The sequence below is a fragment of the Microcaecilia unicolor genome, chromosome 3 (assembly GCF_901765095.1).
Source record: "Microcaecilia unicolor chromosome 3, aMicUni1.1, whole genome shotgun sequence".
In the NCBI taxonomy this organism is placed as follows: Eukaryota; Metazoa; Chordata; class Amphibia; order Gymnophiona; family Siphonopidae; genus Microcaecilia; species Microcaecilia unicolor.
In genome coordinates, this window is record NC_044033.1 from 319,466,955 (window position 1) to 319,539,043 (window position 72,089).

General features: G+C 43.3%; 1 protein-coding gene across 1 annotated transcript; it reads right to left on the bottom strand.

Annotated features, from left to right (window-relative positions):
• Window positions 1-1,354: 1,354 nt before the first annotated feature.
• On the bottom strand, window positions 1,355-54,165 carry LOC115466827 (lysozyme C, milk isozyme-like). The gene is made up of 5 exons (XM_030198373.1): window positions 54,078-54,165; window positions 51,703-51,850; window positions 15,298-15,441; window positions 8,293-8,371; window positions 1,355-1,577 (listed from the first exon to the last, which is right to left on the bottom strand). The coding sequence occupies exons 2-5, from the start codon at window positions 51,833-51,835 to the stop codon at window positions 1,523-1,525; spliced, it is 411 nt and encodes a 136-aa protein (XP_030054233.1). The 5' UTR covers window positions 51,836-51,850; window positions 54,078-54,165; the 3' UTR covers window positions 1,355-1,522.
• Between the last annotated feature and the right edge of the window lie 17,924 nt (window positions 54,166-72,089).

The window sequence follows — 72,089 nt, forward strand, 5'->3', positions numbered from 1 at the left end:
CTGACATTATTCCTGAGTCTTCCCCCTTTCAACCTCATGTCCTCTAGTTTTACCACCTTCCAATCTCAGGAAAAGGTTTGTTTGCGGATTAATATCTTTCAAATATTTGAATGTCTGTATTATATCACCATCTGTTTCTCCTTTCCTCCAGGGTATACATGTTCAGGTTGGCAAGTTTCTCTTCGTAGTTCTTGCAATGCAAATCCAATACCATTTTCATCACTTTTCTCTGAACCGCTTCAAATCTTTTTACATCCTTAGCAAGATATGGCCTCCAAAACTGAACACAATATTCCAAGTGAGGCCTCACCAATGACTTGTAGAGGGACATCAACACTTCTTTTCTTTTGCTGGTTACTGTGGCTCCCTTTTAATAAGGCGTGCTCATGTTTTCAGCATGCGCTAAAATTGTAGGTGTGCTAAATGTTAGAGATGCCAATGCATTCCTATGGTTGTCTCTAACATTTAGCACGCCTACAATTTTAGCATGCACTAAAAATGTGAGCAGGCCTTAGTAAAAGGGGGCCTATATACCCAGTTATGCTAGTATAGTATTAACCAAAGCAGGTGCCTACATTTCTTTTTAGAATAGACACCTAAATATTGTCACACTTTTATAGAATTCCCCCCCACCCCACACACACACATGTTTGGAAAAGTATGTAGAGTGTGGTCAATTTTCAAATAGATCTTTTAACCCAGATTAATGTTTTTTGAAAATTGTCCTCATATTGGCATATAATACATTAGTTTAACTTCCAAGAAGTGAATGAAGCTTTATTTTCTGGACATATGCATCCTTTAACCATGTGTCTTCGGGACATTGGATACTGTCGAGTGCCGAGGACTCAAAAGATGCAGGAACTGTCTGATCTACTATTGGTATACTGTTTGTCTCTCCAATAACCTTGTGTTTGGGGGGGGGGGGGGGGTTTACTCCCTTATTATAATCGGATGCAATCATGGCTTGAGCCTGTGACACCATCAGGGTACAAAGGTGACATTTCTCAGGCACCAGTAGAGGTCATTTTGAAATTATTCTCACAAAGATTTTATTACAGAGAGGAGGGATTCAGCTAATAACAACAACTGAAGTTAAGTCTCAGGTTCTCAATCCTAAAAGTTCAAGAAGAAGTGTAGTGTGAAGCCTGAGGTTACAGAAATGTTTGCAGAAGCGACATACCTCCCTTGGAAAGGGTAAATGCACCACCACTGTTGGATAGATCTTATCTTTTGCTTAGCAGAAGCTGAGAAGAATCCGGTTATCCAAACAAAAAGGTCTTAAGTTAGGAACAGTAAATACAATTCAATCTATAAAATTATTGGTTTCACCAAGAAAGATGAAGACACTGAATTGATGATTTGAAAGTGATTTAATGGTAGACAGTTAATGCAGACTGCTGAATGTACTACAATGATTGAATTTATGGAAATGTGTTTTGACAATTTATTTTAATACAGGATATTTGAGGATAAGCTGAACAAGGCACTCAAAGGAAGTTTTCCAGAGTCAAAGCAGGAATCAACAGCTGAATGCACTCAGATCCTTTCCCTTACAGTTCTGTACCCAGGGAGTCCTTGAATAAAAACAGAAACAATAGATTGAAGAAATACATGCTTGATTTATGACAGAAAGACAAATATTAGGCACGGCCCTTCTCTTCAGGCACATGTGGGCTCTTTTTCTAAACAGATTTCAATGACATGTAGTATGAAAGTTTGATCCTTAACAAGAGGCTCTCCCCCAAAACTTCAGCCTCATCTTAGGCCATTAAAAAAAATTACCACGTGAGAAGTTACCCATCCATTTTGCAGGCAGTAAGGGCTCACATGGTAAACCTGCTCTAACCATTTAGTACGCACTAATGTAGCTGCACTAACTGATTGGCACAGGAATTCCCCCTCACCCCCTCATAAAAGAAAAAAGAAACATTTTTTAGCACATAGATTAATGCACCATAGATTAGTACACCATTTTGAGGTGTGTTAGGCGCATGTTAGCGCCAAATGCAGCTTAGTAAATGGATTACTAATTAAGAGCTCTGGTTCCCTGAAATGGCTTGTGAAGTGCACATTTTTCCCACTAGTGAACTGGTAAATGTTTCTAATATTTCTGTGATAATGAAGCCTCTGCTCTAAAGTTCAGTGTGCATGTTAAGTCTGTTCATCACATATGCTAAATAGCATGCTATGTGCTATGGCCATAGCTGAAATACTAAGGGCTAGGTCTACTAAGTGGAGCTATGGGCGTGTTAATGTTTTTAACGCGTGTAAATGGTTTATGCTCGTTAAACGCTAATGTGCTCATAGAAATGTATAGGCGCGTTAGCGTTTAACGTGCCTTAAATTTACAGGCATGTTAGAAACGCTAACACACCTTAGTAAACATACCCCTAAATGAGCCTCTGTTTATGTTTGCAGCTAAGAAGAAAAATCAGTATGGATATGCATGTAATGAATAATGTCTGATGTGATCAGGCTTTAGGGTTGCATGGAAGTAAGCATCGTAGGCTGTCCTTGACAAGATTTCCTGAAGCCTCAAATATAATTCTTGTTTAGAGTGGGTGTTAAATGTTAGCATATGTATTGGTCTGGTAAGCTAATGTTTTACCACTAGGTGGAAGGATTTTTCCCTATTGTTTATGCAAGCATTTAGCTGGGGTATTGAATAATTTCTCAGCCTCTTTTTCTTTATGAACTGTTCTGTTTTTGGCTACTTAATTTTCTGCAAAGACATGTTGTGTGTCTAGCTTGTTTCTTTTAAATTTTAAGTATTTACTTATCTGATCCACTAAGAACTTTAGAATAACAGAATATCAGTTTTTTAAAAATAAATACCACCACCCCTTCTCTAGCATTGCCCTTCTCCCTACATACCTAGCATCTCTTCTCTGTCTCCATGTCCCTATGCTCCCTCCATATCCAGCATCTGTTCTCTGTCTCCCTGTCTCTCCCCTCTCTCCTCAATTTCTCCCACCCACACTCCCCTTCCTCACAGTTAGTATGGCTCCTTCCTGGGTCTTCAGTGCTTCTCCTTCTATGTTCCAGCCATCTTTTCCCCCTTTTCTTCCCCTCCCCCAGTCTCTCTCTCTCTCTCTCTCTCTCTTTCTCTCTCCAAACAGCTGGTTCAGCATCTTTTCTTGACTGTTAGTCTCTCACCTCTCCTCCTCCTAGTCCAGAAGAACAGCACTTAATTCTTTCTGCCTGGGTAAAGCACCTTGTTCTGCCTCACTCTTGCCTACAGGTTCAGCATTTTCCCCCTTCTCTCCCAGTTGGTCCAGCACTTCTTCACTTCTGCTCCCCGCAGATCACTGGTGTTGCTAGCCTGACTTGTTCATTGCCAGTAGAGGCAGTGCAGCGATTGAAAGGAGCTGCCTTGGGGCCTAGGTCTTCCCTATGACATGTCCTACTTCCTCTGATGCAACTTCCTGTTCTGCATGGGAAGGATGCATTACAGGGAAGAATGAGGTCCTGAGGCAGCATCTTTCAACTGCTGCAGTGCCTCTACTGGCAGCAAACAAGGCAGGCTAGCAGCACAAGTGAGCTGCAGGGTTTAGGAGGGAAAAAGGGAGGGAGAGAGGAAGAACTGCCAGCAGTTGGAGCAGCCTTGAAGCTGATGGCAGCCTGGGACAATGCTTACAGTGAGTCAGGGGTCCTCTTGTGGAGGTCACACTACTTGCCGCTGGGGAGGATTAACTTCCCCAAGCATCTTATATAGGGCACCTATGAACCCTCTTTCTTGTTAGCCACATAGAACCAGATATATGGGATTGGGAGGCGTTTAAGGGCTGTGATTGTGATAACAGTGTGCCTATATATAGGCATCCAGAGGCTGCCTACTTCCCTTCATTGAAGGGGAAAGGGGATGGGATTTGTTATACTACCTTTCTGTGGTTACAGTCAAAGCAGTTTACATATTATATACAGACACTTATTTTATACCTTGGGGCAACAGTTAAGTGACTTGCCCTCAGTTACAAGAGCTGCATTGGGAATCAAACCAAATCCCCCTGGTTCTCAGGCCACTGCACTAACCATTAGGCTACTCCTGCACTATCTTAATGGGACACATATTAACAGGGTAAATACACATGTATGCACTTAGGTGTGATCAGTAGTATAAATGTTTGCATCTAATTCCAGTGATAAGCCTGTAACTTACAATCAATCTTCTGTCAGTTGTGTGTGTAATTTATACCCCACTCACGCTCTGTCTATGTTTATGTCCACCTGCAAATTATACACTATTGAAGATATGTATGTAATCATATAATATGTCTAATACAGCATATTAGAATATATGTTAATATTCTAAACATTTATGTGCATAACTGGTGCCTAAATGTTAGTGTCCACTTACAAATACCTCCTAATTGATTAGTGTAAAATTTTGGGGCTGGTCTCCAGATAACTTTGAATATTGTCTATTATTGTAATGTTTATATTATATGGACGCTTATCATATTTCTGTTATATGATTGTTCTACAGTGATGTTAAATGTGTATATTTTTGGTACTGTTTTATGTTAGTCCTATTTTTAGATTTCAATTTGCAGTTTCCAAATTTACATTATTTTTTGTGTTTATGTTTATATTTGGTCATTTTACTATTGTTATGCTGTTAACAAAATTGTAAGCTTTATGTTAAACTGTACTTTCTTAACACCACCTTGGGTGAGTCTCTTCATAAAGTACTCCTGGGGGAATTTTGCACAACTGCACAATGCAGAATTTGTGAAGAATTCTCCAGTCTTGCAGAATGCTCAGAATTCTGCACTTATTGTGCTGAATTCTGCAAAGCTGCCACCATCAGATCTCTCCCCAATCTGTCTCCCCCTTCCCCGAAGATTGTAGGCAGGAGGAGGAGGAAGTGACCTGCTGCACATGGCTTCACTTCCTTATCCTCTTCCGGCTTAGACCAGATTATTTATGGGACACTGGAGTCTGGTGGTTCTCATAGGCAGTCAAATCTAAGCCAGCAGGGGAGGAGGATATGACTCGATGTACAGTGGTTCACTTCCTCTGCTTCCTGCTCGCAATCTCTGTGGGGGGGGAGAGGGAGAGCAGGCCTCAGCTTCTCCAAGTGTACAATGGTGAGAGGGCAGGCAGACAAAGCTGATTATGCCATTGCAGGAAGGGGGGACAGAGAAAGGTGAATGTGCCAAGGGTATGATGTGTGTGGGGGGAGGAGGAGGGAGATAGACAAAGGTAAATATGTCATGGGGAGAGATAGGCAGAAAACGAATGTGCCATTGGAGGAGAGGGGGACCATATAAAGGTGAGTGTGCCATTGGGAAGGTTAGTGAGGCGGAGCATGCAAAGGTGAATATGCTATGGAGAAGGTGGGTGGAGGAGGAACAGACAAAGGTGAATGTGCCATGGGAGGGGGAAGCATGGCAAGGGTGCCATGGGGAGGGGGCAGCACAAGGTGAGTATGCCATGGGAGGGAGCAGAACAAGGTGAGAGTGCACGATGGGGAAGGTTGGAAGTGGTGGTAGAACAAGGTGAGAGTGTGTCATGTGGAGGGTTGGAGGGGGAGGCAGAGCAAGGTGAGTGTGCCATGGAGAGGGAGGGAGTGGAAGCAGAGCAACAGAAGAAGGTGAGAGTGTTCCCTGGGGTTTGGGGGAGGAGACAGCAAAAGCTAATGTGTCATTAGGTGATTGGGGCAGAGAAAGCTGAGTGGCGATGGGGAGGGGGCAGAGAAAGCTGAGAGTGTGGCACTAGTGTGAGAGGAGAAAGCTGAGAGTGTGGCACCAGTGTGAGAGGAGATCAAACTTGAGGTTGCAATGATAGAATCAAATTGGAGGGGGGGGGGAGTTATGCTATATGTTAAAGAGGGAATTGAGTCAAATAAAGTAAACATGCCACATGACACAGATAGCAGCGTGGAATCATTATGGATAGAAATTTAAAGTGTGAAGGGAAGGTGTAGGGCTGTACTACCATCCACCAGGACAGAACGAACAGACGGATGAAGAAATGTTTACAGAGATTAGGAAACTGGGAAATTGGGCAGCGCTATCATAATGAGTGATTTCAATTACCCTGATGTTGACTGGAGAAATGTTACATCAGGGAGTGCCAGAGAGATAACATTTCTAGATGTAATAAACAACAGCTTCTTGGAGCAGCTGGTCCAGGAACTGTCAAGAGGTGGAGCTATTTTGGATCTGGTCCTTGGGGGTGTGCAGGCATAGTGCGAGAAGTGGTGTTGTTGGGTCCCTTGGGAAACAGTGATCATAACATGATCAAGTTTGAGCTACTATCTGGGATGAACCCGCTAAGGAAATCTACTGTAGCTGCATTTAATTTTTGAAAGGGTGACTATAATAAAATGAGGAATATGGTTAAAAAGAAACTGAAAAGATTGGCTGCAAAAGTTAGGACACTAACCAGCTCATTTTCGAAAGGAGAAGGGCGCCCATCCTCGGGAGATGGGCGTCCTTCTCCCGAGGGCGCCCAAATCGGTATAATCGAAAGCCGATTTTGGGCGCTTTCAACTGCACTCCGTTGTGGAGACGAACAAAGCTCACAGGGTCGTGTCAGCACAGTAGCAAAGGCAGGACAGGGGCGAGCATGGGAGTGGTTAACAGGTAGGCGGTTTAAGGCCATAATGGAAATAAGAAGGGCGCCTGTAGCGAGAATTTATGTCGTTTTTTCTGGACCCTTTTTTAGGTCCAAGTCCCAAACATGTGCCCCAGCTGCCCAGATGACCACCAGAGGGAATCAGGGATGACTTCCCCTGACTCCCCCAGTGGTCACTAACCCCCTCCCACCAAAAAAAAAAGAACTTTAAAAACTTTTTTTCCAGCCTTTAAGCCAGCCTCACATGTCACCCAGCTCCATCACAGCAGTATGCAGGTCCCTGGAGCAGTTTTTAGTGGGTGCAGTGCACTTCAGGCAGGTGGACCCAGGCCCATCCCCCCTACCTGTTACACTTGTGGTGGTAAATGGGAGCTCTCCAACCCCCCCAAAACCTACTGTACCTACATCTAGGTGCCCCCCTTCAGCCATAAGTGCTATGGTAATGGTGTAGAGTTGTGAGGAGTGGGTTGGGGGGGATTTGGGGTGCTCAGCACCCAAGGTAAGGGAGCTATGCACCTGGGAGGTATTTTAATGTGTTTTTTTAAATTTTTTAAAGTGCCCCCTAGGGTGCCCGGTTGGTGTCCTGGCATGTGAGGGGGGCCAGTGCACTTCGAATCCTGGCTGCTCCCACGACCAAATGCCTTGGAGTTGTTCATTTTTGAGCTGGGCAGCTTCGGTTTCCATTATCCCTGAAAACCGATACCGCCCATCTCAAATCCACCCAAATCTGATGCATTTGCCCAGCACAAACCGTATTATCGAAACAAAAGATGGACGCCCATCTTTTTCAATAATACGGTTCGCCCCACACTTCGCCAGAACGTCCTCGGAGATGGACGCCCTTAGAGATGGACGCCTGCGTTCGATTATGCCTCTCTAAATCAGGTGTGGACATTATTCAAAAATGCTATCTTGGAAGCCCAGTCCAGATGCATTCCACATATTTGCAAAGGTGGAAAGAAGAGAAACAGCAGCCAGCATGGTTAAAAGGTTAAGTAAAGGAGGCCAATACAGCCAAAAGATTGTCCTTCAAAGAATAGAAAAAGGACCCACATGAAGAAAATAAGAAGCAACATAAGCACTGGCAAGCCAGATGCAAAGCATTAATAAAGAAGGCTAAAAGAGAATATGAAGAGAAACTTGCCGCAGAGGTTGCTATGGGGAGGGTGGGGGAGAGATACAATGATAGCTGGGAAGAGGAGGAAAAAGAATGAGGTAGAAGTGTATGCCTCAGAGGGAGGGAAAAGGAGAGTTTGGACATTCCTTGTGGAAGAAAACTTTGTGGTCAGAATTACGGGTCCTGCAGAGAGTTAGAGGAAAAGAGAGAACTGCAGTTGGAGTGAAAGGTGGAACTGGGAAAGCTGGAGCTTCAGGAGGAAATTGGAAGGGAATGTCAGGGCTTAGAATTGGGAAATTCTGTGCAAAAACACTATATATAAATTACAGAACTGTACAGAATTTTAAAAAGGTTTATGCAGAATTCCCCTGCACGGGTTATAGTATTTGCTCATCTAACTGCCTGCAGTCAGGCGCAAGCATTTCCACCAGTCATTTGGCTGTCATAAGTGCTTGCGTCTAAAGGTTTGTCGCATAAATGTTGACTGAAGTTATAGAATCTGGTGCTTAAATTTTGGTGATCTTTAATTACCCCCTTGTTATGGTTAATTCCAAAGCTAATGAATAAACAGTTTGGAACATGTCCTTTACCAAGCATCAAGGCCATTAGGATCCTGGACAATTCTTTTCACACATAGTATGTCATCATAAATATTACTGTCCAGTAGGTCTGAAAAATATAAAGAGAGCATAGCTTTAATTATTATTCTGACCACTTACTATTGTCATTATAATAACATATTACGTAACTGCATCAAAAAGTGTACCTAGTCCATCCAGTCTCCCCAGTTACTCCTGTCTACACAGTCAAGGACATACCCCACTGCCAGACAAACCCCCTGCAGGATATCACTCCATATTCAATACAATCTTCCACCATTGTACTTCAATTTCCTGGGTAGCTGAGGATTCAAAATCCCTCTTTCTCTTTCAGCACCTCTCCTCTTATTATTATTACTACAGTCTTATATCCAGCAAAACACCACAAACATTTTGTGGGTAGCAAAGTAAACAAACTGAACAGGCTGCAGGAATTATAAAAAATTAAACAGAAAATATAATATCCATGAAAGGTCATAATTTTAAATTAATAACATTTTTAAAAAATAAATATCTTAAGAAATTTCCTAATCTGAAGATAGTCATAAATTCTTAACAGAAAAGCAAATCTAACTACAAAATCTTTTAAAAATCCAAGCACCCACAAACACTAGCACAACTGTTACCCACTATTTTGGCCTTCTAGGTTCCGAAGACTTTTGTGGTCATTGCAATGTTTACCCAGCCTCCCGGAGAGAGCCAGCTAAATAAGAACCTGTTTTTACAATGGGATTCTAGGCATTACTTTAGTAGCAACCTGGCAGATAGAACTAGCTGCTAAGTAATTATCCAGCTCATTTTCGAAAGTGATCACCGGCCAGTGGCGTACCAAGGGGGGGGGGGGCGGTGGGGGCAGTCCGCCCCGGGTGCACACCGCTGGGGGGGGTGCCATGGCGTGCACCTGCTCAGCGTTGGCTGAGTTGGCGCGTTCGCTGCAGCCTGCAGCTCCCTCTCTGCCCCGGAACAGGTTACTTCCTGCTCCGGGTCAGAGGGAGCTGCAGGCTGCAGCGAATGCGCCAACTCAGCCAACGCTGAACAGGCGTGCGCTGCGGCACCCCGCACAGCGGCGTGCACCCGGGGGGGGTTCTTTCGCGGGGGAGGGTGCTTTGGCGGGGGGGCGTCCGCACTGCATCAGGGGGGGGTGGTGGTGCTGCACCCAGGGGGCGGGGCGCCGCCCCGGGTGTCCGCCCCCCTAGGAACGCCACTGTCACCGGCCATCTTCCGACACAAATCGGGAGATGGCCGGTGATCTCCTGAAACTGGCCAAATCGGTATAATTGAAAGCCGATTTTTTGACACACTCGCCAGCATTCCGTCGCGGAGGCGGCCAAAGTACAAGGGGGCATGTCAGTGGCATAGCAAAGGCGAGACATGGGCAGGGTGAACAGATGGGCAGCTTCAGCGCATAATGGAAAAAAGAAAACTGGCGATCACGAGCATTTGGCTGGTTTTACTTGGTCCATTTAGAGGCTCATTTTCAAAGCACCATAGCCTCCCAAAGTTCCATAGAAACCTATGGAACTTAGCCTCCCAAAGTGCTTTGAAAATATGCCTCTTATTATCACAACCAAGCCTCAAAAAGGTGCCCAAACTGACCAGATGACCACCGGAGGGAATGGGGGATGACCTCCCCGTACTCCCCCAGTGGTCACCAAACCCCTCCCACCGAAAAAAAACAAAAAACTTTTTTTGTCAGCCTCTCCCTGTATTTAAATGGGGTTAAAAAACGCCAGCGCCATCTTTACGAAGGGTTTGATTCCGATATATAATAGTAGAGCTGGCGCTAAGGGATACCTGGGGTAAGAAAGTTGATAGAATGGGCTCAAATCTACCCTTGCTTGATTGACCGATAATGTGGGTTTGTCAGGCAAAGGGAGGAGAAAAACTGATGTTTTTTGTTTTTATTATAGGGGAATGTCCTTGATACAGCTCGCACCTGACCAAAACATGCATATCAGACAATTGAGTCCCCGGGTCTGACATATAAAAAGATAAGTACAAATAAGTAGAGAAAATATGCAAAAATTTAAAATTAAAAAATTTGATAATCGGGTGAGCCAATGAAGAAGTTGGCGCTAAGTACATTGCTATATGTATATCTTGAGCAATGAGCACTGCTGAGGTCACCAAATTTAGATAAAAGTGAAAGTTTTCTACTGAAGATTTGAATTAATAAAAACGTATTTATTGAATTTTGCACTGGATCCCACAGTAACAATATTCTAGTTGGTGCATTTTGGGATTCGAGTTGAACGTTATTGAATGATAATTGGCTATTGACTGGAAGTAATTATATCATTGCAGCCTGACACACAAACTACTACTACTACTACTTAACATTTCTAGAGCGCTACTAGGGTTACGCAGCGCTGTACAGTTTAACAAAAAGGACAGTCCCTACTCGAAGGAGCTTACAATCTATGTCCAATAAAAAAGGTATCATCTTATTTTCTTTTCCATGTTTTATTTTGTTTGATTTCTATTGATAACCTTAAGAGTGGACTAACACGGCTACCACACTCCTCTAATCTAAAGGATGAAATGCCAAGTTGGGGCAGTCAAGATTTCCTGAATAGAGGTAAAGTGGTTAGGTGCCGAAGGTGACATTGAAGAGGTGGGCTTTGAGCAAGCAGCATGAGTGTCTAGGTATCTACAGCTTCCCAGATTAAACTAGTTGCTATTCAGAGGTGACAGATCATGGACATTCACCAATCTAGAAGATTTTCTCACACCAACCTGAACCCTTTCTGAACTTTTTCCCATTACAGTTGGAAGGGAAGGCAGATGTCATTGCTGGCTTTGACCTGCAAGCTTTTTTTCTATTTCTCTTTTTGTTTAAGAAAATTATCACTGTTGCTATTATTTCTTCTGCTGTTTCGCCATTATTTTTGCAATAAGGATCCTCTTTACTTATCTATCACCAGTTCTGTGAAAAATTAAGTACTCATGTTGTTCATGATTGCAATTCATCAGAACCTCGTAACATGATCCTGTTCTATAATATCCTTTCCACTGAGACAAACGAGCATCATGTGCATCATTAATATCTTTATCATATGTCCCTAAACTTTCTTCTCCTGTAGCGTATATATATTTAGATCCGTATGTCTTATCTCATAAGACTGGAGAAGCAGAACCCATGGTTCTAAGTCTTGAAGATCTGTCTTGTATATCATTCAGTTTTCTCTGTTTGCTTGTTTTGTGATCCACTTAGGGATTTTTATAAGTAGAATAAAAGTGCTTTAATAAATAAACACACATGTTATGCATTTCTTAAAAGTAAACTCAAAGCTATTTCTGGACCACCTTCATTTCTTTATGTCCTATCAGATGCATGATCAATATAGCAGAAAAGGTTTCACTAAGAACCTGTGTGATGGCATAGTCATTTTGGAGCAGATTCTCAAAGCTTTTATCTGGATAACTGCTGGCAAGAGGGATATTCAGCAGCACTAAATGTGCAGTGCTACCAAACATATCCTCTGACCGCTTCAACACTATCCAGATAGTTTTGGGGCAGTGGTTAACCAGGTAGTGGCCTTATTCAGACTACTAACCAGATCAAAAGGGCTGTCCTGACTTAATCTGGTTAATGGTCTGAATATAGCTGCTAACTGGATAGCATTTATGGGTCGGCACTAAAACCGAATATTCGGGGCTAGAACCTGGATATTGGCACTGGACATCTGGTTTCATTTTAACCTCATCAGCCAGCATTTTGTTTAAATGCTGACCACCATGGCTAAAATATTTATGTTTGCTTAAGTTTAAATATACCACCTTTCTTCTAGGATAACAAGGTGAAATCGCAAACAGAACTCCAACTTGTAGACAGAAAATCTCAGAGGACAGAAGACAGCAGCATGATTGTCTGTTTCCTCTTTTCCCTCTCCCATCTGACTCCAATCCTCTCTAATATAAGATATATAGCAAAATATCCCTCTCTCTCTGTTCCTGATTCTTAGACTTCTATTACTAATCCCTAGTCACCTATTCTCCCAATGAGTTTCCCCAGTCCCTGCTCATCCAATCCCATATGTTCCTCCCTCTCCAGTAATCTTCTCCTCACAATCATGTGCCTTCTGCCTCTGCCTTTTTCTCATCCCTCATCCCTCCCTTTTCCTCTCCTTCTCAGGCCAGTTACCTGTCTGCTCTTCTCCATTCAGCAAAGGCCAGTTGCCTTTCCATTCTTCTTCTCTTCTACCAGTGCATAGCACAGCATACGCTCTCCTGTGCCTCTGCCTTAATGCACCAGTGAAAAAGTCTGTGGTGCAGTTACCTGAGGTTTCTCTCCTCTGTGCCTGCACCCTGAGCATGCTTAGAGCTCATGGGTAGGTATGTCCTAATGCTGATTTTATGTGTAATGAGATCAGTGTATGGACATTCGTGCCCGTGAGTTCTAACCATGTTCAGGGTGCGGGCACAAGGGATAACTAAGCAGTGATGGGGCCGATAGCTTCAAGTCTTTCACAGATTAAAGGCAACTCTATAACTTACGTGTTCACATTTATAATTTCAGACAGCTCTGGCCTCTCTCTTTGAAAAATGAGGAATTAGGCAGAGTAGGTAGGACTTTTAGGGGCATAACTATCAAGGTGGGCTAATCTTTTTATCACAGGTCCCATTTTATGAATGAGACCTAGTTCCTAATAACTGGAGTTAACAGTAAAACAACAGATCTTAACGGTAGTCCACAATGATAACTCCCCCCCCCCCCCCCCTTATATGACAAATAGCCCTTTTGAAAGAAATGTACTGTATATATTTTACAACTAGTCTAGGTCCACACAGAGGCCTAACTTGGAAGTATTTTAACAGAAACAGAAGGATATTCAAAAAGAAGGGCTTACTGTATTCTGGGTCTTTGCCACAAGACAGGGATCAGATTCTTTGATGGGACAGGGTGGGGTGGGAGGAGGGGAAGGATTGTCCACTTCAAGGCAAACTTTCTAGTTTAATGAGACAGTCTTCATAGCAAAGTGGTGTTTTAAAATAAATGTCTGTACTCAATACAATTCTGTAATGCAAACTATTAATGGCAACAGGTTGCAAAGCAAATGTGTAACATATAAACAAAGAAAGCAGAATAGGGACTAGATCCTCTCTTTTACACACTTGAGGGGTACCCACTTATCTTCTTTGGCCTTCAGATTCCCTCTCCAAGGACCCATTCCTTTTATCTTGCTGCACCATATGCCTAGAATAGACTTCCTGAGCCTGTACGTCAAGCTCCATCTCTGGCTGCTTTCAAATCTAGGCTAAAAGCCCACCTTTTTGATGCTGCTTTTAACCCCTTACTCACTTGTTCAGTACCCATGTTTTATCATTCCCACCTTACTAATTCCCTTATCTCTGATTTGTCCTGTTTGTCTGTCCTAATTAGATTGTAAACTCTGTCGAGCAGGGACTGTCTCTTCATGTTCAAGCGCATAGCGCTGCGTACGTCCCGTAGAACATGGTTCAGTCCATATAACTATATAGCAGGATCACCACACTGTACCTCTGTGTCTACAAATGGGAACATTCTGGAGTTTCTGCTCCTAGTCTGAACTGTCTGCAGTATTTATCTATTTTTTTTATAGCGTGCCTTCTTTAGAAACTCTTTGAAAATGGTTTACAATACCATACAAGATAACACATTTAAATCTATAATTGAAACAAAAAGAAATGAAGAATAAAAAGAAATAAAAATACATTTAAAGAACATCATGGGGTAATAGAAGATGGACCTGCCTGTCCTTCATTGGTCAGAGAGTGCCTCCTTCTTTGCGTTTGGAAGGAAGTATAAAAGGACCTGTACTGAGCAATCAGGCATCTTCTCATACCCTTCACATTAATTCAGAAAATAAAGAAAGGTTGTGTGTGTGTGTGGGGGGGGGGGGGGGGGGGGGGGGCGCTTGGACACAGGCTGTGAGGCAACCATTAAGATGACCAGCTATGTCATAAATCTACAGGAAGTGCTGTTATCCCCCAGCTGGTTTGTGTTAAATTCGCAGCTAATGCCAAAGTACAGTTTGTTGGAAAAGAAGTAAAGTAGAAGGGACTCAGAAATATCCAAAAGCTGATGGAGCAACTATGTGGGGTTTTCCTTAGTGAGATGAGGGGGCCTTCAAGGTGCATCCAACCTTTTCCCAAGGGAGGCTCAGAACTGAAGTGTCTGGCTTCTGGTCTAGGAAGTGTTTTTGACTTTCTGAAGCATTTGATCTTTATCCCCCAACTTACTCTCATAAAGAGAAGAGGAAATGACCAGTTTTATATATCTACCTAGGAGGCGCACTGAGAAGTTTTGATTTTGGTGTAAGTATCCATAGTATGAGACACTGACTATGCCTTATTAGGGAACTGAGTGTTAGAAATTTTTATTTTGCAAGTATCTTATAGAAATCAATAAGAGACAGTGTTCGAGGAGCCCAGCTTGGGTCTTAAAAGAACAAGAGACAGAAAGAGAGAGAGATGAACTATTTCATGTTACAAGCCTTGAACTACTGATTCTTTGAACTGTGACTGATTTACCCTTTTAAAACATTCTCTGTATTGTTTATTATTGCTTTTGGTAATAGAGATGATTTATTTTGAAGATCACAGCTAAACATTTTGATTCTATAGTGCCTTTGGAATCCACTTTACTTTTTGGTAATCAGACCTTGATATTTTTACCTTCCTTGTCCCTCCAGTTCCTTTGTTTTACTGCATTGGTTGTGCTCCTGCTATTCCCGCCCCCCCCCCCCCCCCCCCACCTTGTTTTAAGTACCAGCATCCTTAGTTTCTATGATATTTATTCAATAATGATAACATAAAATGCACAGAATTTGTTCCAGCACTTGCTTTCTCCAATGGACTGAAATATCTGATCCCTGCTTTATTTTATATAGAGTTTTTTTTTTCTGATCATATTTTCAAGTTGAACTATCATACCTATGATATCAAAAGGACAGAAAGAATAGAATCATTGTTTACTTTTACATGCAAAAATAAAGAATATTATGTTTTACATACCTGAGCACAGAATATTGCAGGGTTTATTCTCTTCCCAATTATAGTTGCACCACCAGTCACCGTTGATTTGAAATATTCCAAATTCAGTGGGACTGTTGTTTAATGATGTGTCATAATAACTTGCATAGTAGGCCAAGCAGGCATCTGTGAAAACCAATGGAAAGGTTTTCAGAAGACAATGAGAACAGACTGTATTGATTCAACAATGAACTGGATTCTTTGCAGGTTGTGATATCATTATGAAGGCAATATCAGATTTCTCTAAACATGCTGCATATATATGAGTGTCAAAGAACACAAATTTTTACTTAGATGCTTAGCTTACAAAGAATCAGAAGGCAATAATTGTGCTGGGAGCCATACAGATACAGTCTTAGAAAAAATATAAATAATCCGTAAGGGTCTTCTCTAAAGAAAATGCATATAAACATCAGAAAAGTTGTGCTGTCAGACCAAGGTCCACTGAAACCCTGGAGCATCCTGTCTCTGACAGTGGTCAGTCCGAGTCTCAAACACCCAGCAGATCCTAAAAAGTGGAGTTCATTTCTAGGTATTAGCAAACCTCCTTCAATCCTTTGCAACAGATTCCACAGCTTAATTATGTGCTGTGTGGGAAAAAAAACCTTTAAAAAATTTGTTTTTAATCTGCTAGTCAGGAGTTTCACGGAGTGTTGTTATGTTTTAGGTTTTGTTTGAAAGATTGAATAATTATTCCTTATTTAACCATTTCACCCTACTCATGACTTTATAAACTATCGTATCGCCTCCCAGCTGTCTTCTCAGAGCTGAAGAGTACTAATTTGGCTATATCCTTTTTGAGAAGGTGTGAGCAGAACTAGACTAGATTCAGTAAATGACGCCTAAAGATAAATGGATGTCTGTCTAGTGCAAACTTACCACACTGCCATTTCTTTTTCGGGGGCTTTTTACCCGCTATGTGCCCGTTAGAGCGGATTCCCATGCCTAACCTTAATTGCCAGCATTTACGCCTGCTAAAACCTGGTGTAAATGTTGGCTCCTAATTTTTGGGAACTGAACGCTCAAATCATTGTATTCTATAACATTGTGCCTAACTCCTAGAAATACCCCCTGATCTGCCCATACCCCTCCCATGGCCACACCCCTTTGGAGTTGTGCTCTAGAAAAGTTAGGAGCATAAGTTGTAGAATAGCTACTGGGGCAGAAGGGCACGTAAATCCAAATTGGTGTCAATCAAGACCATTATTGATAATGCTTTGTTAACGCCTTGTTAACAAATTGATTTGTACACATATCTGCTCAGTGCACACAAATCTGCGTGACTTTCTTTGGCAATCGATTTAGAATCCAGGGGGGCACAATGTTCAAGGTGTGGTGGCAGCACAAACCTAAACAGAATCATAACAAGATCCTCAATTTTGATCTCTGTTCCATTTTGAAAAGACCCTAAAGTTCTTCTTGCTCTTTTAACAACCACAACACACTGGGCTGAAAATGCCAATATATAGTCCAACATTTTGTACCCGAAGTTGGAATTATTTTTCTCTATGTGCCAGGGGTGTAGCCAGACTTCCGTGGGAGGGGGGTCCAAAGCCCGAGAGGAGGGGGCACATTTTAGCCCTCCTCCCAACGACGCCCCCCCGCCGCCATTGCCGCCCCCCACGTCTTTTCCGACCCCCCTCCTGCCGCGAACCCTCCCCCGCCGCCGCCTACCTATGTGCAGGACGTCAGACTCAGAGAACAGAGTTCTGTTCTCTGAGTCTGACGTTGCACGTACAACGTGCAGGACGTCAGCAATGCATGCAACAGCAGGAGCAGGATGGGGAGGACGTCGACTGGTGGGGAGTGGGGTCCCCTGCTAGCAAAAGTGAAGGTAGGCAGCGGCGGGGGTGGGTTCGCCAGGAGGGGGGGTCCAGGCTGGAATCTACGGGGGCCCAGGCCCCCTCAGGCCCCACGTAGCTACGCCACTGCTATGTGCATCACTTTGCGCTTGCCAATACTACATTTCCTCTGCCATTTAGATCATTTACGCTTATATTAAATAAAACAGGTCCCTTAGGGCACTCTACTACTGACCATTGACCTTGTGGACAACTCATTATTTAGTCCTACTTCGTGTTTTCTGTTTTTAAGTCACATTGCAATTTGCAATAGCAGATTGTCTCCTATCCCATGACTCATTAATTTCTTGAGGAATCTGACATGGGGGACTTCTGAAAATCCAAACACACTCTGGCCATTATTAGAAACATATCCACATGTACTATAATTAGTGGTATACATGTGTATATATCATATACACATGTAAACACTAATTTTAGAAAGTTTCTATTTACACGTGGTGAGTGCATCTGTACTATTTGCTGATTCAGTTACTGCTAAATGTATATTACTTACATCGTTTTATACGTTCCAGGTCTAAGAGTGAGTCCCACCCAGACTCCATCCATGTGTTACACCCACCTGCAAACTACACACTATCAAAGATATGTGTGTAGTTATAGAGTAGCATATACCCATAATATTGGCATATATGCATGTATGGGAACATGTACGAGTGGACATGCCAGAATTCTTGCCATGTATGTGAATATTTGGAACCCAAATGCTGGTTCTCTTCTCTACAGAATTACCCCATATCTACTTAGTGTACTTTAGTAAACAAGCAGCTTTGTTTTTATGGCATTACCGTGACTCCCTGAGCACTCCTTTTACCCCAAAGGCATGTAATAGGTGTGTGCAGGATGAAATTCTCTCTTTTTTTTTTAGTTTCCTGTGTCATTTATGGAATTTTTTTTTTGTTCTAAGGCAGTCTAATCAATTATGTACACTTTTGTTCAACAGTGCATCTGTGGATAAATAATGTGCATTGTTAAGCAATAATGCACACTATTAACAACACACACAAACATTACACAATATTTTTTTCCTGTCTTTACATGATACTCAATGTATCTGAACATATACTACTTCAATAGCTTTCCATTTTACAGGTGTTGCCAAGAAAGAAACTAAATAAATACATAAAATTAATATGAAATGACATGGAAAACACCATTACAAAACCATAAAGGAAAAGGAATCCCCTACATGGAAAACAGTCAAATCCAGGAGTAGGGGTGGACCAGAAAGATAATTGCAGCCAAATGGGTATAGTAAAAATCTTTATTAGGTACCACTCATACATCAGACCCAACACAGGGCCGTGTTTCGACAGAAAACACCCATCTGCATCAGGGGTCACTCACTCAATGAAGAAATATTATGAGTTGGTGATAGATGAAAACTGCAGAATACCAGAACCTCACCATCGTCCCCAGTCCAGTAACCTACAGTTCCACCCTCTCTCCCTCCTGGTTTCAGCTTCCATGACTACTGGGTAGAGGAAGTGGAATTTTAGGTCACTGGACTGGGTATGACGGTGAGGTTCTGGTATTCTACAGTTTTCATCTAACAATGACATAATATTTCATCCTTGGCCACCTTTAAATCTAGACTGAAAGCCCACCTCTTTAACATTGCTTTTGACTCATAACCACTTGTAACCACTCGCCTCCACCTACCCTCCTCTCCTCCTTCCTGTACACATTAATTGATTTGATTTGCTTACTTTATTTTTTTTTGTCTATTAGATTGTAAGCTCTTTGAGCAGGGACTGTCTTTCTTCTATGTTTGTGCAGCGCTGCGTACGCCTTGTAGCGCTATAGAAATGCTAAATAGTAGTAGTAGTAGTACTTCTTCAGTGAGTGACCCCTGAGGCAGACGGGTGTTTACTGTCAAAGTACGGCCCCGTGTTGGGTCTGTTGGATCTGATGTATGCATGGTACCTAATAAAGATTTGTGCTCTACCCATTTGGCTGCAAGTGTCTTTCTGGTCCACCCCAACTCCTGGATTTGGATGGAAAATTCCATTGACATTTCTCATGTCATTCTGAACAATGTACACCGTTAACACGCAACCAACTACCTCATGTGCTTTTTACTTTGGATGTGCTTGGAAAATGTTTTACTCTTAATTCTTGTCTTTACAGCCAGCTTCTTTTCAAAGCCTCTTGGCCTGCCTTATTCCTTTTTAAATCTAACTTGCAAGTGAGACCCCCTAAAGGAAGGTTTTAATAAGACATGGTTTGTGTGTTGAAGAAAGCAGGCTGGGATTTGAGGTTGGTTAGGACCAGTCAGAAAAAGATTGCATTCAAACCCCCCAGGCCCCAATGTTCAAAACTCTGGTGTTGTTCTGAATAGCATCATAAAAATACCATTGGAACAGTGCAGAAGAACAAGACCCTAATACTCAATGCTAATGAGATGCAAATATAGGTGCATTCATAGCGTTGAGCATTAGGGAGCTCAGGGGGAGTACTGCGGTAAGCTTGGCCGCTGTGTGCATGTGCCTGGCGAAACCCAAATGTGAAGCACACATTGGCATCTGTTTTCTGTGACCTAAATATACAATTTACAATTTTTTAGCATGGACGCTTATATTTAGAAGCAGGAAACAGAAGCCAGTGTATGGTCTGCTGTTTCTCATGACCAGCACTTAAGGGCATGCACGGGCTTCCTTCTGCTTCATATGAAATCCTCTCTTCCTGCTATGACCTGGTGTTATTTTTTTGCAACAGTAAGGCAGTTTTGTTTTGGGCGCTCTTTTGTGAGCATTGGGGAGGAATGCAAAATGACCTCATTTACATGAGCTTAACTACATTTGCATGCTATCTGTTACGATTATGGTATGGACCCCTCTCAAACTTACTTTATTTCTGGTGGTCAGCTTCTTTGCTGGCTTCTGTCTGTGTTGCCAGAGTTAGCTCTGTCTCTGTATGCTGGCTGCTTCCAGCATGGCTCTGATTGCTCCATTGTGCTGCACCTCATCAGTCAGGGCCTTGATAAGGAAGTAGTGTTTTCCCATTCAGTGCCTTTGCAAACACTTAGGTCCAGGTTAGTGTTTGGTGCTGTTGCACTGTGCCTTGTTTTGGCTTTTACCTTGCTTTATAGTATTTGTTCCTAGTTTGTGTTCCTTGTTGTTTGTTTCCTGAGTCCTTCCTGGTTTTCAGCCCTGTTGGTTTCCTTTCCCTCCTGTCAGAGTACCCTGTACCCTTGTGCAGTTAGCACTGCAGCCCTGTTTTGTCTCGGTGCCTGGGGGCACTTCTGTACCCTGTCTACTTTTGGCTTCCCTTGCCTCCTACCAGAGAACCTTGTAATCCTTGGTGCAGTTAGTACTGCAGTCCTGCTTTAGTCTAGGTGCCTATGGGCACTCCTGTATTCTATCTGGTTTTGGCTTCCCTTCCCTTCTGTCAGAGAACCCTGAACCCTTGTGCGGTTACACTTCTTTCTTGCCTTTGTCTGGGTGCCTGTGGGCACCGCTGTATCCTGGTTCCCTATTTCCTTGGGCTTCTGCCCCACCCTGGTTAGTCTAGCTTGTCTTAGGCCTGTTTCCCGGTATCCTGTTTCCTACCCTGAACCCTGTGTTGGTCTAGCGTGTTTAGTGTCCCTTCTAGTGTGTGTTCCTGGTGTTCCAACCTGCTAGTCCCGGTACCTGGGTTTCCTCTAAGCCCTGTCGGCTGCCTGCAGGTAGGGGCCCAACCCTTGCTGAACGGCAGCTATGTGCAGGTGAAGACTAGCTCCTGTCCGGTGTACTCCAGTCCAGTGGGTTCCAGTCTAGTGTGTTCCAGTTCCAGGTGTTCATGTCCGGTATATGCTAGTCCAGTGTGTTCCAGTCCAGTGGGTTCCAGTCTAGTGTATTCCAGTCCCGGGTGTTCCAGTCTGGTATATGCTAGTCCAGTGTGTTCCAGTCCGGAGTATTCCAGTCCAGGGTGTTCCAGTCCAGTGTGTTCCAGTCCAGTGCGTACCTGTCCGGTACGTTCCAATCAAGTGTGTTCCAGTCCGTATGTTCCGGCTCGCTTGTCTGAGTCTGCAGTCCTTGCCTTGCCGGTGTGCTAGCCCAGTGTTGGTTGGTGGGTTTTGCCTGCTGCTGTTGCTCCTCGTCAGCAGCCCAAGGGCTCACGTTCGCTCCAGAGTCTGTGACTGCGTGTTTGAACCTGAGAACCTGACACTATCTGTGCTGATGCTCGAAGTGCTCGTTGTTTCCCATGCTAGACCCTTCTGAACATTCTGCACAGGTAAATGTGGGTGCTAGTACGGGTGCCAATGGCCTCTAGTGCCCACGTTTACTTTTCAGCATCAGGGCCTCATAGGGAGAAGGGTATAGCCCTATGCAAATTGTTGAGCTTACTGTGAGAAAAGGAGTCACTAACTGTCTACCTTTGTCCTGTAAATGTTTATAGAGGCTAAAGGGAAGCAAATCAGTATGTTTAAAAAAGTCAATAACCCCCAGATTCTATATGTGATGCCCAAATTTGCACATGGATTAAAGATATGCACACAGATGAATTATCTAATAAGACATTAACTAGCAAAAATTTGAAATCAACAATCAGATATTGGCAGTAATTAGATTTTGCGCTTTCATATTGCTGCACACTATTCTATAACCCTGTGTACCTACATCCCCTTAAATGCAACTGAAAAGGGTCATGGTCAGGGGTGGGGTAGGGAAATTCAAAAATTTGTGCGCGAAGTTATAGAATACCATTATTCCCATGCCCAAATGCCAATAGTTGGGTGCCATCACAACAAGAACTAGGCACATGTACAACTTAAATAGTGAAGGGAGTTCACAGACAATCTGTTCTCAATATACTCAACTTCACAACATATACATCCTTATTATATCACAAAGGTCCAAGTGATCAGAGAGCTATAATAGGATCCATCAGATCAGCGTACCTGCCTCCATATTGGCTGAATGATTTTTATGAGCCAAGCATACTTCTAGAGGCAGTACCGCAATCCTCATCAATCCAGTTTTATGGTTTTTACTTATTTTTTCATTAGAGTAGTCATTTATATTAATTTTTGCTTTTTCACAAACATTCTTATCCTTAATCTTCAAGTTATTACTTAGCTTTTCAGCTACAGTTGATGATACATGGTGGAGACCAGTTGTCACCTGTAGCTGAAAAACTAAGTACTAACTTGAAGATTAAGGATAAGAATGTTTGTGAAAAAGCAAAAATTAATATAAATAATATAAATGACTACTCTAATGAAAAAAATAAGTAAAAATCATAAAACTGGATTGATGAGGATTGTGGTACTGCCTCTAGAAGTATGCTTGGCTCATAAAAATCATTCAGCCAATATGGAGGCAGGTACGCTGATCTGATGGATCCTATTATAGCTCTCTGATCACTTGGACCTTTGTGATAATATAAGGATGTATATGTTGTGAAGTTGAGTATATTGAGAACAGATGAACAGTTGGGTGCCCGCATTTACATCAGATTTCTGCTGGTGTAATTACCAGTGTCCAAATATGGGCACAGAAATGAGATCTAAGTGCTCTTCTATAAAGACTGTTCAGCTCAGAGCGCCCTTCATAAAATAGAACTCTGCAATGATTTTGTTTCCGGCTCCCAAATTTGGGTGTCATTTACTGAATCCAGCACATAGGGCTAGATTCTATTTATTGTGCCTCGATTTCCGAATGGAAATCAAAGAGCATTCTATAAAGTATGCTTTAAATTAGGCATACGTTATAGAATATGCTGAGTGCTGCTCCGTGAGACTAAACTTAGTTGCTGTCAATTACGCCAACTAAAACCTGGTGTAAATCTCAACGCCTAAATTAGGCATGGAGCGGGTGTATTCTATAACAATATGCATAGATTTTAGAAATGCCCATGACCTGCCCATTCCACTCCCATAACCATGCCCACTTTTCAACTACGTGATTTAGAATTTACGCGCAGCATGTTGCAGAATACACTTAGCAAGTACTGTGCATGAATTCTAATTAATCCAAATTAGTGCTGATAATTGCTTGTTAACAGCGCTGATTAGCTTGTTAACAAACTGAGTTATCCGCATTGTTATAGAATACACTTTGAATTCCATGCGGAAATGGACGCGGGATGTAAAGAATCCTGAGGATATTCTGCAATGGGAATGGAGGCAGTTTTTGATGATAAGGCAAATGCTTCACTAATCTCCATAGTCTTTTCCACTTAGTTTTAAAAACTTTGTACCACAGCATTGACATATAGAATCTAACAGGCACTACAGGATCTAGTTTTAGTCTTCCCACCCACCCCTAGGACAACTCTTCAATTATAGTCAGTTATTGTAATTAGGGTAACAAGCAAGGAGTGTTCTTACAGAGTTTTAAATACATTTCATTACCATCAAAGAAGGAAACACTAAATAAATCATACAATATACTATATAAACTAAAAGACACTTTTATTTTAGGCTAATATCCTTAATACTGTAGCAAGTTTTAAATTATTGAAAAACTCAAAAACACTAAGATGGAGTCAGCAGTCCAGCAGCAAAAGGGGTGCTATCCAGTTTTCTGCATTGAGTGTCACATGTATGATTATCTCCCAGTTGGTGAGATATCATATGTGTGTGCCCGATGCAAAGAGCTCCTTGCTCTTAGAGAACGTGTCCGTTCTCTTGAGGCTAGAGTAGCAGACTTGGTGGAGCTGAGGGAGACAGAGAGGTACATAGAGGAGACCTACAGTGATGTTGTCGAGAAGTCCCACTTCCAGTCTGGTAGCCCTTGTGCTACCTTGGAGGAGGGAGGTCTCTTAGAAGGAGAGCATCACCCTGGTGAAGTAGGAAGTAATCCTGTAGCCAGGACCTGCCCACCAGGGGATGTACTATCCTCTCGCACCAAGGATATGTCTCCAAGTGCTGCCCGGGAGAGAAAGGTTAGGACAGCCGTTGTAGTTGGTGATTCGATCATTAGGCATATAGATAGCTGGGTGGCTGGTGGACGTGAGGATCGCCTGGTGACTTGCCTGCCTGGTGCGAAGGTGGCGGACATCACGTGTCACCTAGATAGGATTTTGGATAGTGCTGGGGAGGAGCAGGCTGTCTTGGTACATGTGGGTACCAATGACATAAGAAAATGTGGGAGAGAGGTTCTGGAAGCCAAATTTAGGCTCTTAGGTAGAAAGCTCAAATCCAGATCCACTAGGGTAACATTTTCTGAAATGCTACCTGTTCCACACGCAGGGCCAAAAAGACAGGCAGAGCTCCGGAGTCTCAATGCGTGGATGAGACTATGGTGCAGGGAGAAGGGTTTTAGATTAGTTAGGAACTGGGCAACATTCTGGGGAAGGGGGAGCCTATTCCGAAAGAATGGGCTCCACCTTAACCAGCGTCGGACCAGGCTGCTGGCATCGGCATTTAAAAAGGAGATAGAGCAGCTTTTAAACTAGAAATGGGGGGAAGGCCGACAGTCGCTCAAAAGTGCATGGTTCGGGATAAGGTATCTTGCAAGGATACCTCACAAACAGGGAAGATAGGGTTTCAGGATAGTGAGGTTGCACAACAGACCGTGGTAGGCCAGGTGCCCTTAAATATAACTAAAGATCAGACAAAAGATGGCAAATCAATAGTGTCAAGTACTAAGCATCATGCAAATAGGAACAACAAACGTACTCTGAAATGTCTATATGCAAATGCTAAGAGTCTAAGAAATAAGATGGGCGAGTTGGAATATATTGTACTAAATGAAAAATTGGATATAATAGGCATTTCTGAGACCTGGTGGAAGGAGGACAACCAGTGGGACACTGTCATACCGGAGTACAAAGTATATCGTAGTGATAGGGTGAACCGGACTGGTGGAGGGGTAGCATTGTATATTAACAAGAGCCTTGACTGAGATAGATGACAAATTCAGCAGGACACAAATCACACCTTTGAATCATTTTGGGTTGAAATTCCATGTATAAAAGGGAAAAGGACGGTGATAGGAGTGTACTACCGTCCACCTTGCCAGGATGAGCAGGTAGACGCAGAAATGATAAAAGAAATCAGAGACGCAAACACAATGGGCAATGTAATAATAATGGGTGACTTCAATTATCCAAATATAGACTGGGTAAATGTAACATCAAGACACGCTAGAGAGGTACAATTCCTTGATGAAATCAAGGACAGCTTTATGGAGCAGCTGGTGCAGGAGCTGACGAGAGAAGGAAAAATTCTAGACTTGGTCCTTAGTGGAGCGCATAATCTGGTGAGGGACGTTATGGTACTGGGGCCGCTTGATAACAGTGATCATAATATGATCAGTTTTGATATTAACCTTAAAGTAACTATACACAGGAAGTCAAATACGTTAGCGTTTAACTTTAAATAAGGAGACTATGATAAAATGAGAAGAACGGTTAAAAAAAACTTAGGGGGGCAACTGAAAGGGTAAAAAATGTACAACAGGCATGGACGCTGTTCATCCTGGAGGCCCAGGCCAAACATATTCCGCGAATTAGAAAAGAAAGACGGAAGTCCAAAAGACAGCCGGCATGGTTGAAAAGTGAGGTGAAGGAAGCTATTAGGGCTAAAAGAAACGCCTTCAGAAATGGAAGAAGGAACCATCTGAAAATAACAAGAAGCAGCATAAGGAGTGTCAAAGCAAATGCAAGGCACAGATAAAGAAGGCCAAGAGGGATTACGAAAAAAAGATAGCATTAGAGGCAAAAAAACATAGCAAAAATTTTTTTCGGTATATTAAAAGCAGGAAGCCAGCAAAATAATCGGTTGGGCCACTGGATAACCGAGGGGTAAAAGGGGCGATCAAGGAAGATAAAGACGCAGCGGAGAGAATGAATGAATTCTTTGCTTCGGTCTTCACCGAGGAAGATTTGGGTGGGATACCGGTGTCGGAAATGGTATTTCAAGTGGACGAGTCGGAGAAACTTACTGACTTCACTACTACTACTACTACTACTTAGCATTTCTATAGCGCTGCCAGGGTTACGCAGCGCTGTACAAGTTTAAACATGGGGAAGGATGGTCCCTGCTCAAGAGAGCTTACAATCTAAAGGACGGTAAACCTGGAGGACGTAATGGGGCAGTTCAGCAAACTGAAGAGTAGCAAATCTCCTGGACTGGATGGTATTCATCCTAGAGTACTGATAGAACTTAAAAATGAGCTTGCGGAGCTACTGTTAGTGATATGCAATTTATCCTTAAAATCGAGCGTGGTACCGGAAGATTGGAGGGTGGCCAATGTAATGCTCATTTTCAAAAAAGGTTCCAGGGGAGATCCTGGAAATTATAGACCGGTGAGTCTAAAGTCGGTGCCGGGGAAAATGGTAGAGGCTATTATCAAAAACAAAATTACAGAGCACATCCATGGACATTGATTACTGAGACCAAGTCAGCACGGCTTTTGTGTGGGGAAATCTTGTCTGACCAATTTGCTTCAATTCTTTGAAGGAGTAAACAAACATGTGGACAAAGGGGAGCCGGTTGACATGTGTATCTGGATTTTCAAAAGGCGTTTGACAAGGTACCTCATGAAAGGCTACAGAGGAAATTGGATGGTCAAAGGATAGGAGGAAATGTCCTATTGTGGATTAAAAGCTGGTTGAAGGATAGGAAACAAAGAATTGGGTTAAATGGGCAGTATTCACAATGGAGAAGGGTAGTTAGTGGGGTTCCTCAGGGGTTTGTGCTAGGACCGCTGCTTTTTAATATATTTATAAATGATTTAGAGATGTGAGTAACTAGCGAGATAATTAAATTTGCTGATGACACAAAGTTATTCAAAGTCGTTAACTCGCGACAGGATTGTGAAAAATTACAGAAGGACCTTACGAGACTGGGAGATTGGGTGGCTAAATGGCAGATGATGTTTAATGTGAGCAAGTGCAAGGTGATGCATGTGGGAAAAAAGAACCCGAATTATAGCTACGTCATACAAGGTTCCACGTTAGGAGTTACGGACCAAGAAAGGGATCTGGGTGTCGTTGATAATACATTTAAACCTTCTGCTCAGTGTGCTGCTGCAGCTAGGAAAGCGAATAGAATGTTGGGTATTATTAGGAAAGGTATGGAAAACAGGTGTGAGGATGTTATAATGCCGTTGTATCGCTCCATGGTGCGACTGCACCTTGAGTATTGTGTTCAATTCTGGTCACCGCATCTCAAGAAAGATATAGTAGAATTGGAAAAGGTGCAGCGAAGGGTGATGAAAATGATAGCAGCTTGGAGAAGAGACAGCTGAGGGGAGACATGATAGAGGTATATAAAATAATGAGTGGAGTGGAACAGGTGGATGTGAAGCGTCTGTTCACGCTTTCCAAAAATACTAGGACTAGGGGGCATGCGATGAAACTATAGTGTAGTAAATTTAAAACAAATCGGCGAAAATATTTCTTCACCCAACACGTAATTAAACTCTGGAATTCATTGCCAGAGAACGTGGTGAAGGCAGTTAGCTTGGCAGAGTTTAAAAAGGGGCTAGACAGTTTCCTAAAGGACAAGTCCATAAACCGCTACTAAATGGACTTGCGAAAAATCCACAATTCCAGGAATAACGTGTATAGAATGTTTGTACGTTTGGGAAACTTTCAAGGTGCCCTTGGCCTGGATTGGCCACTGTGGTGGACAGGATGCTGGGCTCGATGGACCCTTGGTCTTTTCCCAGTGTGGCATTACTTATGTACTTATGTATGTATATACCTAAAGAGGAAAAGTGAAGTGGCCCCAGGGAAGCTGTAATTTTCAGTGATGGGTTGGTGTATAGGAAAAAGGGATGGGATTATTATTAGAACAGGTTCTTGCTGAAAAGAAAAACAGGAGTCAAGACAGAGGGACTTTTCTGCTTCTCTCTGTCGAAGAGTAAGAGAGGAGCAAGATTTCCTTTCTGCCGTATAAGGTTGCAGTTACAGGGTTTGGCCAAAAGAGGGCTGAAATGCAAAAGAAATTAATTCAGGGGCCCTTTCACTAAGCCGTGTAGAAGCCTATGAGCACTCAACATGCGTTAATTTGAAATTACCGCTGGCTACCACATGGCCCAGGCGGTAATTCCATTTTTTACGTGCATCCACACGTGTGCCAGAAAATAATTTTTAATTTTCTGGCACACAGTGCTAACCTGGCGGTAAAAGGCATTCTACACATGTAGACCATTACCGCTCGGTTAACACATGAAACCTTACCGTTAAGTCAATGGGTGGTGGTAAGGTCTCAGACCCAAAATGGACTCGCACTTATTTTTATTGTGACTAATGGGCCTTACCACTGAGGTACTGAGGGAGCCCAGCAGTAGTTCCAAAGTTGGCATGTGCAGTTTACAACGGTAGAAAATTATGTTTTACTTTTTCATTTTCTAATGGGGGGGCATTCCCAGTGGTAATTGGCTGTGTGGCCACATTGCTGTGCACTGCCCAATTACCAAGGGGTTAGCGCATGATCCCTTACCGCCTACTAAATAGGTAACAGTAAGGGCTCAGGGAGTAAATAGCCATGCACTAATTGTAATATTAATGCATGGCTATTTATTGCCCCATTTTTAAAAAGTTCTTTTTCTTGCTGCAATAAAAAGTGGCCTAGCGTGTGCCAATTTCATATGCCCAAACTAGTGCAGGCCACGTTTTACCACGGCTTAGTAAAAGGAACCCTTAGTGCCTGTTAAATCCATCAGCGCACCTTAATAAAAGAGCCCCTAAAATTCACTTTCATTTTAATAACTGTTCATAAAACATAGCTATTTATTTTTATAAAAAAGTTTTCATCTTTACGTTTTTAATGAGACATCTGGGATTGATGCGTTAAGTGCATGGCACTAATGATGTTGAATAAGTCTTGTTTTTTTGATGTTTTTATTATATACTGTTGTGAACTGCTTAGATATAAGCAGGCTATAAATTGTTACCCTAAATAAATAAGGAACCAAGGTCAGCGAGGTCACCGAATCAGACGAGAAATGTGAGTGGAAGATAATAACTTTAAGCTCACCCCTCACTGAATCCTAGAAAACTCCTCCTAAAAAAAAAAAAGGACTCCCACCTTAAAGAGAATCCCAAAGAGAAACAACAAAATGATTATCACCAAACTAATTCTACTAACCTACACACTATCCCTAATTTACCAAACACTAACCACCCTCCTCACAAACACCAACAACATACCCACAATACTCAACCTCTTCAGATTACCCAGGCACAACACACCTCACCAGAATAACAATAACCACCCCATGGGGACAAACCTACCACAAAGGAAAGAAAGGACATAATAAACCTACACAACTAGAGAACAGGCAACTTAAGAAAATCACTACAACTACGAACATAAAAGACCCCTACCAAACAATCCAGGTGGGATACATAAATGCCAGATCAGTAGTAAATAAAACAACAACAATAACTGACTGGATCACGGCAGACAAACTTGACCTAGTACTCATCAGCAAAACCTGGATCCACGATCCCAAGGACCCCATAATCCTAGAACTATGCCCCTCAGGCTACAAAATTACATACTGGACAAGGAAAGACAAAAGAGGAGGTGGTATAGCACTAATCAATAGATCCCACTTCACCGTAACAACAACGGCTGAGTCTATAACACCAAAACTTGAAATTGCCTCAGTTAGAATCCACCATGCTACACTACTCGTCTACCTAAATGTGGTCCTGTTTTATAGACCACCAAGAAATTGGCAAGAATGCCAATCAAGCTTCATGGACTTTATATCGAATACATGTGTATCCAACTCCAATTTACTCATAATAGGGGACATAAACCTACACCTGGAAGACCCTAATGCAACCAGTGCACGTGACTTCAAAGACTTCCTACAACTATGGGACCTTAGCTTGCCTAACATGCAAGCTACACATGTCAAAGGACACACAATTGACCTCATTACATACAAACTACCCTTAGACTCAAACCTTATACTAACAGATACAAAATGGACGGACATACCATGGTCAGACCACCATAAACTAAACCTAACCCTACAATGGCGGAAAAAAAACACGGACCTCAAGCAAGAATGCACAACCTACACCACTAGAGGACAAATTGATCCTGCTACATTCTGGCAACAGATCTACAAAAATGAATGGTTAGCACAGACAGACTCCAAACACTATCTCCAAAATTGGGACGATAGATTTAGGAGCATACTAGATGAAATTGTACCACTACAAACAAGAACCACACGAAGACACAGCTCGATACCTTGGTTCAACGTAGAACTGAAAAACCTAAAAACACAAGTCAGGAGACTCGAACGCGCATGGCAAAAAATGAAAAATGAAAACACACTTAAAGCTTGGAAACAAATGCAAAGAAAATACAAATATACAATAAGACAAACCAAAAGAGCATACTACAAAACCAAAATAGGACCAGACTACAAAGACGCACATAAACTCTACCAGCTTGTGAACAAATTAACAGATACCACACTGGTTACCACAACCAACACAGACACCCCATCAGCAGATAACCTTGCCAAATACTTCAATGAGAAAATCATAAATCTACGATCCACAATACCACTCAATACCACTGATCATGAAAAATTCATTGACTGCCTGGACCCAATCCCCGGTGAATATCCAGCAGACCGCACCTGGACAAACTTCGACTTTCTAACCGAAGAAACCATCACCCAAGCAATCAACAAATTCGCCAAATCCCATTGCAAACTGGATGCCTGTCTCAACAACCTAATAAAATCCGCCCCCCCAACGCTTCATAACAGACCTCATGTCACATCTGAATTACATGTTACAACATGGACTCTTCCCCAAGGACAAAGGAAAAATACTACTAACCCCTATACCCAAAGATTCAAAGAAAAACACAAGTGACACAACCAATTACCGCCCAGTAGCATCCATCCCTCTAGCAGTTAAATTAATGGAAAGTATGGTACCCAAATAACTTACCGAATACTTAAACACATTTTCAATACTACACTAATCACAATCAGGATTCAGATCCATCCACAGCACAGAAACACTATTAATCACTCTCCTAACCAAATTCAAACAAACAATTGCAACCGGCAATAATGTACTTCTCCTACAATTTGACATGTCCAGCGCGTTCGACATGGTCAGTCACCAAATACTTACTAACATCTTAGAGTACTTTGGAATAGGAGGAAATGAACTTAGATGGATCAATGGTTTCCTAACCACAAGAACATATCAAGTGATTTCAAATTCAAAAACATCATCACCATGGAAACCTGATTGCGGAGTACCCCAAGGATCACCGCTCTCACCAACCCTTTTCAACTTAATGATGACACCTTTAACCAAATCGCTAGTCAACCAAGGACTTAACTCATACATATACGCAGATGATGTCACGATATACATCCCGTTCAAAAATGATCTAACTGAAATCTCAAACGAAATCAAACAGAGCCTCCATATAATGAATACATAGGTGGATGCATTCCAACTAAAGCTCAACACAGAAAAGACACAATCCAGCTTATTTTCGAAAGAGAAAAACGCCTATATTGCGACCCAAATCGGGAGATGGACATCTTTCTCCCGTGGGCGCCCAAATCGGTATAATCGAAAGCCGATTTTGGGCGTTTCCAACTGCAATCCGTCGCAGAAACGGGTAAAGTTGATGGGGGCGTGTCGGAGGCATGGTGAAGGCGGAACTGGGGCGTGGTTATCAGCCGAGGAGAGATGGGCGTCTTTAGCTGAAAAAAAGGCGTTTTTACCGCGATTTTGGGTCACTTTTTTTGGACCCTTTTTTTTCACAAACAGATCCCAAAAAAGTGCCCCAACTGACCAGATGACCACTGGAGGGAATCGGGGATGACCTCTCCGGACTCCCCCAGTGGTCACTAACCCCCTCCCACCAAAAAAAACCCCACTTTAAAAACTTTTTTTCCTGCCTCTATGCCAGCCTCAAATGCCGTACCCACCTCCATGACAGCAGAATGTGTTCGATCTTCTCACAGCCTTTCCCTGGGTCAGATGTGGCTCTTGGGTGCACTACAGGGTCACATCAGCATTGCATTGTGGTGGGTGTAGGATATTGGGCTCCGTGATTTCATTAGCTTGTGTTACAGTCTCACGATGTTGGTAATTGGTAGGCTCTTCTCCCATGGTGCTTTTCCCCCTGCCTACTGGGTCAGAGTGTGCTCTGTTGTGTTTCCTGTTGTAGTCCATGCGGTAGTGGCCATTTTTGTAAGCCAGTTTTAGTTCCCTTTCCTGTGTTAGCCACGTTACAGAACTTAGTTCTTACCTTGAATGTGGCTGAAAGAGGGCATTGTACAGCATTCTGCCAGCTCTGACCTACTGCTACCAGGGAGACTCGTTGCCAGTGGGGCACAACCTCTGCAGTTAATTGTGAGTAAAGGCAGTTATTCCAATAAAGGATGTTTTCGGAAAGATTAGTCTTCAGGTGTCTTCAGGTGTCAACTGCTGTGCCAATGTTATACAGCAGCAACAAGTCCTAGAGGCCTGCGTGTATGCAGGTCCCTGGAGCACTTTTAGTGGGTACCGCAGTGCACTTCAGCCAGGTGGACCCAGGCCCATCCCTCCTACCTGTAACAATTGTTCTGGTAAATGGGAGGCCTCCAAAACCCACTGTACCCACATGTAGGTGCCCCCTTCACCCTTAAGAGCTATGGTAGTGTTCTACATTTGTGGGTAGTGGGTTTTGGGGGAGGGGGGTTGGGGGCTCAACACCCATGGTAAGGGAGCTATGCATGTGGAAGCGTTGTCTGAAGTCCACCACACTGACCTCTAGGGTGCCCAGTTGGTGTCCTGGCATGTCATGGGGGCGAGTGTACTACGAATCGTGGCCCCTCCCACGACCAAATGGCTCGGATTAGGACGTTTTTGAGCTGGGCATTTTTACTTTCCATTATTGCTAAAAAAAAAAAAAAAACGTCCAGCTCAAAAATGTCCATTTTTTCGAAAATACAGTTCGGCCCGCCCCTTCACGGACCCGTTCTCGGAGATAAAAGCCCATGGAGATAGGCGTTTCCGTTCGATTATGCCCCTCCACGTCTCATTATCTCCTCACAATATAACACGAACAAACCCACTACAATAAGCACCCCAGATTACACCCTCCCTGTTTCAGACAGCCTGAAAATTCTCGGAGTTACAATTGACCGAAATCTCACATTCGAAAGCCATGCAAAAAATACAACAAAGAAAATGTTCCACTCAATGTGGAAACTTAAAAGAATAAAACCTTTCTTCCCAAGGGAAATATTCCACAGCCTGGTACAATCACTGATACTAAGCCACCTAGACTACTGCAATGCCATCTACGCCGGATGCAAAGAACACATCATCAAGAAACTTCAAACAGCCCAAAATACAGCAGCCAGACTCATATATGGAAAAACGAAATATGAATGCGCCAAACCTCTAAGAGAAAAACTACACTGGCTCCCCTAAAAGAACGAATTGCATTCAAAGTTTGCATCCTGGTCCACAAAATCGTTCATGGTATGCCTTCTTGAACAAGTTGGCTTTCAGTAGTTTATGGAAGATAGTCAGGTCGTGCATTGTTTTTATGGCCTTTGGTAGTGCATTCCATAATTGCGTCCTACATAAGCACGCAATTATGGAATGCACTACCAAAGGCCATAAAAACAATGCACGACCTGACTATCTTCCGTAAACTACTGAAAGCCAACTTGTTCAAGAAGGCATACCATAAGGATACATCCTAAACACTAGACATTTAGACTTTATATGATCTGGACAAATCTGAATGCTTACACTAAACTGATACCATCGCTAAGAGCGAAAGCATGCAACCTGTGCACTACTACTTAGCTGAGATTGGGAGGCGGGGCTGGTGATTGGGAGGTGGGGCTAGTGCTGGGCAAGACTTCTATGGTCTGTGCCCTGAAACTGGCAGATACAAAGCAAGGTAAGGTATACACAAGTAGTAGCACATATGAGTTTATCTTGTTGGGCAGACTAGATGGACCATGCAGGTCTTTTTCTGCCGTCATCTACTATGTTACTTTCCAGCTCATTTTCGAAAGTGATCGCCGGCCATCTTCCGACATAAATCGGGAGATGGCCAGTGATCTCGGAAAAGCGGCAAAATCGGTATAATCGAAAGCTGCTTTTTTGACAGCATCTACGCTTTCTCGTCGCCTAGCCGGCGAAAGTTCAAAGGGGCGTGTCGACGGCGAAGCGAAGGCGGGACATGGGCGGGCATGGGCGTGGCTACCAGATGGCCGGCTTTCGCAGATAATGGAAAAAAAAGCGGCGTACAACAGTATTTCGCCGGACTTGGTCCTTTTATTTTCACGACCAAGCCTCAAAAAGGTGCCTCAACTCACCAGATGACCACTGGAGCGAATGGGGGATGACCTCCCATACTCCCCCAGTGGTCACCAACCCCCTCCCATACAAAAAAAAATAAAAATAAAATAAAAACCTTTTTTGCCAGCCTGTATGCCAGCCTCAAATGCCATACCCACCTCCATGACAGCAGAATGTGTTCTATCCTCTGACAGCCTTTCCCTGGTTGTGATGTGGCTCTCGGGTGAGTGTGACACCTTTTCTGTTAGGTGCACTGCAGAGTCACATCAGCAATGTATTGTGGTGGGTGTAGGGTAGTGGGCTCTACTCCCATGGTGCTTTTCCTCCTGCTAACTGGGTCAGAGTGTGCCCTGTTTTGCTTCCGGTAGTCCATGAGGTAGTGGCCATTTTTGTAAGCCAGTTTTAGATCCCTTTCATGTGTTATCCACGTTAAAGAACTTAGTTCTTACCTTGAATGTGGCTGAAAGAGGGCATTGTACAGCATTCTGCCAGCTCTGACCTACTGCTAATCTCAGTACCAGGGAGACTCTTTGCCAGTGGGGCACAACCTCTGATCTGCAGTTAACTGTGAGTAAACGTGCTTATTCAAATAAAGGACTTTTTCAAAGAGATTAGTCTTCAGGTGTCAACTGGTGTGCCAAGGTTATACAACAGCAACAAATCCTAGAGCCCTGCGTGTATGCAGGTCCCTGGAGCCCTTTTAGTGGGTACCGCAGTGCACTTAAGGCAGGCGAACCCAGGCCTGTCCCCCCCCCCCCCACACACACACACCTGTAACACTTGTGCTGGTAATGGGAGCCCTCCAAAACCCATTGTACCCACATGTAGTTGCCCCCTTCACCCCTAATAGCTATGGTAGTGTTGTACATTTGTGGGTAGTGGGTTTTGGGGGGGGGGGTTGGGGGGCTCAGCACCCAAAGTAAGGGAGCTATGCATGTGGGAGCTTTTTCTGAAGTCCACCGCACTGACCCCTAGCGTGCCCAGTTGGTGTCCTGGCATGTGAGGGGGGACCAGTGCACTACAAATGCTGGCTCCTCCCACGACCAAATGCCTTGGATGTCGCCAGGTTGGAGATAGCCGACATTTTTTTCCATTATCACTGAAAAACAAAACCGGCCATCTCAAACCTGGCGAAATCCAAGGCATTTAGCCAGGCTAAACCGTATTATCGAACAAAAAGATGGCCGGCCATCTTTTTCGATAATACGGTTCTGGCCAGCTGTAGCGCTGCCGCCAACATAGATCGCCGGCGATCTATTTGGCCGGCGACGTTCGATTATGCCCCTCCACGTTACTCTATTTCTCACACTGGAAACAAACTCACCATAGTCAATTAACTCATTGTTATTACTTACTATATCATTCAGGAACTTCAATGTTACCCCATTATGAATGCCACCTTTCGCTTATTGCAATACTACTTGTAATTTTCTATCCATAAATGGCGATCGCCACTACGGAATAATGCAAGCCACATTGAGCCTGCAAATTGGTGGGAAAATGTGGGATACAAATGTAATAAATAAATAAATGCAGTTTTTTCATATGGGCTTGTATAGTAGGCAAATTCTTAATAAACTTATTGTCAAGTCAATAAATTTTATCCATTTTTTAGTCTATACAGCTTATCATACAAAACAAATATGTTTCCAAATTCTGGTGTCACCTCAGTAACAACAACACCAGATTTCTCTACTACCAGATATTGTGAGGTAACACAAAACTCTGCAAATACTCAGAAACTATGTAGGAAACAGAACATTTCTATTTGGGACTGATGGCAGCAGGGTAGTCAAGAAACAGAGGGCCCCTTTTACTAAGCCGCGTAAGCGCCTACGTGCACCCAACGAGCGCCAAAATAGAATTATCGCCCGACTACCGCGTGGCTCTTGAGGTAATTTCATTTTTGGCATGCCTCTGAAAAATATTTTTTATTTTCGGATGCACGTAATTGACGCATGCCAAGTGACATTTGACGTGCGTAGGTCATTACCGCCCAGATTCTTTACCGCTAGGTCTATGGCTGGCGGTAAGGTCTCAGACCCAAAATGGACCACAGCAATTTTGATTTTGCCGCACGTCCCAGATGGGGATTCCTGCCAAGTCAGGCCTTGAACCTTAGGATGCTCACTAGGAGGGTATTGTGCAAGTGCTCGTTGTCATCCCTATTTAAATCTGAGGGTGAGCTTTTCATTTTCTGAAAGATTCCCTTCTTCCACCTCACCATTAAACAATGCTGGCTGCTGTTTGGCTTTCGTTGACCTTTTTTAAAGAGTGGAATATATTCTATTTGGGCTTCCAAAATGTTTTTTTTTTTTTTTTGTAATAATGTCCACATCACATGTAAACTTTTGACCTTGTTCCTTTTAGTTGTTTTTCTAACTAAGGGGTCATTTTACTAAGGCACACTGACAGATTTAAGTATGTGCTAAATGATAAGATGCCCATTATAGTCCTATAAATCACAATTTAGTACCCAACTCACATGTTATTTTAGCATACTAGTCTATTATGACTAACTGGCATGTTCTACAATTAGATGGGATGTTCCCTGAAAAACCTTTAATAGCATTCTCCAGATCTAAAAATTTGGGAGAATTATTATCTAAAAGGAAGAGAAGAACAACCAGGGATGAAGACGTGAATCCTCAACATACTTGCTGTGGGAAATGTCAATGGTGTGGCCAAACAATATCAGGTCCGGATTGGATGGATCCTCAAACTAAACGAGTGGTGAGATCATATACTTCAACGAACTGCTTGACAACTATGGTGATTTATGTGATACTTTGCCCATGTGAGAAGATATATATGGGCAGAAGTAAGCCACCGGTTAAAATCTGTCTAAATGAACATAAATTTCATATCCAAACCAGTAAAGAGGAAGCTCCACTTGTCCAACATTGGATTGAATATAAATATAAAATTACAGATATAAAATAGAGAGTAATTGATCATATTAAAGTAGGGTGGGAGGGTGGAAATGTAGAACGCTTTTTAAATTATAGGGAACAATCATGGATTTTCTCTTTAAATTCTGTACAACCAAATGGTTTAAATCGTGAGATTGAATGGATGTCGGTAATTTGAATAAAGGGGAGGATTTAAAAGTATGGGCTCTGGGATTGGTGTAAAGAATAGACTGGTGTAAGCTGCTACGTAATTCATTATATAAATAGAACGCCGCGGCCATCTTTGATGCATGTAGAAAAAGCATGGAAATGTCTTCAGGCTTGATTAAGGTATTGAATTGCATAAATCTATCTGATAGTGAAGATATATTAACTGAAATAATGTTTAATCGTCTACTTTTCACCTTGAAGGAGACATGCCTTGATACAGCATTAATTGCGAAACATGAGTTCATGTCGAATTGAGTGGTCTCCGATTTGAGTGATCGTTTTAAATAAAGCAATAGAAACGAAGGAAGAAAAAGAGTATAATGATACTACATTTTAAGCTAAGTACAGTTTAAATTAAAATTAAAGACGCACGTGGTTAAGAAAGTTAAAATTAAAAGTTGGATCAAATGAGAAATATCTGCCCACCATAAAAGTGCCTGGCTCACACTATAGCCTGGATGGTGGTGGTGACAGAGAAATCTGATAGATCCTATACAATAATACTTATCTAAGTGATAAATAGAGTATGCTAAAATAACATGTGAGTTGGGTACTAAATTGTGATTTATACATGAAAACCCCCTCGATGAAAGATAATAGGGATACTGTATTAACTGAATCATTATAGTCCTATGGGCACCTTATCACTTAGCACATGCTAACCATTAGCACATGCTAAATCTGTTAGCATTCTTTAATAAAAGGACCCTAATTTCCTTATAATAGACTCCAGTTTTAAAATTGTAGTGCTAGAACAATAGGTTTTTTTTTGTGTGTGTATGTTTTGCCTAGAGTCTCCACCATCTTTCCTTTCAATCAGGTCTTGTGTATCAGTAAGGAATAGATCTAGAATACATTCTCCTCTGGCCAATTCCAGGACCAACTGCTTCATAAAGCAGTCACTTATGGCATCTAGAAACTTTACTTTCCAAGCATGTCCTGCTGAGATATTGAAATCTTCCATTATTATTGTGTTACAGAATTTGATATCCTCTCTTATTTCTGTTAGCGTTTTATTTTCTTCTATACTTGTCTCAATCACACATAGAATTTCTATCCATAAATATTCCACATGGCATTTTATTTTCTACGTATCTTTATTCTTGTTTGACTGTATGTAATGTATAAAATATGGCTACACCATTCCATCAATTTGAACCACCCTGCCATTCTGATATAATTTTTACCTTGGTGTCACACTATTGGGCTCATTTTCGAAAGAGAAGGGAGCCCATCTTTCGACACAAATCGGGAGATGGGCGTCCTTCTCCCAGGGTCACCAAAATCGGCATAATCGAAAGCCGATTTTGGGCACCCTCAACTGCTTTTCATCACGGGGACAACCAAAATTCCTGGGGGCATGTCGGAAACGTAGTGAAGGTGGGACTGGGGCGTGCTTAACACTTGGGCGTCCTCGGCCAATAATGGAAAAAAGAAGGGCGTCCCTGATGAACACTTGGCCGAGGTTACTTAGTCTTTTATTGTTTACAACCAAGCCACAAAAATGTGTCCTAAATGACCAGATGACAACCGGAGGGCATAGGCGCCGACTCCGTGGGTGCTGTGGGTGCTCAAGCACCCCCAATATTTTCAGCCACTCAGGCACTGGCAGGGGTGGGGGGGGGGCGCCGACCTCTGAAGGGCACTGCCGCCGCTTACCCCTCCGATGTCGCAGACTGCAGCTGAGCGTCTATTTAAATTTACCTCCGTCGCAGCGTCAGTGAAAGCACTGGCCGCTCGCTAGCAGCCTTCCCTTCACTTCGCTCAACAGTGTCCCGCCTTCTTCACTGTCAGTGAAAGCGCTGGCCGCTAGCAGCCTTCCCTTCCCTTCGCTCGACAGTGTCCCGCCCTCGCGGAAATGATGTCAGAAGAAGGCGGGACACTGCCGAGCGAAGCGAAGGGAAGGCTGCTAGCGGCCAGCGCTTTCACTGACGCTGAAGAAGGTGGGACACACTGTTGAGCGAAGTGAAGGGAAGGCTGCTAGCGAGCGGCCAGTGCTTTCACTGACGCTGCAACGGAGGTAAATTTAAATAGAAGAGGGCGGGCAGGTGAACATGGGAGCGGGAGGGTAGGGTAGGTGAGAGAAAACTAGCATTGATCGATGGAGGGGAAGGCAGGGCCCAGGGAGAGAGGAGGTAAATGGCTTGATATGGATGGATGGAGCATGGAGTTGGGGAGAGAGGAGCATCAATGGATCATGGGAGGGCAGGGCCCAGGGAGAGAGGAGGGAAATGACTTGTTATGGATGGATGGATGGAGCATTGAGGTGGGGAGAGAGGAGCATCGATGGATCATGGGAGGGCAGGGCCCAGGGAGAGAGGAGGGAAATGGCTTGATATGGATGGATGGAGCATGGAGGTGGGGAGAGAGGAGCATCAATGGATCATGGGAGGGCAGGGCCCAGGGAGAGAGGAGGGAAATGGCTTGATATGGATGGATGGAGCATGGAGGTGGGGAGAGAGGAGCATCGATGGATCATGGGAGGGCAGGGCCCTGGGAGAGAGGAGGGAAATGGCTTGATATGGATGGATGGAGATGGGGAGAGAGGAGCATCGATGGACATGGATCATGGGAGGGTAGGGCCCAGGGAGAGAGGAGAAATTGCTGGACATGGAGGGGCAGGGAGGAAGGAGAATTGCTTGATATGGATGTGTAGCTGTGTCCTCAATCTGGGCACGATACTTTACCCTACAATACCCTTAGAATACCTCAGGCAAAGTATCGTGTATCGGACAGAGTTAAAGCACAGACATTAACACTAGCCACGTCTCCCTGTTCCTAAAACAAGGAGAGGAATAAAACTAAATTGATATATATTTTAGTGCAACTCAGGAAAACAAATGACATCTACACTGAATATTCAGTCAACTATTATTTTTTTTTTATTTATGTTATGGGTATGGAAAAAGTTTGAATCCGTTTAACAAATTAATTTTTTTTAGTACAATATCAACTCAACAGATCAATTTCTCTGACATTTTCTCAGATAAGTATAATTTAATCTTAGTACAATTCGTTAACTAAATATGCCTTTAATCTTAAGACTTTGTCTTATCATTCCCCTCTTCTATAAGAATTGATTCTTTGTTATTATTTCTTTTCAGGTTCCTCATTTATCAAGCAGGTAAGTATGGTTTGTGTTTTCTCTCTCTCTTCCTTTGGTTAGCCTTTTATAAGTCAGTTTTTGTGCTGTTCTGTATGTTAACTTCAATGCACTTAGCTTCCCCCCCCCCCCCCCCCCCCGCTTTCTTGTATATCTTCTGTTCTTCTTCTTTCTTTAACGTTGGGTACCGTACTTTTGCTGGAGACTGAAGCTGGAAGCTGGCTGAGGAGTACCTACTACTCTAGTCTTTAAAACTAAAAGAAGAAAAACCCTATCTTTTTCTTGCTTAAGCAGTCTCTACTTCTTTAGAATTCCAAAAAGAAAATATTCTATATTCTATTTATTAATGATCGCTTGTATTAAGCTTAACTCATTCCTAGATTAACTAAACTCATTCCTAAATTAACTATCCCAGAGAAAATAAACAGATAATTGAGAAACCCTATGCTTCCAAAACCCACCCACAGTTAACCCTTGTGTGCTGAATTAATTTACCACACCAAATTATTATCTCCAACCTTTTATCAATTACTTCAGATTGGATTTCAAACCGGTGTTTCTTTTTCTTTACAATTTTTTTTTAATGCCAGATTTTAATTTATCTGCTAAAATGAACAATCAATTTCCTCACAAAAGAAACAGAATTAATTGATTAATTAATAGCGCCTCAACAACTTACAGATGCTATTAATACAATGTGTTTTTTTTCCCAATAAATTATTTTTTTTTAAAAGACCGGCAGTCTTAGGCATTCACACACTAAATCAGCTGTTTTCCTTCTAAACAGCTTTGAGATCTGCTTATATGTTAAACTGGGTGTTCTGGATTTTCAGAAATCCCACCAGTTCAAACTAAATCCTTGGTTTGCCAAGCAGTCCCAGTGTTCAATAGTGTCAAACACACCTCTATCATTCACACAACTCGGAGCACATAGCAACCGCGGGGCTCCTTTAAGTTAATTTTAGTCAGAATTCTCTCCAGCACACAAGTCTCAGCCTCCAAAGTCAATTTCTCTGAATTTATTTTAGTAATTCCTGAATTAATCTGGCAGGAGTCTCTTACCAACGTCCTCTCAGCCACACATTACCCACCCAACTGACCCTAAAGACCGTTTAGAATTCTTACTTAATCTCCCCGAGCTCGAGCCCTAAGCACGAGCCTTCTGCCCCGTTAAACTTTTTTTTTTTTTGAACACAGCCTTTTTGGACCCAATCAAACAATTTTTAAACATTTACCCAAACACAGCTGTTCAATTAAAAACAAACATTTGTACCTTGAGGCTCCTGTAGCCCGAAAATCCTCTTTTCCTTGTGGCACGAGCCTCCTGCTTCTCTCTTCCACGAGCCAGCACCGGCTCGTGCCACCTCCGATGCACCCGGCTCTCCTCCTCTTCAACCTGGTGCGTGCAGCGCCCACAACGTGACCGGTCACTTTATTAAAATAAAAAATGCTGGGAGAGTGCACCGGAGCACTCCCCCACTCTTCCTCTGGTCCCACGCCGACTTTATCTTCTCTTCGGAACTGGCTCTATACTTTTAAAGGAGCCGGTTCCTTTAAGAGGAGGAATTTCTTAGGCCCTGCGTCAGATACGAGCGTCTGACGTCATTACGTCAATGTCAGACGCCGACGCAGGGCAAATCAGAGCACAGACTCTCTCCGGGCTTCTTCTCCCCACTTCACTCTGCCTCTCTGCCCCTCGATGTGGCCTCTTACCGCCGCTATAGTGCCGACGCGCCAATGCGCCAAAAACAATCCGAACCCTGGCGTAAACGCTGCCAATTAAAACATGCTGCTGCAACAAACGCAGCCAAAAATCTCCCCAGCAGCTGACGTGATGACCCCGGAGCCAGGTACATTTTCTTATTAACCCTCTATGGGTTACAGATGGATGGAGGTGGGGAGAGAGGAGCATGGGCATGGATCATGGGAGGGCAGGGCCCAGGGAGAGTGGAGAAATTGCTGGACATGGAGAGGAGGGCAGGGGAGAGAGAAGAATTGCTGGATATGGATTGATGGAGAGGGCAGGGGAGAGAGGAGCATCGATGGACATGGATGGGAGGGCAGGGTAGGAAGAAGAATTGCTTGATATGGATGGATGGGGGGGCAGCAGGGAAGAGAGGAGATTACTGGATGGAGGGCAGCGGAGTTGCTGGACATGGGTGGATGGAGGGCATGGGAGAGGAGAGTTGCTGAACATAGGTAGATGGAGGGGAGCAGAGAGTTGCTGGACATGGATGGAGGGGAGGGCAGTGGAGAGAGGAGGGTTGCTGGACATGGGCGGGTGGAAGGGAGGGCAGGGAGAGAATTGTTGGACATGGATGGAGGGGAAGGAAGGGAAGACAGGAATGAGATGCACATGGATAGAGGGGAGAGAGAAGAAATGCTGGACATGTATGGAGGGGAGGGAAGAGAGAGGAAGGAGATGAGATGAGGGAAAATGAAGAGAGGAGAAAAACTGCACATGGATGGAGAAAATAGGCAGAAGCTGGATCCACTGGACAGTCAAGTCTGCGGAGGACCCAGCTTTTAATTATGGATATAGAGCAAGAAATGAAGAAGAAAGGAGGAAAGTAAAGAAATAAATGGAAAGGAAGCCCAGGAAACGGAGTTAAGAGGACAGATAGCAGCAGAATCAGATACTGGGCCAGCATGATCAGAAAAACAAAGTCACTAGACAACAAAGGTAGAAAAAAAATCATTTTATTTTCAATTTAGTGTTTGGAATATGTCCACTTTGAAAATTTACATCTGCTACATCTGTTGTCTTATTTTGCAATGTATAGCAATGTGTTTCTTTCTGTTTTTCTGGTATTGTGCTGCATGCAGGGTCTAACTTCTTAGGATTTCAGGTTAATTTTTGAAGAATTTGAAGAAGGGCTATCTCTGTTCTGCATGTGTGACTGCAAGGCCAAGTGTCTGAATAGGGATCTGTTTGTTAGATTCTGAGATTTTGCTAACACATTGTTTTTCAGAGTTGGCAAGACTGTCTGTTCTCATAATTCATGGTCTATATGCTAATTTGGTTTGTGTCATTTAGAGTATAATGGAGCTGTAACAGCTTACAGAAATTATTTATAATGAAAACAAAAAAAAAAAAACAAGTTATTTTTCTTCTATACTGGTGTAATATTTTCAATGATGCCATGGCTGGTAAAAGGAGTGTGACTACAGTAGGGGTGGAGCCATAGTGATCCCACCCCTGGATGTGTAGGGGCGCCGACTAATAGGCTGCAGGAGGACGCCAGAAACCCTAGGACCGGCTCTGCACCCGCCGGAAGTCGGAAGTTTCCTTCGCAGCCAGCCTACCTGCCCAGTGCCCGCCCTATTCTCCCTCAGTTTTCCGCCAGTCCATCCTCACCTTCCTGTGTGCTGCCCAGAATTTTAAAACTCATCTTACCTCGGGTCCCGGCGGCAGCATTGAAAGGCAAGCAGGCTTGGCTCTTCAGCCTTCCCTTCTCTCTCAGCTCTGGTCCCGCTCTCATTTTCTGTTTCCACAAGGGCGTGACCAGAGCTGAGAGAGAGAAGAGAAGGCTGAAGCACCGAGCCTGCTCACCTTTCACTGCTGCCGCCGGGACCCCAAGGTAAGATGAGTTTTAAAATTATGGGCGGCATCCAGGAAGGCGAGGATGGACCAACCGAGGACTGTTGTGGGAGAAGAGGTCAGGCTGGGGTTGGGACTGGCACTTGGAGGAGAGGGGGGCCTGGAACTTGGAAGGGAGGGAGGGGGGAGGGAGGGGGCGGGGGAATGCACCACCTGTTAAAAAAAACATTCAGCACCCCCAATCATTTTGAAAAGTTGGCTCCTATGCCGGAGGGAATCAGGGATGATCTCCCCCTACTCCCCCAGTGGTCACTAACCCCCTCCCACCCTAAAAACAGTTTTTTAAAATATTTTGTGCCAGCCTCTATGCCAGCCTCAAATGTCATACTCAGGTATATCGTAGCAGTATGCAGGTCCCTGGAGCAGTTTTAGTGGGTGCAGTGCACTTTAGGCAGGCGGATCCAGGCCCATCCCCCCTACCTGTTAAACTTGTGGTGGTAAATATGAGCCCTCCAAAACCCACCAGAAACCCACTGTACCCACATGTAGGTGCCCCCCTTCATCCCTAAGGGCTATGGTAGTGGTGTACAGTTGTGGGGAGTGGGTTTGGAGGGGGAGGTTGGGGGGCTCAGCACACAAGGTAAGGGAGCTATGCACCTGGGAGCTTTTTCTGAAGTCCACTGTAGTGCCCCCTAGGGTGCCCGGTTGGTGTCCTGGCATGTCAGGGAGACCAGTGCACTACGAATGCTAGCTCCTCCCACGACTAAAGGGCTTGGATTTGGTCATTTCTGAGATGGGCGTCCTCGGTTTCCATTATTGCCGAAAATCAGGGACAACCATCTCTAGGGATGACCATCTCTAAGGTCAACCTAAATGTGGAGATTTGGGTGTCCCCGACCGTATTATCGAAACGAAATATGGCCGCCCATCTTGTTTTGATAATACGGGTTTTCCCAATTTCGCGGGGTCGTCCTGTGAGGATGCCCTCAGGAAAACTTGGGATCCCCATTCGATTATGCCCCTCCACGCCATTGTTTTTCTTCCTTCACCAGATCTCTGAGATGCTTATTATGATATTCCAGTTCTCCCATCTTACATTTTATATTTCTGGCATTCATATAGGGTCAAATTCTATAAATAGCAACTTAAAAATTGTTGCCGTGAGTAAAGTTGAAATATTGACTACTTCATTAGAGAAAGTTAAGTTAGATTCGATGAATCAACTGTTATCAATGCAACAGAAAGTTAAAGATTTAAAATCTTCTACAGAAATGTTAAAGACAAAACTTTGACTTTTAGGAAAATTGAGCAAATAGAGAATTATAACACACGATTGAATTTAAGGATTCTAAATTTTCCTATGACTACAGGAATTACCTCAACTGATTTCTTCAAAAAGTATTTGTTGGAAGTTTTACAATATCCTGCTACAGCTATTCCCCCATTAAATAAAACTTACTATTTACTTTTACCAAAACAGTTTGGGGCGGACCCTAAAGGATTAGGGAATTTGTCTTTGAATCAAGAGCCTTTGTTAGAAATTCAAAATATATCGGCTTTACTTGAACAATCATTATCTGAAGTGACCCAGCGGCGGACTTTAATTGTTTTATTTGTTTTTGAACAAGACTTAAATTCAGTATTAAAATTATACTTTAAAAGTTCTCAGAGAATTTTCTATGGACAGAGAATCTGGGTTTTCCAGATGTAACAAAATCTACACAAGACAGACAAAAACAATTTCTTACTCTTAGAGAAGAGACAAAAGCGATGGGCGCAAAATTTTCATTAGCCAATCCAAGTAAATGCCTAGTACGATATTTGGGGAATAAATATGTCTTCTTTATACCTGAGCAACTACGTACATTTCTGGATATGAAAACGCTCTCCAATAAACCGAAGGAGTGAGAGATAAACTGCTGATCAAGTATAGATTAAGTGGGATTTATGGACAGGCCATATAACTATAATTTTTCTTTTTCTTCTAATTTTGGATCTCCTCATCTATAGAACCACACCCCTCACTATCCAATATTTGTGGTCTAAGAAAGCGATTGAATGTGGATTAATGAATCTTTCAGTTTAATTTCCTAATGTATCTTTAGTTATGGACACTCTCTCTCTGTATTTCTTTTTTGCAAGTTAATGCTTGTAAAATGATAAAATGAAATAAAGAAAATATTTTTAAAAAATTGTTGCCGAAAAACCACGTGACTCTATAAACTACACTTAAATTTATGTGTAGTTTATAGAATATGCACACATGCCATTCTTTAGATTAAAATTTATAGGCGCACCCATTTAGGCCATCTAAAACCAAGACTAAATACATGCGCCTAAGTTAGGCACAGATCGGGTGTATTCCATAACAGTGTGCATAGTTTTTTGAAATGTCCACAACCCATGGTCACATCCCTTTTTGACTGCACGCATGAGAATTTACATGCACCGTGTTGTAGAATATGCCTAGAAAGTTGTGCACGTAAATTCTAATTAAAGCCAATTAGTGCTGCTAATTGATTGTTAAGTACCAATTATCAAGTTCTCATTGGCTTGTTAATCAATTAAGTTGTACACACAATTTGACCATAAAGCCAAATTAGCATGCCCAACTTATGGTGCCATATATAGAATTTGGGGGATACTGATTATGTAAGGAATATATTTTATTGTATTTAATCCAGCATGGCAGTTGACAGGTATAATTTGGAATCATTAATCTTTTTTTTTTTTTGTAGATCTCCTATGGGTGAGGTTTTTTAAAGAGGGTGGTACGATGGTAAAATCACTGTGTAGGGTCCCAAGCTAAACTCGCACCACTTAGGGAAGGTACAAAGAAAGGTAGGGAAATTCTGTATTTTGTATATTATACAGTGTGCAATTCAAGATGTTAAGCAAATTTCCCTAGATGTTACAAAATTTTAATGATGACAATATTGCACCCTAACTTTTAAATTATAATAATTTATTGCACAAGATGTTTCTTTTTAACTTTTCAGAAAATGTATCAACTTTCAATCAATAAATTTTCCTCTGAAATTCTCAACACCACAGATCAGATAAGTAGTACAAATAATTACTTTCTCTGTTACTCAGAATTTACTTTAACTATGAAATTTTAACAAGAAAATTGATTCTTTGTGTCAATTGCTTTCTTACAGATGTCTACTTCCTTCACTTTGCAATGTAACTGAATCTCAGCATAAACCTCCAGGTAAGTATTTACGTGTAAGTTTAAAGTCTCTGAAACGGTGTAGGTGATGATTTTTGTACTTAGCTGCTTGAGTTGAACTTTCTTGTATGATGGTAACTTTGGTCTTTTGTGGTAGTTGGTGCACGTGTCGCTCCTGTGATGGTCCTCCTGCATTGCCCAACAGCCTCTGTACCTGTACTCTGGTTAACCAAAAGAAATTGAAACCCTGTCTCCCTATCCTATGGGAATTTTTATAGGGATTTTTGTTATCAAAACTGTGGCCAACCTATCTAGAGTAAATCAATAGATAATTAATGCTCCCTATTGCAGGATCTGCCTTATTACTTTTCCCTGCCTAATGAGGAACACTCTTCCATGTATGTTAATCACACCTTGTAACCAGTCACACATTTCATACCTTACTGCCCTCATACACAGCAGTTCAGCTAAGGACAACAGTCCTGTTGCAATTTTTAATCAGCACCAATTCTCACTGCAGACCGGTGCAAGGTGATCACAACCCTGCTTCGTGGCAGGTCAGTGGGAACACACCAGATTTGCACACTCACCCTACACCAACAGGCCTCTACACAATTTGTAGCCCCTCCAAACTCAGGCAGACCCCTCAGTACAACCACCCATTAACACATATGCATTGCACTCAAAGTGTCAGTCAAATGCACTGTGGCCACAACTCTGCTCTGAGACAGATCAGCGGAAACACAACAGTTTTCCTGCACACTCACTGCCACTAGCCACCTTCACTTGTTACCAGCAGGCTATTATACAGCTTATAGCCTATTTCAACTCAGGCAAGCCTTTCTGTATAACCATTTAGCAAATTAACACATATGCACTCCCTCAGTGCCAGTCAGGTGTACTGTGGTTATCAGCTTGTCTAATCACACAAATTTCTTATACATATACGGGCAGAGCGTCTTTCATGCAGGTATATCTCCCTTGTACCTTCAATCTCTCAGCTGTACTGAATTCCACTCTCTCTATACCACCAGGTGTTCTGATATAGTCAAATTATACTCTATTGAGGTTTTCCTCCTCATCCACACTCAATTTTCCAAGCACACAGACAGAGCATCTCTCATACCGGTCCTGTCTCTCCTGTGTCTTCAGTTCCTCTCACCTTGTATCAGACAACTCTTTATTTAAGCTCTCTCTCCTGTATAAATCAATTCTCATTCACACCCAGGCACAACACCTTTCACACAGGTCTGTCCTTCCCTGTGTCTTCAGTTCCTCTGACCTCATCACCAGCTCTGTCTCCCCCTAGCAACAGGACTGCAGCTAGGCCATCTGACCTAGCAGCACCAATCAGCTTGTCAGAGAAAGACATGTTTTTTTTTCTCTGATCTGTTTAGAATCTTGGCTGCTCTCCCTCCCCCATAGAAGTTACTGCAAAACTTCCTATATAGAGAGTTTCAAAGTCAATTTTAACCTGACTTGTACCCAAAACAGCAAGGAACATTTTATTACCCCATTTACACTAGTATGCAAGGAGTTCTGGGGCTACTTGTTGTGGGATAGGGAGATTGGATATATTGACACAGCAGAATAAAAAGTCATTTTATATATAAAAAAAAGTGATAATATAATTGTAGTGTGAGTACTTGATGGTTTACTATTTGATAACATTTGTACTCCGGTTAGTTGAAATTTTCCCCAAAAGTAGTGTAATTGACCAAAATTTAAGTGCCATTTATAAAATTCCTCCCTTAATGCCAGGCCAAAATGTGAATGGTCTATGATGTGCAATACTTCTTAGTTATTTATGGAAAATTTGAATTTGTATAGAAGATATTTTAACTTTTTAGACATGAACTGTTCTTTTCCGGATTCACCTTTAGGACCCTTGATTTGCAGTAGGTATCTAGCAGATTCTCCTGCAAAACATTTGACATAAGGGATAAAATAAATGATCAGATGATCTCCATAGAAAAGGCATTGGATCTATGAGATCTAGAATTATATGTCTGTCTTACTTCTCACTCCTGGCTGAAGCTTCCTGCCTGCATGTTTATCTTTGCTTTGCAGCTGATGGATGAGTACATAGAATTAAGCATATGGTAGATTTTTCGCATTAGTTTAGCTTGCAATAGGACGCTAGCTTGTGGCAGGTGAAACAACTTTTATAGTTTGTAAACTCCATTTTGAAATCAAATTTTCCCATTAAAGTGTATGGAGAAAATGGATTTCCATACAAAATACAAGGTAAATTACATTACACTTTAATAAAAATTGTACCACCATCCAGGTCACATTTTCCCGAATCCAATCCTTGTTCTATTTTTTTTAAACCATAAACAGGCACCATTTCACATCATTTGCATGTAAACCCCCCCAAAGTGCCAGCAGACCCCGGGCAGCCCTAGCAGACCCAGGATGGCTCCTTTACAGGGGACACCCACCATTTTATTTATTTATTTTTTAATACCCCATCTACATTTTTAAATTTAAATACTTCTGGGCTACCATAACCCCCCCCCCCCCCCCCCCATTGGAATATTCTAATTTCTGCAATTTGACATACAATCCAGAGCTGGAAAAACTGAGGAAAATCATAAGAGATCTACAACCTATACTCCAGGAGGATGAATTACTGAAAGAGATATTCCCATCCTCACCAGTACTGGCCTTCCGACAGCCACCCAATTTAAAACACAAGCTAATCAGAAGTAAACTTCCATCACAGACTGAAAAGGAACAGAAGGGCACACTTCCCTGTAATTTATCCAGTTGCAAACTATGCCAAAATATTTCACAGGACCCCAAAGTCATCCACAAAGGAAAGATATTCAACATAAAGGGATCTTTCACTTGCTCATCTTCCAATGTGGTATATATCATTCAGTGTAAAAAATGTAACGAAGGATGCTATATTGGAGAAACAGGCCAGATGCTTAAGACAAGATTCAATTTACATAGACATCATATGAACAATACTGGTGCCAGCAGGATTCCCACGCCTGTTGGTCAACATTTTACAGGACCAGGACACTGTACCAGTGACTTCACAGTGAGAATCCTGAAAGGTAACTTTAAAACCATACAAGAACGTAAGACCTTTGAAGTCAGAATGATTGAATATTTTAACACCCAACAGAAAGGACTTAACAAGGATCTGGGGTTCCTAGCTCATTATAAACCATAAAGCTGTATGTCTCTGTTGATCACCCTCCCCTCACCTATCCACACCCATCCTGTTAGAATATCAATGATATGCTTTGATGTCCCCATGCATACCTCCTACCCACCCCCATCCTCCCACCCTGTCAGACTGTCATAGTAATGCTTGAATGTTTTCACTTATATACACTGTCAGCTAGCACATTTGCTTATTTCCGATCTGAGGAAGAAGGGCAACCTTCGAAAGCTAATCAAGAAATGTATTAAGTTATGTCCAATAAAAAAGGTATCATCTTATTTTCTTTTCCATGTTTTATTTTGTTTGATTTCTATTGATAACCTTAAGAGTGGACTAACACGGCTACCACACTCCTCTGCATTTTGACAGAATCTTCTAAAGAGCTGTGTGCTCCTGAGTGACTATTGCCCCCCCCCCCCCCCCCACACACACACATAGGTTCTAGCTTAAAAGTTGCTATATCTTCTTTTCAAAGGGTAGCACTTTAGCCATCCTCGATTAAAGTGGAGCCTATCTTTCTGGAATAGGTTCCATTTCCGCACAATGTTGCCAGGTTCCTAACAAATCAAAATCCCTTTTCCCTCTCCATTTTCTCATCCATACATTGAGACTCATGCTTTTCCTTCTCTTGGATCCTGTGCATAAATAGAGAACATTTCTGAGAACAGTACCATAGAGGTTTTGATTTCAATTTTCTACCTAAAAGTTTAAATTTCCTGAACCTTCCTCCTGGTCTTTCCTATGCTATTGGTTCCCATATGTACTAAGACAGCTTCTTCCCAGCACTGTCTGCAATCCTTCCTAGGTGATGTGAGGTCCTCCGCCTTCACTCCAGGCAGGCATGTTACTAAGCAACCCTCATACCCACCAGCCACCCAGCCATCTACATTTCTAAGAGGAGAGAATCAAAACACTTTCAGGCATCAAATAAAGCAGGAGTTACAGAAGAAACCTATAAGATACAGAAAGAAAGGGAAAGAGACAGGGAGCTTGCAAGAGAAAGCTATAGAAGAAGTGGCAGAGGTGACACAAAATAAAGAGGGAAAAAGAAGGGTAAAAGTGTGGCAGGCAAATGGAAAAAGGAAACAGTGTGTGTGATATGAAAAGAGACAGATGGACAGAAAGGGATGAGAGGAAGAAGAAGAAAAATAGCACTCACAGTTTGCAGCAGAATAACCCTTGACTCCGTCCAATCCAGCCCATCTTGCAGCCTCAACCACTTCACATTTTCCTATGGCTTCACATTTCAAGATGCAGATGCCAAGAAGGGCAAGAAGAGTGAGAGTCTTCATTTTCTCAGAAGAGAGCTGAAAATTGAATGAAGTAGGGAAACTCTTCAAAATGGCAATTGTTGGATTAGATTGAAAGATAATGAAGAATCTCTGACAAAAGGAACTCTTGTCCTGCAAAGCTTATGTGTTGATAAACTGTAGAGATGCACATTCTTTTAAAAATGATGAGGGAATTTGCTTGGAAAAATGAAAATGAAATGAATGAAACCATTTTCACTATTTTTAATTTAAACTCTGAATGACTCAAAAGGCCAATTTTTTTTTTTTAGCATCATTATAGTCTATACGGTCAGGAAGAAAGCACTTCCCTTTTTTTTTTTGGACACAATGAGGTTTAGTAGGGACCAAGTGCATAACCTTTGGGATTAGAGGCTGAAGACTTGTAGTACAAGCCATATGTTGCATAGCCAACATTGGAGCCAGGAAATTGCTACCCTTTGGGCAGAAGAATGAGAAATATGCACCTAGAGGAGTTCAGCAAACCAGCTGATATGCTTGAGGCTCATGAGTTTGATCCCTGGTGAATTTGCCAACCTGCCTGAGTAAAGCCAGCTTCAGAAGTATTAAGGAAGAAGTAGCAGACACCTGACCTACCATGCAGAAATTTTCTATGTAAAATGAGCATTCATGCTTGTTACCGTTTTTTTGTTTCAATAAAATTTTGATGGTCTAAGCAGATTTTACTCGTTAAAAGTCCTTCCACCCTATCCTTTACTCACCCGCCCCATAGCTTGCCTCTCTTATATAGTCTTTCCAATACATCCAGAACAGCATTTTAGAAAGGACGTCCAACTCAGAATATAGATGCCCAAGTCAGTACATCACAAATCAACATCCATTTTAGAACACGTGTGATGGATGTCCATGTGCTGGAAATATCTAAAATACAGGTGTGATGGATGTCCATGTGCTGGAAATATCTAGCATGAACATCCATTTTGCAAACTGAAAGGTACAAATCATGAACAAGGAGAACGAATGTCAGTGTGGCAGAATAGGGTCATCCTTCTAAAATGACCATACAGACATCAATGTAGAGCAGAAGGACAGCCTAGTGGTTAGAGCAGTGGGCTGTGACTCGGTGGACTTGTTTTAAAATTACATTTCAACTGTTTCTAATTTTTCCTTTTGAAATTGTGTGAGCCCTCCAGGAACAGAAAAATACCTACTCTACCTGAATATATAAGATACCTGCAAACCTGAAGTGGTGTACATTCAGGTAGAGCAGTTATTTTTCTTCCCTGAAAGGCTCATGATAAAAAAAAAAAAAAATATATATATATATATATATATATAATTTGGATTTGGATGTCCATGCAATATGGACATCTATATGCCAATTTTCAGATGTCTAAAAGAAGAATAGAGCTTCTAAAATAACCACCATAATTAAGCAGTTTAAATTAGGATAGGCAAATGCTGTCCAAACTGCATTGCTATATATAGAGCAGCTAATAATGCCCTTATGGACTAGATTCTATATATGGCACCTGAAAAATCGGTGCCAAAATTATTCACACCTAGGTGTATGCTGTAAACCGTGCCCAGATTTAGGCATGGATTATAGAATATGCCTAGCCAGTTTATAGAATACACCTAGCAGTCATGCCTGCATCTATTCTATGCGCATCCATTTACGCCAAGTAAAACTCGGTATAAATACTGGCACCTAAGTTAGGCATGGAGCAGGTGCAGTCTATAATCGTGAGCATAGATTTTCTGAATGCCCATGATCTGCCCATTCCATGCCCCCTTGTGGCAGCACACATTAGAATTTACATTTACCACTATTATAGAATTTTGGTTGCGCTATATAGAATCCAGAGGTCTATGTATAGCTATTGGCAATGATTGCTGTCTATATATATTCAGTTTTGGTGCCTGTTAGGATTATGATGATTAATCCTGTGTTTGTACTGAGTTTCTGGGTTTTATAACCTCCTTCTTTTGTTGAGATTTTTTTTTTTAAACCGCTGTGAATTCAATTTTTGAATAAAGGTCGGTATATAAGAACCAGGTAGAGTAGAATAGAGGCACTGAACAAATGTAGAATTTTTAATGTCATGGCCAGCTTTAAAAACTTCCTTCTGTAGCTGAATACTGACCAGTTTATGTGTTAAATTAAACAACATAACTCACTAGTACATTACCTAATACAATCATTCATAAGAGAAACAAACAACAATAACAAAACAAACAAACAACAAAAGGGAAAAGTGGCGAAGGAAATAAGTAAACTAACCTTTTTGCTCACTGTTCTTTGTGACTGAAGTCGCTCCACAGAAGTAGACAATTCCCCTGAGCTCTTCCACCCTTTTTATCTCCGGATGCCTCACTTACCAGCAAATCAACATAAACTGGGCAGGGCTAGAAAAAGATTAAGAAATTTGGGGCATTAGCCAGAATGTTTAAATACTGGAATATTTTTTTTTGGCATAATCTTTCTGTTTCCTTTATGCTCTTTTCTATTTTATTTATTTATTTGGGGGGGGGGGGGGGGGGGGAGGGTTTCTGTACCAGCTCTGCACAAAATACAATGCCAGACATCCATGCTAACACTGACCCTGGGTTTCTCTCATATTGCACAGTTTATGGAAACAAAACCTAGCTTACCATGGAGCTTAACTCAATATTAATACATTTTCCACTTAAATCTATAAAAGTAGCCAAAAATTGCATGCACAAATGTTGGCGCATGCCCAATTTGTGTGTGCAGTTTAATTGAATAACAAGCCCATTAGTGCCAATAATTGGCTTTTTAACTCATGTGTTTTGCATGTACAATAGGAAGTAATCCTTCATCTGGTTTATTAAAAATCTTCTTGAAGATACATCTCAACCATATCCAGTAGTGCAGTAAAAAGATGAAATTTAAAAATCATTTCTAGTCTGATTCTCCATATATTCCCTGAGCAGCTCATTGGTTTTTTTTTCATTTTTTTTTAGATTCCCAAATAATTAGGATCTAGTCCCACATATTGGCGCCTACAGTTGTATAACAGTTACGCATGCTACTGCCGAGAAAAATTGGCAGTTATGCTCGTAAGTTCACTGTCAGGCTTATTTTCAAAAGAGAAGGGCACCATCTTGCGACAAATCGGGAGATGGGCATCCTTCTCTCAGGGTCGCCCAAATTGGCATAATCGAAAGCCGATTTTGGGCATCCTAAACTGCTTCCCGTGACGGGGACGACCAAAGTTCACGGGGTCGTGTCGGCACCGTAGCAAAGGTGGGACTGGGGCGTGATTAAGAGATGGGCGTCCTCGACTGATAATGGAAAAACGAAGGGCGTCCCTGACGAGCATTTGGGTGACTTTACTTGGTCCTTTTTTTCTTATGACCAAGCCTCAAAAAGGTGACCGAACTGACCAGATGACCACCGGAGGGAATCAGGGATGACCTCCCCTTACTCCCACAGTGGTCACTAACCCCCTCCCACCCTCCCACGCCCAAGTCCCGCCTTTGCAATGCCTCCGACACGCCCCCTTGAACTCTGGCCATCCCTGCAATGGAAAGCAGTTGGGGACATCCAAAATCGGCTTTCGATTATACCGATTTGGACAATCCTGGGAGAAGGATGTCCATCTTCCGATTTATGTCGAAAGATGGGTGTCCTTCTCTTTCTAAAATGAGCACAAATATGTTATAAAAATCTCAGAACCTAACAAACAGATCCCTATTCAGACACTTGGCCTTGCAGTCACACTTAGAGAACAGAGATAGCCCATCTTCAAATTCTTCAAAAAGTAACCTGAAATCCTAAGAAGCCAGACTCTGCATGCAGCATAATACCAGTTAAATAGAAAGAAACCTCCTATACAGTGCAAAATAAGACAGCAGGTGCAAATTCTTAAACTGGACGTATTCCAAACAGTGGCATTCCTGGCCTGGATGGCACCCGGGGCATAGCGCCAATGCGCCCCCCCCAGGTGCAGCGCCCCCTCCCCCCGCTAAATGACACCTTCACTCCCCCCTGGCGAAATGACACCCCCCCCCTGGGTGCATGCCGCTGGGGGGTGCCGTGGCGTGCGCCTGCTCCGAATTCGCTAAGCTTCGCTTTGCTGCAGCTCCATCTGCCCCGGAAAAGGAAGTAACCTGTTCCAGGGCAGAGGGAGCTGCAGCGAACGAGCGACAAAGTTTAGCGAAGTCTGAGCAGGCGCGCACCGCGGCACCCCCCAGCGGCGTGCACCTGGGGCGGACTGCCCCCCCCCTTGGTACGCCACTGCAAACACTAAAATGAAACTACAATGATTTTCTCTTGTGATATCCCCCTCTTCACTCAGGGTGACCTGGTTCTCAATATGCAGATCATATGCAAATTAGTGTGTTACCCCTTCTCGCTCAGGGTGACCTGGTTCCTACTAAGCAAATTAAACAGGTCTCACCAACTGCATATTTCTCAGGCAACTCTTTATTCCAGCCCCTGTGCACACTACTTCTAGCTTAATACTTTATGCTTTCAGAGGTCTTCACACTGAGCCGCCCCACACAGATACATGGGCTCAGTACTAGCTTCAATACTTTGGGGCAGGGGCGTAGCCAGACAACAGATTTTGGGTGGGCCTGGGCAAGAAGTGGGTGGGCACCAAGTGTTCTCCCTCCCCCCTCCCACCACGAAAAAAAATCTCAGCTGGCGCAAAAACACTTCTTTCTACCTTGGCAGTCTGCAGCAGGCTTACGCTGAAAACTGAGCATGGCAGGTGCCAGTATTGTGGAGAGTAGCGTTTTCGTTACCATCAGGGGGAAGTCTTCAGCTGGCGGAGCTTGGGATCCTCAGCATCTACTGCTAAACATGTGCTACTGATGGGTGGGCCTGAGCCATAAATGGGTGGGCCCGGGCCCACCCAGGCCCACCTGTGGCTACACCACTGCTTTGGGGACTCCCAACCCCAGGCTTTGCAGCCTGCTTCTCTCAGTACTTTGGACACACAGTCCTGGACACACAGTCCTCCCTTTGAACACACAGTTCTTTACCAGTACTAGACTCTTATGTACTGAGGACACACACAGTCCAACACTAATGCTTTAGGGCCTTCTTACCCCAGGATTTTCAGCCTGCTTGTCTCCTTTGGACACCCAGTCCACCAAAAGTCCATAAGGTTAGCCAGTATTTTCCAAGGGGATCTCTCTTCTTCTGCTGCCAGCTCACCTCTCTTCCTTTCACAACTCAGGTGGGTCCAGGACCCAGCCCATAACCTCCTACACCTGTGGACATCCCAGGGCTCTCCCCGGTCCTAGCAACCTCCATCTATTCTCCTACTAGCGCCCTCTAGTGGCCTACCCCGGATAGGACAGCCTCATACTTATCACATTCTACCTTTCTTGTCTGGTGACTTTATTTTTTTTAATCATGTTGGTCTCGGGCTCTGATTCTGCTGCTCTCTATCTGTTCTCTTAAATCCATTTCCAGGGCTTCCTGTCCATTTCTTTACTTTCCTCCTTTCTTCTTCATTTCTTGCCCCACATCCCTCTGTGGAATTGACTGGAGGAGGTATAGCATGGATCCAGCTTTTGCTTATTTTCTCCATCCATGTTCAGTTTTTCTCCTCTTTCCTTTCCCTTATCTCCATCCATGTGCATCTTCTTTTCTTTTCCCTCCCCTCCATCCATGTCCAGAATTTCTCCTCTCTCACATCCCTTGCATCCATGTCCAGCATATTTCCCCTCTCCTCTATCTATGTCCAGCATTTTCCCCTCCCCTCCTTCCATGTCCAGCATTTCTCCTCTCTCTCTCCTCCCCTCCATCCACATTCATCTCACTTCCTCTCTCTTCTCTCACTTGTATCCATATCCAGTAGTTCTTCTGTCTCTCCTCTCCTCCATCCAAGTCCATAATTTCTCCTCTCTTCCCTCCCATCCATCCATATCCTCCCTCTATCTCCCCTCCCCTCCATCCATGCCCAGCATTTATACTCTCTCCCTGCCATCCAATATCTTTCTCTACTTTCCAGCAGGTGGTAGGTTGTGCTGAGGTGCTCTGTCTCTGGCCTAGCTCCCTACTCTACTGGCCATGGCTGCACAGTGTGGTCGAGCCTAACTACTGCTCCCAGGTCACAGTCTCAGAACCATATTGGTTGAGCTTGGAGCTTGGCTCTGCAACCCCCAGTCACACTCCTTAGTGCTTCTGGGTGAGGCTTTGGCTTTGGTCCCCAGGGATCTCACCTGAGGGGTGTGGGTTCCCATCCTCCATCCTTCTTGCCTGTTCACCCTGTTTAGGTGTGTCCCCCATGGGTTCCTTCTGCAGCTTTCAGGTGCTTAAATTCCCCCCAAACTGCCATGGGCAGCCCTTTCCACTGTTTTAGGGAATATGGCTCTTTTTTTTTTTTATGCTGCTCCTGTCATTTAAAAAAACAAACAAACAAACAAACAAACAAAAAACAGAAACAGAGCAGCCCTGAATACCTGCAATTGAGGGATTCCCCTGTAATGAAGGGAATTCCCTTAATTTGCAACTCCAGAGAGCCCGGGATGGAACAGCATCCAGTTCCCAGGTTGAGGCAGATTCATGCAGCCTGTCAGAACCGTGCCTTCCTTACACGTGGCTGGGGATGCCCTCCGGGAAGTGTTGTGCTGCGATGGGACATTTCTGACTTCGTAAATGACATGGTGGGGGGCCTCCAGAGCTGATGGATCCTTCCCCCCCCCCCCACCACCAAGGCATCAGATTCAGAAACCGTAGGAATGTCAGCCATATAGTCTCCCTTGGGTATCATCACCTGCTGCTTCTCAGCAGCAGAAACTTGTGCCTTCCACATTGGTGCTCTGGAGTGGGGGGCCTACCTTCCCTGCCCCCCTCAGGTCCATTTTGTGTGGTCCTGATCGGACCCCTAGGGTCCCCTGGAGTTTATTGGTTCCAGAGCTTGGCATAGTTGGTCTGACAGCAGTTGCAGTCAGATGTGGACCCCCTCTGGTGAGGTCCTGGAAGCCCTGAGGGACCTGGTAAAGGCCCTGGTTTGAGTTCTAAGTGGTGTAGGACTGAGAGAAGGGTGCCTGAGGTGATAATTCCCTCAGAGGAGGTGGGGAGGATGTTGCATCTGCTTTGCAACACCTGTGTGCTCTCGTGGTTGTGGAGCCTGTACATCTGGAAAAGCACAGTCATAAATGTTAAGTACTCCATTTATTTCATTGTCCTGAATACAGGTGGCCCAGGTGTTGGGGGCTCCTCTGCAGGAACCAATAGACATGGAGGATCCAGATCCCTTTTGACTTATGGTGTGGCCATTGAAAGGTGGCACTTAGAGAAACATGGGTTTTCTCCCACAGTGATAGCTACCCTGCTGCATTCTAGGAAGACCTCCATGTCCCTGGCTTATGTCAGGGTCTGACGTGTTTTTGAGTTCTGGTGCAGGGAATGGGTCCTTTTCCCCCAGAGGGCTCAGGTTCTAGACATTTTAGGGTTCCTACAACAGGGCCTGGAGCAGGGGCTCACCTTGAGCTCCCTGAGGGTCCAAATGGTGGTACTTTCCAATTTTCAGGGGAAGGTGAAGGGCACCTCTTTGACTTTGCCCAGGGAGGAGGCTTGTTTCCTGAAGGGAGTGGCACACTTGTTCCCTCCATTTTATCCTTCCTTCCTTCCCTTTGTTGGACCTCAATTTGGTTCTCTGGACATTGTCAGGGGCGCTGTTTGAGCCTTTGCACTCAGCTTCCATCAAGGACCCTGTGCTTGGAGAGCCTCGGAAATTCAGGCATTATCATGCAGGGACCCATATCTGTTCTTTGCAGAGGATATATTGTTCTTGCGTACAGTTCCATCTTTTCTGCCGAAGGTGGTGTCTCCTTTCCATGTGAATCAGGAGGTGTCTTTGCCCTCCTTCAGAGTGGGAGGTTCTTCTCCTGCAGACCAGAGATTCCACAAGCTGGATATCCAGAGGACGCTTCTCTACTACCAGGAGGAGACAAATGAGTTTTGCTGATCTGGTCACCTATTTGTGCCTTTTCATGGCTCTTGGAAGGGTCAGGCAACCTCCAAAGTGTCTATTGTGAGGTGGATTAAGGTGGCTATTGAGTATGCCTACATCGTATGGGTTGTCCGGTGCCTCAAGGACTGAAGGCCCACTCAACCAGGGCTCAGGTGGCATCTCGGTCGGAGGCCTAGGCTGGTTCACCTGAGGAGATTTGCAGAGCTGTCACATGGTCTTTGCTCTATTCCTTCACTAAGCACTACCAGTTGGATGTCCTGGCCAGGGTCATTCAGGGGACCTTGTCTTCCCCCACCCATTAGGCCTGCTTCAGTATATCCCGTTGGTTCATAACAGTGTAAGCTGACACTAAAGAAAAAGGACCCTTGGAGGTCCTTGGCCAGGATTCTGGCCATGGTTTCTTGGCCAGGGTATGCTCTGTTTCTTTCTTATTGGAAGTAGTTGGAGAAGAGTAAGATCATATGGGGTTCCCATGATATAGTTATTCCATGGTATATGCTGGGTAGCGAGTGCCACTCTGTGGTGTTTTGCTCTGTTGCTTATCATTGCAGCTGCAGTGGTTGATGGGATTGGGTACGTTATTTATTTATTTATTTATTTGTAGCATTTGTATCCCATATTTTCCCACCTATTTGCAGGCTCAATGTGGCTTACATTATTCCGTGATGGCGATCGCCATTTAAGGGTACAGAATTTCAATGGTAATACATTTAGGTGTATACATACATGGTAAAGAGGAATACATTGTGGTATTGCATACCAATGATTTTGCATCAAGGTGCATACATACATGATACAGAGGAGTGTATTATGGCATTGTATAGAGGTTTCTAAGTGATAAACTGAGTTGTGCTCATCGACTATTGAGATGTCATCTTCAATTTAGGAAATACATTGGTATTGCGTATTGTGTACTGTGTTACTGAAAGGGACCTTCTGCTGCTTGGGCAAATGCATACTGGATTATTCCAGATAGCACCACAGATTATAACTGGTAATGTCACTGGTTGAATTCAGTTTTCTGTACCTCCATCTACTACCACTACTACTATTTATCATTTCTATAACGCCCACTGGTTCAGAACAGTGACGCTGAGAAAGAAAAGAAAATGATCAGGTAAGACATAATGTCTCTATTCCTGTTCTTCTATACTCATATTTTCCCTTAGTAACCTCATCTCTATTTGAAAAATGAAATCTCTTTAACTTTTCCTCATAAGGGAGTTGTTCCAACCCCTTTATCAATTTGTTCACCCCTTTCTGTGCCTTTTATAATTCCACAAAATTATTTTTTGGAGATATGGTGACCTGACTTCTGCCCATGGCATTATGATATTCTTTCTTCTCTATTTCTTTCCTAATAATTACTAAGATTGTGGCATAGAAGGAGGTAACATGTAAGGTGTGGCAGGTAAAACCCTTAACAAAAGTGCAGAGAAGGGTAACCAATATGGAGAAGCAGGTACAACTGCAGCTAACTTACTGGACAGACTAGATGGACCATGTCGGTCTTTATCTGCCATCATTTACTATATTACTATGTTTTTGTTATGAGTTATTGCCTCTGTGGCAAGCTTCTTTTCAAATTCTTTTTGCCTTCATTATCAATGCTTTTCATCTGTCAGTGCTTTGGTTGTGTCCTCATTTCTTCATTTGGATCTTTTTTTCTATTTTTTTGAAAGATGTTCTTATGGCTATAATAGCATCTTTCTCATTACGTTTTAACCATGCTGGCTGTCATTTGGACCTCCTTTTGCTTCTCTCCATGATTGCTATTTGTACTTCAATATAAGGTAATTGCAACAGACACTAATAGCTATGTGTAGTAATTTAATATAAATTAACATAAATCAGTAAGCCTATTGTCCTTTATGAAAAGGACCGGTATAAGGAACAGAGAAGTGCAGTGTCACTGGACTGAAGACATAGGATTCTTTCAGTTTGTGGGATTTCATAACTTGACTGATTTTTCCTGCAGTAGCTGGATGTACTACTTTTGATAAAAGCTATATGTCTGTACTTTGTTCTAGGTTTTGGAAGGACATCCTGTTTACACCAGCACCCAGTCATTTAAACATTACTCTGTATGGTTTTGGACTGCAGCCTGGTAAGGCCGGGCACTCCTTTGTTTATGATCTGTAAGGCATATAGAGGCTTTTCTTCCTGGCCATCTAACAGGCCATCAAAAGTGTTCATATTCTGTGAATTGGGGTCTAACAGCACCATACCAGTAGGGAAGAATACCTATGAAAAGACCTCTGGATAAATCTCAATAGCAACTCACAGACAGCAAGATGGATGCCACCTGTTTTGGCACAAGGAAAAAGCCCATTTTCCAGTCACTGGTATTGAGGATGGCTTAATGAATGGTCTTAGAGAGCAGATAGAAAAGTGATTGGAGAGGAGAGGTGTGTAAGATATACTTACTGGTGGCCTCAGTCTAGCGAAATGTGTCAAGTTCGCTCACATTCCACAAGGATTCCTCATTGAATATTTCGAGAACTTGCCTTGCTTGATCAGTCTGTGTGCTCCCTGTGCCAGATAAGGTTCTGCCACTTGTCATCCTCTTTGCAGTCTTCCTTATTTCTCTCTATTTCCTTTTCAGATCTTCTGGGTCCCTTATGCAATGGAGGACAGATTTCACATTGTGGTAGATCTCTACCAACAGTTTTTGCTGAGTTTAACCCAGGCATCTACAAATTTTCTTGGATCTAGGAGCCAGCCTTGGACCAATTGGAATTATTTATGCAAATTTATTATTTTTTTTCTTACATTTGTACCCCGTGCTTTCCCACTCATAGCAGGTTCAATGCGGCTTACCTATTATATACAGGTACTTATTTGTACCTTGGGCAATGGAGGGTTAAGTGACTTGCTCAGAGTCACAAGGAGCTGCCTGTGCCTGCAGTGGGAATCGAACCCAGTTCCCCAGGACCAAAGTCCACCACTCTAACCACTAGGCCACTCCTCCCACATTTATAATGTAGTAGTAGTACTCAATGTGAGTACGCTAATTATTACAGAAGCAGGGAAAGAGTAGATAAGAGGATAATGCTGTTCTCCATTGTACTGCATGGTTCAATTTTTACTTTCAGAAGAAAAGGCTGATACCTGATATATAGCATCTCTTCTTTTTTTCCCACTGTCTGTAGGATGGCCCTGGGCCTGGGCAGGGGTGGGTAGGAGGAGAGATATATGCCTGTGCATGCGTGCGTATGCCCATCAGAGGTTTCACATTGGGAGGTAAGAAGCAGAGTGAAGAGGAGAGCCGATTGCTATTCTTTCTGCAGTGCCAACTGAGCTGCTTGCTGCCTTGTGCCAGCAAAACCTTGCAGCCAGTTCTGATTTTTCAGTCGCCATGGTAACCTGGTGCCTGGAGTTTGCAAAGCCTTGGTATAAGTAGTTATTCTCTAACAAAGTTAGCCAAGAAGGGTCCTGCAATGTTTGAGCAGCTCTTGCACCATCACATCACATCCATCTCTCTAGTACTGAAATTTACTTTTCTGGTCAGTATATGCTACTTAGTTGCCATGATTGTCTTTCCAGCACCTGTAAAATGGTTGGTTACCCTGTCGGCACATGGAAAATATAGAGTTTGCATTAGTGGGTCTTGTGCAGTACTGTCAGATCTCAACTAGCTCCCATCCCACACCAATTAAGCTTTTCCAGTTTTCGGGGGAAGGTGAAGGGCACCTCTCTGGCTTTGCCCAGGGAGGAGGCTTGTTTCCTGAAAGGAGTGCACACTTGTTCCCTCCATTTTATCCTTCCTTCCTTCCATTTGTTGGTCCTCCATTTGGTTTTCTGGGCATTGTCAGGGGCGCTGTTTGAGCCTTTGCACTCAGCTTCCATCAAGGACCCTCTGCTCGGAGAGCTTTGGAAATTCAGGCATTATCATGCAGGGACCCATATCTGTTCTTTGCAGAGGATATATTGTTCTTGCGTACAGTTCCATCTTTTCTGCCGAAGGTGGTGTCTGCTTTCCATGTGAATCAGGAGATGTCTTTGCCCTCCTTCAGAGTGGGAGGTTCTTCTCCTGCAGACCACAAGCTGGATATCCGGAGGACGCTTCTCTACTACCAGGAGGAGACAAATGAGTTTTGCTGATCTGGTCACCTATTTGTGCCTTTTCATGGCTCTTGGAAGGGTCAGGCAACCTCCAAAGTGTCTATTGTGAGGTGGATTAAGGTGGCTATTGAGTATGCCTACATCGTGTGGGTTGTCCGGTGCCTCAAGGACTGAAGGCCCACTCAACCAGGGCTCAGGTGGCATCTCAGGCGGAGGCCTAGGCTGGTTCACCTGAGGAGATTTGCAGGGCAGTCACATGGTCTTTGCTCTATTCCTTCACTAAGCACTACCAGTTGGATGTCCTGGCCAGGGTCATTCAGGGGACCTTGTCTTCCCCCACCCATTAGGCCTGCTTCAGTATATCCCGTTGGTTCATAACAGTGTAAGCTGACACTAAAGAAAAAGGAGAAATTGTGTCTTACCTGATAATTTTCTTTTCTTTAGTCAGCATCACTGATCAAAAATCCCACCCTTGGAAGTCCTTGGCCAGGGTTCTGGCCATGGTTTCTTGGCCAGGGTATGCTCTGTTTCTTTCTTATTGGAAGTAGTTGGAGAAGAGTAAGATCATATGGGGTTCCCATGATATAGTTATTCCATGGTATATGCTGGGTAGCGAGTGCCACTCTGTGGTGTTTTGCTCTGTTGCTTATCATTGCAGCTGCAGTGGTTGATGGGATTGGGTACGTTACTGAAAGGAACCTTCTGCTGCTTGGGCAAATGCATACTGGATTATTCCAGAGAGCACCACAGATTATAACTGGTAATGTCACTGGTTGAATTCAGTTTTCTGTACCTCCATGTGCTAGTGGGAAGAGATAATGCCCACTGGTTCAGAACAGTGACGTTGACTAAAGAAAAGAAAATGATCAGGTAAGACATAATGTCTCTATTCCTGTTCTTCTATACTCATATTTTCCCTTAGTAACCTCGTCTCTATTCTGAAAAATGAAATCTCTTTAACTTTTCCTCATAAGGGAGTTGTTCCATCCCCTTTATCAATTTGTTCACCCCTTTCTGTGCCTTTTATAATTCCACAAAAATCCAGCTCATTTTCGAAAGAGAAAGACGCCCATATTTCGACCCAAATCAGGAGATGGTTGTCTTTCTCCCATGGCCGACCAATTCGGTATAATCGAAAGCCAATTTTGGTCGTCTTCAACTGCACTCCATTGCAGGAATGACCAAAGTTGACAGGGGTGTGTCGGAGGCATGGTGAAGGCGGGACTGGGGGGTGGTTATCGGCTGAGGAGAGATGGCCGCCTTCGGCCGATAATTGAAAAAAAAAAAGGCGTTTTTACCGCGATTTTGGGTCACTTTTTTGGACCCTTTTTTTCACGAACAAGTCCTCAAAAAGTGCCCCAACTGCCCAGATGACCACCGGAGGGAATCGGGGATGACTTCCCCGGACTCCCCCAGTGGTCACTAACCCCCTCCCACCAAAAGAAAAAAACTTTAAAAACTTTTTTTTCCAGCCTGTATGCCAGCCTCAAATGTCATACCCAGCTCCATAATACTACTACTACTACTTAACATTTCTAGAGCACTACTAGGGTTACGCAGCGCTGTACAGATTAACAAAAAGGACAGTCCCTGCTCCAAGGAGCTTACAATCTAATGGGCAAAATGTGAAGTTGGGGCAGTCTAGATTTCCTGAAAAGAGGTACGGTGGTTAGGTGCCGAAGGCGACATTGAAGAGGTGGGCTTTGAGCAAGGCTTTGAAGATGGGCAGGGAGGGGGCCTGGCGTATGGGCTCAGGGAGTTTATTCCAGGCATGGGGTGAGGTGAGGCAGAAAGGGCGGAGCCTGGAGTTGGCGGTGGTGGAGAAGGGTACTGAAAGGAGGGATTTGTCTTGAGAACGGAGGTTCCGGGTAGGAATGTAAGGGGAGATGAGGGTAGAGAAGTAAGGAGGGGCTGTAGATCGAGTGCATTTGTAGGTTAATAGGAGAAGCTTAAACTGTATGCGGTACCTGATCGGAAGCCAGTGAAGTGACTTGAGAAGAGGGGTGATATGAGTGTACCGGTCCAGGCGGAAGATAAGACGTGCAGCAGAGTTCTGAATGGACTGAAGGGGGGATAGATGGCAAAGTGGGAGGCCAGTGAGGAGTAGGTTGCAGTAGTCAAGGCGAGAGGTAATGAGAGAGTGGATGAGAGTTCGGGTGGTGTGCTCAGAGAGGAAAGGGCGAATTTTGCTGATGTTATAGAGGAAGAAGCGACAGGTCTTGGCTATCTGCTGGATATGCGCAGAGAAGGAGAGGGAGGAGTCGAAGATGACTCCGAGGTTGCGGGCAGATGAGACGGAGACGATGAGGGTGTTATCAACTGAGATAGAGAGTGGAGGGGGAGGAGAAGTGGGTTTGGGAGGGAAGACAATAAGTTGGGTCTTGGCCATGTTCAGTTTCAAGTGGCGATTGGACATCCAGGCCGCAATGTCGGATAAGCAGGCCGATACTTTAGCCTGGGTTTCTGCAGTGATGTCTGGTGTGGAGAGATAAAGCTGGGTGTCATCAGCATAAAGATGATATTGGAACCCATGAGAGGAGATTAAGGAGCCCAGGGAGGAGGTGTAGATTGAAAAAAGAAGGGGTCCAAGGACAGATCCCTGAGGAACTCCAACAGAGAGCGGGATGGAGGTGGAGGAAGAACCATGAGAATGTACTTTGAAGGTACGGTGGGAGAGATAAGAGGAGAACCAGGAGAGGACAGAGCCCTGGAACCCAAATGAGTATGTATGAGCATGTATGCAGGTCCATGGAGCAGTTGTTAGTGGGTGCAGTGAACTTCACCAAGGTGGGGCCAGGCCCCCCCCCCACCTGTTACATTTGTGCTGGTAAATGGGAGCCCTCCAAACTGCCTCCAAAACCCACTGTACCCACATCTAGGTGCACCCCCCTTCACCCCTTAGGGCTATGGTAATGGTGTAGAGTTGTGGGCAGTGGGTTTTGTGGGGGGGGGGGGGGGGATTTGAGGGGCTCAGCACTCAAAGGAAGGGAGCTATGGACTTGGGAGGTATTAGACTTTTTAAAAACTTTTTACAAATGCCCCCTAGGGTGCCCAGTTGGTGTCCTGCCATATGAGGGGGACCACTGCACTACAAATCCTGGCCCCGTCCACTATCCAATGCCGTGGATTTGGTTGTTTTTGAGCTGGGCGCCTTTGTTTCCATTATCACTGAAAAACGATACCGCCCAGCTCAAATCCACACAAATCTGATGCATTTGGTCCCCACAAACCGTATTATCGAAAAAAAAGATGAACGCCCATTTTTTTTTAATACAGTTTGTCCCGCCTCTTCACGTACCCGTTTTTGGAGATAGACGCCCCTCAATGTCTCTATTCCTGTTCTTCTATACTCATATTTTCCCTTAGTATCCTCGTCTCTATTCTGAAAAATGAAATCTTTTTAACTTTTCCTCATAAGGGAGTTTTTCCATCCCTTTATCAATTTGTTCACCCCTTTCTGTACCTTTTATAATTCCACAAAATTATTTTTTGGAGATATGGTGACCTGACTTCTGCCCATGGCATTATGATATTCTTTGTTCTCTATTTCTTTCCTAATAATTACTAAGATTGTGGCATAGAAGGAGATAACATGTATGGTGTGGCAGGTAAAACCCTTAACAAAAGTGCAGAGAGGGGTAACCAATATGTAGCAGCAGTTACAACTTTTATTTATTTATTTATTGCATTTGTATCCCACATTATCCCACCTATTTGCAGGCTCAATGTGGCTTACATATTTTGTTAGCAAAGTCATTGCAGGGTGACAGTTACATTTAATATTGTGTCGAGGTTAGGTAGGGTAGAAGGAAGAAGAAAGGGGTGATTAGGTATTTATAGTGGTGAGTTATCTTGGCTGAGTGAGTTGTCAGGTGGATTTGTGTGGCCGTTAATTCTCATTGTATGCCTTGTTGAAGAGATATGTCTTTAGAAATCTGTGAAAAATAGTTGTTTCGTTGATTGTTCTCAGGTCTGTAGGCAGTGCGTTCCACAATTTCCACAACTGTAGCTATCTTACTGGACAGAGTAGATGGACCATGCCGGTCTTTACCTGCCATCATTTACTATATTACTATGTTTTTGTTATGAGTTATTGCCTCTGTGGCAAGCTTCTTTTCAAATTCTTTTTGCCTTCATTATCAATGCTTTTCATCTGTCAGTGCTTTGGTTGTGTCCTCATTTCTTCATTTGGATCTTTTTTTCTATTTTTTGAAAGATGTTCTTTTGGCTATAATAGCATCCTTCTCGTTACCTTTTAACCATGCTGGCTGTCATTTTGACCTCCTTTTGCTTCTCTCCATGATTGCTATTTGTGCTTCAATATAAGGTAATTGCAACATAAATCAATAAGCCTATTGTCCTTTCTGAAAAGGACCGGTATAAGCAACAGAGAAGTGCAGTGTCACAGGACTGAAGACATAGGACTCTTTCAGTTTGTGGGATTTCACAACTTGACTGATTTTTCCCACAGTAGCTGGATGTACTACTTTTGATAGAAGCTATATGTGTGTACTTTGTTCATAAGATTTTATTGGGGAACAAGGACTATATTTACTAGTATTTATGGGGTGGGAGCAGATCTGTTCAGGTAGTATTTGGTATCTTGTTTTTATGTGGGTCGCCGCACGCAGATACTATAACCAGCAAGAGGAGGAGCCAGATGCAACAACACGTGCTACATGCAGTTGCTACTCCGTAGCACCCGCTTTCACTTGCCTGCGGCTGCCTTGTGCTGTTATTGCCTGCTTTTTAAAGCTGCTCACTGCGCTGACTGTTCTCTTGTTGTCTGCTGTAATGTGAGTATCGTATCCAGATGTCACTACCCCCTCCCCCTGAGTGATCTGTTTGTCAAACCCCCATGACGGTTAAATCCATCAACACCCTTTCCCCCCCCCCATAGCAAGTCTCTTTAGTCCTTACTTCCCCTTCTGGTCTGGTAGGTCTCCGACACTGTCTGCCTTCCTTTTGCCTCAATGGCAGATTTCCATCTCCTGCATCAGTCTTCCCTGCACGGGATCCCGCCCCTGAGGAAACAGGAAATTACTTGACATGACAGAGAGCAGTACCCCTTACAGAGAAAACTGATCCTGGAGCCAGCAGCCCATGCAATGAGGTTAGATTGACAACAGGAGACGGCATGGTGTCAAAAAGCTGAAGCCAGTTTGGTTAGTCTCCCTTTCCCTCTCCACGCTTCAGTGGACTGCATTAGGGGTTTATAGCCCATTTAATTATGTTTAAACAAATAAGATATCTGCATGAAACAAAATATTTATGTAATGTTTATTTTGACTTATAAAACCACTTGTCCCTGAAACATGATGAAAACTGAATAATCCATTTGGGTATATAAATTGCAAACATCTACAAGGTAGATTACAAGAGTTAAGATGAACCCATCAGGAAACAGAAGTTTGGCCATGTATTACTGTATTCTGTAGAACAGTATAGAAAAATGAGCACAAAATACAGAGTTTAGAAGTGCTGTTTCTGTCAGCTAGCAGCTACAATAATTTTTTAAGCTCTTTTAGTGATATTCAATTTTATTTCGTGATATTTATTCCTTCACTGTGTAGGAATCTATACAAGTCCAGTATTAAGTATATTGTTGCTCGAGAGCCCAGTGTAATATTTATTTTATAGCACTGTCTTTTCATAGGTGTTAGGGCTGTTATGGTGTGATAAGTTTCCTATATAGCTTTTCAGTGTCTTTTCAGGGTCTTGGGTTACTTTGCAAAGTGTCTGACTCATGACAAAGGGGGGGGGGGGTCATCAAGGGAAGCAAATGCGAGATTTCAGACTTGGGGGGGGGGCAGTGAAACAAGGGACCCAAGGAGGTGATACGGGGGAGGGATGAGGGAAAAGGGAGGCATGAGAGAAATGCTGGACATATAAGTACATAAGTAATGCCCCACTGGGAAAAGACCAAGGGTCCATCGAGCCCAGCATTCTGTCCACGACAGCGGCCAATCCAGGCCAAGGGTACCTGGCAAGCTTCCCAAATGTACAAACATTCTATACATGTTATTCCCGGAATAGTGGATTTTTCCCCCAAGTCCATTTAGTAGCGGTATATGGACTTGTCCTTTAGGAAACAGTCCAACCCCTTTTTAAACTCCGCCTTGACCACGTTCTCCGGCAATGAATTCCAGAGTTTAATTACGCGTTGGGTGAAGAAAAACTTTCTCCAATTTGTTTTAAATTTACTACACTGTAGTTTCATCGCATGCCCCCTAATCCTAGTATTTTTGGAAAGCGTGAACAGACGCTTCACATCCACCTCTTCCACACCACTCATTATTTTATATACCTCTATCATGTCTCCCCTCAGCCGTCTCTTATCCAAGCTGAAAAGCCCTAGCCTCCTTAGTCTTTCTTCATAGGGAAGTCGTCCCATCCCCGCTATCATAGTAACATACATAGTAACATAGTAGATGACGGCAGAAAAAGACCTGCATGGTCCATCCAATCTGCCCAACAAGATAAACTCATATGTGTATACCTTACCTTGATTTTTACCTGCCTTTTTCAGGGCACAGACTGTACAAGTCTGCCCAGCAGTATTTCACGCCTCCCAACCACCAGTCCTGCCTCCCATCACCGGCTCTGGCACAGACCGTTTAAGTCTGCCCTCCACTATCCTCGCCTCCCAACCACCAACCTCTCTTCCCCCACCTGCTCCGCCACCCAATTTTGGCTAAGCTTCTGAGGATCCATTCCTACTGCACAGGATTCCTTTATGCATATCAAACGCATGTTTGAATTCCGTTACCGTTTTCATTTCCACCACCTCCCGCAGGAGGGCATTCCAAGCATCCACCACCCTCTCTGTGAAAAAATACTTCCTGACATCTTTTTTGAGTCTGCCCCCCCTTCAATCTCATTTCATGTCCTCTCGTTCTACCGCCTTCCCATCTCCGGAAAAGATTTTTTTGTGGATTAATACCTTTCAAGTATTTGAACGTCTGTATCATATCACCTCTGTTCCTCCTTTCCTCCAGGGTATACATGTTCAGGTCAGCAAGTCTTTGCTCATACGTCTTGGAATGCAAGTCCCATACCATTCTCGTAGCTTTTCTTTGCACCGCTTCCATTTTTTTAACATCCTTCGCAAGGTACGGCCTCCAAAACTGAACACAATACTCCAGGTGGGGCCTCACCAACGACTTGTACAGGGGCATCAACACTTCCTTTCTTCTGCTGATCACACCTCTCTCTATACAGTCTAGCAACCTTCTCGCTACAGCCACCGCCTTGTCACACTGTTTCGTCGCCTTCAGATCCTTGGATACTATCACCCCAAGATCCCTCTCCCCCTCAGTACCTATCAGACTCTCACCACCTAACACATAAGTCTCTCGTGGGTTTCTACTCCCTAAATGCATCACTTTGCATTTCTTCGCATTGAATTTTAATTGCCAAACCTTAGACCATTCTTCTAGCTTCCTCAGATCCCTATTCATGCTTTCCACTCCCTCCCGGGTGTCCACTCTGTTGCAAATCTTAGTATCATCCGCAAATAGGCAAACTTTACCTTCTAACCCTTCGGCAATGTCACTCACAAATATATTGAAGAAAATCGGCCCCAGCACCGATCCCTGAGGCACTCCACTACTCACCTTTCCCTCCTCCGAGCGAACTCCATTTATCACCACCCTCTGTCGTCTGTCCGTCAACCAGTTCCTAATCCAGTTCACCACTTCGGGACCTATCTTCAACCCATCTAGTTTATTTAAGAGCCTCCTGTGGGGAACCATGTCAAAAGCTTTGCTAAAATCTAAGTAGATTACGTCTATAGCACGTCGATGATTCAATTCTCCAGTTACCCAATCAAAGATTTCAATGAGATTCGTTTGGCACGATTTCCCTCTGGTAAAACCATGTTGTCTAGGATCTTGCAACTTGTTGGCTTCTAGGAAATTCACTATCCTTTCCTTCAGCATGGCTTCCATTACTTTTCCAATAACCGAAGTGAGGCTTACCGGCCTGTAGTTTCCAGCTTCTTCCCTATTACCACTTTTGTGAAGAGGTACCACCTCCGCCGTTCTCCAGTCCCTCGGAACATCTCCCGTCTCCAAGGATTTATTAAACAAATCTTTAAGAGGACCCGCCAGAACCTCTCTGAGCTCCCTCAATATTCTGGGGTGGATCCCGTCCGGTCCCATGGCTTTGTCCACCTTTAGCTTTCCAAGTTGTTGATACACACTCTCTTCCATGAACGGTGCTATATCCATTCCATTCTCAGGTGTACTTTTGCCAGTCCCTCGCGGTCC

Coding starts and splice junctions, on each gene's coding strand:
- LOC115466827 (XM_030198373.1), bottom strand. CDS start 51,835: ATGAAGACTCTCACTCTTCTTGCCCTTCTTGGCATCTGCATCTTGAAA. Junction 15,442..51,702: donor GGGTTATTCTGCTGCAAACT/GTGAGTGCTATT, acceptor TGGTTTTCACAG/ATGCCTGCTTGGCCTACTAT. Junction 8,372..15,297: donor CTGCAATATTCTGTGCTCAG/GTATGTAAAACA, acceptor TATATTTTTCAG/ACCTACTGGACAGTAATATT.